The sequence below is a fragment of the Mercenaria mercenaria genome, chromosome 18 (genome assembly GCF_021730395.1).
Source record: "Mercenaria mercenaria strain notata chromosome 18, MADL_Memer_1, whole genome shotgun sequence".
NCBI lineage: Eukaryota > Metazoa > Mollusca > Bivalvia > Venerida > Veneridae > Mercenaria > Mercenaria mercenaria.
Window position 1 is genome coordinate 51,986,688 of NC_069378.1, and position 72,089 is coordinate 52,058,776.

Below are 72,089 nucleotides of genomic sequence, written 5' to 3' on the forward strand. Positions count from 1 at the left end.
ACTTCTTTCTTGTGTATTACTAACGTTAAAACACGATTTTTCTATACATTACTTCTTACCCTAAATTATATATATATATATATTTGTCACATATGAAACAAAATAACGCTTTAAAGAATATAGACTAATCAAGTATTACATTGGTTCTCACTTACCTTTCAAAATTTAGTTATGAAACAGTATTGTATAGTTTATCTAATCAACTTTATTTATAAAAAAATGTCGCCACTAATCTCTCGTCATTTTAGAGCTCTGTGTGATCTAGTGTAATTGTTTAAATTTCATTTTTGTTAGGTTTGCCGTCACAAAAATACAATTACAGGTCATATGGCGATTTTCAACTTTTGCTGCTGAGTGGAGAAATACTTAGGTGCCCCTTCAGGCATATTTTTTTCGGCATTAGCGGTTACCTGGGTAGACAAAATAGACTTACGTAATCCAGCTGTATGGCTGGCCTCCAAGAAATAATTATATACCCAGACCTTCACCAGTCTGTTATTGAGGTTCCTAGGTTGTAAAAATAGAGGTCCGCATAAGCCTTTGGCAGGTAATGAGGCGTCCTGGTCGTCGCAAATATACTCAAACGCAAAAGAAAGTGTACACTCAGGTTTTCTTCAACTGAGGTAGATTATAACGTCTGAAGTAGATTATTTTGTCTAAAAGTGTGTCATGTTTGGTACCAAAATTTCGTGTAGTTTATGGCTAATTTGATGTGTTTCGATTATTTTCAAAATTTTGACATTTATGGGAATTCTTGGCTATTCAAAGTCAACAGGGGTCAAAAACGGAAGTTGTAAATCTCTTTCTTGTCAGTTGATAAAAAAGCTGCTCGTTCCTCAAACATTATTTTTTTTAAATACCGTATGTGACCACCTCTACTAACTATTCAAGCATTGATATGGCAACGTAGAATGACGTCAATTTTAATCCATTCTTGTCTAGTGGTTGTCACCCGAGGTCTGCTGGATCTATGGCGTCAGCAACTCGACCAGTTTGCTGAAATTGCTGGTGCAAAAGAATCAGGACATAACTTTGGCACAAAAACATTCTGCTGACGTAAATAACGTTGTCACCCCATTTGAAGCATTGTTACTGCTTCAGTTCGATAAGTTTCACAAAGTCGGGTCATTTTATTACAGCACAGATTTGAAATCTATTGTGTTTTACTTTCACCATAGGTATAAGAAAACTAACAAAACACGTTTTTGTAGACATGTACAGGAGGTTGTTGTTGTTGATCTACTGTCCCTCCCCGCATGAACTTCGTGAAAATCATACTGTTATACATGAAGATGGCAGATGGACAATTCAGGCCCTTTCTGAATCAATATGTTTTTTCACAACATCATCTTATTCAATCCATCTCTTTTCAGTGTAGTTTTAGAAACTAAACGTATCGTACATACTGCTATATTAATTCAATATTAGGTTCAGCTATTAAATACATTGACTTGACCTGGTTAATACCACTGTCATTGTTAACTAGATGCTAATATTTATCAATTCGTTCATACAAATCATGCATAACTATCATCCTGTAAAGATAAAAGAATACAGGGCCGCTTTGATTTCAGCATTTAATCGGTACCTCAGCTCTAGCCATACTTCCTTATTTGCAGAGGGAATATCAAAACTCCCAAGAAGATAGCAAAGGGTTTAGATGTAGGGAATACATTGAAAAAAATAAAACTATTAAACAGTCTTTGAGAAAGAGCAAAAAGCCGGATAATTGGCGACCACCCCTTATAAGGAGGATACAACGTTTTCCTTAAATGAAATGTAATCTAAGTAGATCTCTTTCAACCATAGAATGAAATAAAGCAAAAAATATTAGACTCATTTTGAGGACCAAGCAAAAGTAAATATCAAATTCAAATATAATTGCTACTTAATTCCGTATATATTCATGTTTCACATAGCTTATATAAAGCTATCAATGACAGAGTAGTAGATTGCCGTCATGTTAGGAACAGAATCTGTGAAAAGATCCATTGGAAGCATAGAACGCAACCCAGCAACACAACAGAAGACTTGGTTTAATTGAGATTGTCCATAAGAGGTAGTGAAATGTACAACATCCCTCACGTCCCCTAGCACCGGCTATAGCGGAATTCTATCGTAATAGAAATGGGTGTATTCCATGATCCCAATTGACCAGAAAATATACTCACACTTAATCTAAGTACGGGGAGACATTTGAGAGGCGCCGCACGGCACTTAAAGGCTGATGTTGTGATAGCTGATAAATCTGTGAAAATATTGTTTAGAATCATAGAACACAATCAAGTAATACAACAGCAGACTTAGTTGTAATGGACTTGGCTTTGTGAGGTTGTGTTTTCTCCCAATGTGCGTAACCATGTCTGAAATAATGTCTGGAGACACACGTATAGTCTTACTCCTCCATGGAAAAATTTGTGTCTTAAAAAGTCTTAAATCTACCTTTACCTTTCATTTTTATACGTATAAACATTTTACGGCATTTCAGAGTTCTTAAAATGATATTTATACCATCGATCTAAATAGAAAAAGTGGAAAAAATCCAGGGGTCGCCAAACACGACAAAATGAAAATGTTGTAGGCTCGGCTTGATAAAGCCTGCTCGTATACGGTGAAGAAATGCAAGGTACCGTCTTCTAGCCCTGGGTTCCAAGTAACAAGATTCAATTTAGAAACAACTTCCGCAGATGCGCTTAAACATGGAATCTTAAGTGCAATTCCATGAAAGGCGGCGTCGAATTTGAGAATAAAAAACTTCTAGAATGTATTAAATATTTCATTTAGACTGTCTTACATTTTGTGTGTATCATTGGAACATCATTTTAATGTATAAAACGCAAGAAAGGAAAATAATAGCAGACTCGGTTAGGTTGAGCCTGTTCTTTCTCAGCGCGCGTCCAGTTTCTTATTCTTCATTACGCTGATGATTCAATTTTTGGCAAGTGTTTTCAATATAGTTTGCAGCTATGCGCACTGGAGCAGGGTGTATGTTCAGGCAAGCTTTTAATCTAATAATAAAATCCATTTTAAGATCCTTTGGACGAATGCAACCAACCAAAATAATACCAGATTGAGGCTGTTCAGGAGAGGTAATGAAATATGCAACAACCCTTAGGCAACTTCCAGTTAACCACATTAGCAACCTTTAATACGTTTATCACTGAAGAGCTACTCAGGCTCCCGAGCAGGGTGGACTGGTTTTCGGGATGTAGTGGCCAAATAAAATTGCCAAGACTGTGATTAGTCAGTTACTTTATAAGTGGGAGTAGTTATATAAGCGTGACAGACTATCCTACTGTAGCTTTTTTTCTTAAAATGCCCTGTATATTGGGTAATATTCGAATGGGACTTAACGGGGTTTTATATTTAGCTATTTATTTCAATGATATGGAAATGCGCGGTTTCAATTACGACTCACGGGTACTATATCAATGTGAAGAGTGAATATGTAAGCAAATGTTTATGTTGCAGGCTGAAATGAAGAAACACGTCGAAGGTCTAAGAATTGAAGTAAGTCAGAGATGTCAAACCGATAGCCACGAGATATAGAAAAGCACGACGATGACTTATTTCTCAATGCAAAGGGGAAGTATGAAGAAAAGAATGGTTACCAATTGTACGAAACAGATATGGCAAAGCTGGAGACAGATTTCTTTCAGAAAATGACAGAGTACGATAAGGACGAGGTATTTATTTTTAATACTATAAAACTACCAGATGAGCCTTTTTAAAAATATGTTCAGATAAGATTCCTATCACAGGTACGTAGATAATTTAAAGTCTGTAATCTTTTATATATCAACGCCACATGTTTGGCACAACAAATCTTTGGTTTTGAATTTTGCTTTCTTTCAGAATAGATTTATGAGATAAATCATTGCTCTCTATCAGTGCTTTATATAATTATGAACATGCAGCAGCATTCTGAGTCTGTAATTATGAACTAGGTAAGACTTGAAATGTTAGAAAAATGAAAGATTATGAAGCATGCAACACCCCCCCCCCCCCCCCAACACCCCCTAACACCGGCTCTCTACATTAATTTACAGATACATTACTGATTAAAAGCATTTGCTTACTGAATTTAACCTAGTTTTGTTATATTTTCTGGTCATTTTGTATCATGCAGTACATAATTTTTTACTTAAAAGCTTAAGCCTGTGGTAGGGGCTTGAATGGTGTTGCACATTTCATAAGCTCTAATGAACAGACTCAATCAAACTGAGTCTGCTGTTATCTTTCTTGGCTGTGTTGTATACTTTGAAAGAGCCGTTTATTTCTGTGATGGGTGTTTTCTATTTCATAGAAGCTTGCATTTTTTAAATCAAATAGATTCATTAGACAGATGAATGGCAGTTTTGGAAGACAGAGTCGCGTGGCTTAACAAAGACACAAGAGATTTTTATTGCCCTCACTGAAGCCTGGGAAATGGTGCAATGTTTAGATAGAACCTGTAGTTTTATGTGTTATTTAAATGACAAAGTCTGTCTATGTTGTGCATTTATTTTCTTCACATGTGTCAAAAGCAAATAACGTGGAAAATAGAATGAATATTTGATTTTGAAAACTATAAGTTGTAACTGAACTATTATGAACTTAACAATTTTCCAGCTCTGTATTGCTTTACGAGAGTTCAAAGCGAGCATTCATGATGATAAAATGAAGATATACACCACAGCAACAAAGCTGGCTGATGACAAAAGATATGGTATGGTTCATTAACATAAAATGCTTGTAGAATTAAATTAATAGATTGCTGTATTTAAGACATTTCAGCGGGTAGGTGCCAACAGGAAAATTATTTTACATGGATAGTTTAAATATGAGAAAGTAATAACGTATGCATGTTTTTGTCAATAAAAAGTTAAAAACATGTTTCCCATGCCAGCAGAAAGACAACAAACATTATGTTTTTTTCTCAGTAAAATAGCATATATAATCGTATAGTATTATTTTATCAGTATTTCTTGAAATTTAGAAATGGTCATGCATAAAGGAGAGATTCGGATGATATGTTATTTAAGAATTAATGAAAAATTATCTGTTTTCCTTTGTAAGCAAAATCATACCAGCTCTAATATCCTTATAACAGTGCAACCAGTACAACTGCACTTGCAATTAACATTCATTTAAAACTCTGCATTCAGAGTTCTTTTCAATACGTCTAATGTTTGATTAAGACTAATTATGATATTACACCACGTATTATTCAATAACAATATATGTTACAGAAATATTACATGAAGAATTGAATAAGCAAATGCAAGAACAAATGGACTGTGCTCACGATAGAGAGTTAGAGATGAGAAACAAGTATCTACAAGAAAAGTTGGAGACCCTCCGTACAGAATACGAAGATCTCCATGAACAGATAAACCAAAAGTCACTTTGTGTAGTTATGTAAATACAAGAGAAATGTACAGACGGTTTCATTAACGTGTTGCAATTACTTTTGCACATGTTTAAATATCAAGATATAAACAAATAGAAACTGCGGTAAAAAGATATAGTGGACGGAGTACTTCAGATACCAATCAGCGAAATTCAGTTTAATTATATGAAAACTATGCAGAGGTTCCGAGAAATATACACCTAAATATTATCAAAGAAACAACATATACCATTTCTTTATTGTAGAAATAGGTAAACAGATGCCTCTAACTAGAACGAAGCACCTGTGTGATAATTTCTTAAATTTGAAAAAAAATGAATAGTGTACTACTATTTACTTGATTAAATATGTAAGAAGATCCTTTGGAAACAGAATGTAGCCAAGCAAAATAATAGCAGACTCGGTTTGATTGAGTCTGTCCAGGAGAGGTAATAGAAAATGCAACATCCCTCACGCCCCCTAGCACCGGCCTAAGCGGAACTATTACACATGTATTGAATGGACACCATGATCCCAAAGGACCAGAAAATATAACAACACTGAATCCAAGTACGGGGATACATTTTACAGCCGCCATACGGCACTTAAAGGGTGTATCAAGGACATTTTGATGAGGTTTTCCGTTATCTTTTGCTTCATTGCATCGCGCATAGTTTGGTCTATCTTATCTATGATTTCAGATATAATGTTATGGATTTCTTTGTTATGGATGTTAGATATTGTTAGATACTAAGATTTTGAGGACGATTGCTCTGACTTTCGCCTATTTTTTTTTTGAATGATTAAGTAAACAACGCATAAAATTTAGAATAACTCTTTGAAAGTAAACACACAATTCATTTTGAAAGAAACGAACGTTTAGATTTTAACCTTTTTAACTTTCAAAAAAGAAAAGTAAAGAAGTTTTTTATCAGTTAGAGACTGATGTGGCCGTTTTATTATTTACACTATGAGACTCAATATACATCGAAGTCGTTTATCTAAAAATTCTGGTCATCTCGAAGACAAGTTCCGTCCCGAAAACACATGCATAAAATATCATTTTAACTACAATTTCGGATATCTCGAATTTAAATGCTTGATCCCTTGAAATACCGGGTTTCAGCGTACTTGCTAAAAATATTGATTACAAGATCCTTTTGAAGCAAGGAACCAACCAAAGCAAACAAATGCCTACCTCAGATTGATGGAGTCCTGTTTAGTCCAAAGGCTAAGATATTATTCAAAAATGATCAGTTCAGCTGAAAGAAACAACTGATGAAGATATATATTTGTCAAAATGAAAGTAACATATAGTCTGATTTTTTTTTTTACATTTAATGTCAGACAGTTTGCCGAGCCTACAAATGGGTAAATTCCCCATGGCAAATATACCGGTAATTGTTGTAACGATTCTGAGATAATCCCTATGAATTGTTCAGCTGATTAAAGACTTTAATGTCTTAAGTCGTGAAATAATTTCTTGAAATAATGTTCAGGGTTATTTATATCATATTCCAATACATGTATATTGTTTCATCTCGTCTTCTGCAATTTTGTTGCATTTCTAAAAAGACATCACGTGTAGACCAGATATATTCCGCAACGAGTGAGAAATTTTTCGATCAAACAAAATGGCTGCAGCCTCGTTAGCGTAATGGATATAGATATCTTATCCGAAAATACATAGTGTTTTATTGACGTATTTATCACGTACGTAAAAATAGACGGGAAAAGAAGAGCGATAATTCTGTATGTGATAGTATGTGGAGATACGTTAAATTTGTGTTTAGAAGCTAAATCAAAAGACAAAAGTTCAGAAAAGGTGGAAGTAAACGGTAGTCGGTAAGATAGAATCGTTACACGACTTGTTGGTGAACAGATACGGGACAAACGCTGTCTCGAACATCCATATCAGGCTTGAGATTTGTTGAAACTGTTTTAGATAAAGAACTGCAAACAATAAAATATGAAACGCTAAAAGAGCTAGGGTGGATGAAACTTTCGTAAAGATGCAGATACCATACTTGGATAATTTTAGGTTATTAGCTTTGTATCGGGAAATATGCACGAGTTATTCAGCGGAAATATTGCGCGACTCCGCTAAAGAACGACTACTAAGATAATAACCGTTTTATTACAAACGTATCTACACGTATAAATGTAATGTAAATATTGTGAATTTGTTCAATAGAGATTGACAATATTGAACTTAATAAAAGAATTAATGCTACGACACACATTACATTACGTCAGGCACCCGATATGAATTTCAGGCGTCAGTGTATGGAAAAATATTGACGTTTTCGGTTCCATTGTAATTTAACGGGGAATAGAAACGAGTATATAATAATATGTAAAACCACTTGTATCATCTTACATATCATTTAACATTTTCCAGCGATAAAAATAATGGCCTCAGATCACTTTACATAATTATAATGTAATACCGAAATATCGCGTAAATTATTTGAATATACAAATGCTGAAGTATGGAAAATCAATCTTTCTCTTTGTCGATTCACTTTTTGTCTTCAGAACAAGTATTGAAAATATATGTTAGGATCTGAGGATATGTTGCTACTTTCTCTATCAATGTCATTTCTTTTTTTTTTCTGTGAGAATGTTTATCCGAGTGGTTTGACTTTTATATAAATCGATAAAAAGTATGGACCATTTTTCTATACAAACTTTAATGGCGTGTTTGTCAAAACTGAATGTTGTGTTTAAATCTATAGTGTGTATTTAGTAAATAGATCTTCTCTCTTTTTTCATTATTATAAAGACAAAATCATTTTATTTATTTTTATCTTTAACTATTTAACTGTTAAATATTGTTTTTAAAGGACACCTTGAAACAGATGATTTGTTATATGTTTTAGAACAGTTATATGTATTAATGTGTTACTATATATAGAACAGTTATATGTATTAATGTGTTACTTTCATTAAATACAGATTTTATTGTTTTTTAATTATTGTCATAAATATTTTAATTAGTGTCCTTATCGGATCGTCAACAAGCCGTGTAAGTAATCACATGTCTACCTCCACGAACGGTATATTCCCAAACTGAACTGCTCTGGCGGTAGTCGTAGTATACTAATCTGCTGTTGCCATTATTAGATCAAGCGCAATGTTTTAATTAAATCATCACTGCGAACATAGACCTGAACCAGATATCTAACTCAAGACCATTGATCCATAGATCTGTGCAGTCCCTTTTGAGTTAACCACGTTAGTTTTGTATATTCCCTATAACTGAATACATAGGTTTTATAACATATATAATAATATGATTAAACAAATCAATAGTAGTGTCTGTTTTATTGATATGTCATTTACAATAATAGTTATAGCAAGTTAAAATGAAACAGAAACACAGAACGGGTAATATCAATATATTTCAGGCAAAATATATTAAGTAAACAGAAGAAAATCTTAAAATTTAATATTTACAATTTAAGTAAACCAGTATGATGATATTTGTAGTTTCAATTACTTCTTACTATAATCCAGATAAAACCAACGTTAACGGTGACGTATTTGAATGTGCATCAAGGAAAAAATCTCACTGTCTTACTAGTTAGGAAGCATACCGTATTCTTAAAGAACAAGAAAACCTGATATTGATACTGTTTCTATTAAATAACTGAAACAGTAAACAAGACTATTAAAATGGTAACACAACATGTGTTAAAGACCCATAATACATGTTGTGTTACCATTTTAATATTTTTTAAGTATGCTAAATACTGATTCCTCCTTTGATGAACTGTTTACTCTATACTTTCTTTAGTTGCAGCTCATATGATCATAAATGTATTGATTTCAATAATTGTTTTCATTTCATTCAGTTTTAGTGATATTTTGTTTCCTGAGACGTTTATAATTGTATTGGTTCATTTTATGCAAATTGGCTAAGGATACATTTTATGGAGTAAATAAATTACCTTCAGGGTTACAAAACACTTTTTCAGAAAACACCGAGGGACTTTAAGATCAGAAAGTTGGTTGTTTAATAAAATTGAAATTGATTAAACTCCTTAAAAGTATTTGTTAACAAAGTTTTTTCCTTTTGTAACATTATCTTCAGTATTCATAAATATGCAAATTAGTTTATTAATATACAAACAGTGCTTATAAATAAAGGACTGTGTCCCAGCAGCTCTATTTTGGTGAACTTTTTATTAAATGGACAACAAGAACATCATAAAGTTTTGATATGGTACACTTACTAACATAGCCAGTTAAACTGACCAATATATGGTGTTGAACGTTCCTAAAACTGCAAAAAACTACAATATCGCAGAGTTATTAAAGTAGCCGGTTAATTTCATTTTTCTTTATGGTGTATATCACGTCGTACTGAACAGCCTAAATAACAGTAGTTGAAAAGTGTTTAAAAATAAAAATCAATCAATTTTTATTGATATTTGATATCGCCCCTTTACAAATATTTTAGCAGCATTACTTGGTCCATTAAATATTTCAACTTGAAGGAAAACATACAAAATATACATAACAGTATCAACACATTAAAATGCTTAGCTTGGGTTTTGCAGGAAAATATTCAGTGTCCGTTTGTCCGCCCGCCTGTAGCGAGAGCAACTACGAACGAAAAATTCATTACTACAGTAATGATTAGAAAGACGTAGAAACAAAATCTATCTAATATTTGTGCCATAACTTTCCATGTGAGTTCAATGTTGTTCTCAACCCAAGATTTATCTCTCTTCAGAGTGTCACCTGTGACGTCAAATTTGACGTCAATACGCTTCTCAGTAGATACGACGCCACCAGTTTCCATTTTGGCTGACGCTTTCATTGGTGAAACTTTGTCATTTGGCATGGAATTTAAAGCCGACGAACTCCAGAATATCATTTTGGCTGTGCATCTAGTTATTGTAACAATGAATGAGTTTTCTTTTGGTTGACCTTCTTTGTGGTTCATGATTAGAATAAGAACTGTTATCAAGATGCCAACTGCTGCCAAAATCAGCACAATGCCAAGATACAGACCTGTAAACACAATGCTAGAATTGAAAACGAGACAAAATCATCCCGATGCAAATGATGATGAAATGGAAAAAAAAAACGTTTCCCGTTTACTAAGAGGAAATAATGTGTTGGTTGAAGTTTCAGAAAAAAAAAAACAGAGATGTAGTGCAGGACATTTAACGAGTGAATTAGAGAAATGCATTACCGTCTGCTAATGTGCATTTATTCTATTGCTGGTTTACTTTGCTTTCGCTCTCTATAAAGTTTACTTTGTCTATGTATCTTCGTGTATTTTTATGATGTTCACGTCCGTACAAACACTGTTATAGGTTTTCAGCATGAGGGGACGTTCTTTCGGTAATGGTCCCGTAATGAATTTCGGCAATGTACGTTCAATTACGTATTCTCATGATGTTATTATGGCACTCTACGAACGCTAATGTAGTTGATACGAACGAACAATGACCCAAAGAATGCCGAAATCGCTTATGGAGAATACATGCTCATTTGGAAATTGCCAAATATCATTTCAGGTCCAAGTTGTGAGTTTTTGTACTGACCCTTTATAATCTTTTCCTTACACAGTACAGATGAAAATAACATTCTTAATTACCTAAGACTGAAACTGTTATCGATGTTGGTGGCAGCGAATCTGCGACGATGGTCAGAAGAACTGCAAGCGCCAAAAAGACCGTAAGAACGTATGAGAGTTTCTCTCCCGAATCAACAGGTACGATAAAAACCAAGGCAACCATCAGCGATGTCAAAATAATTGGCATCATAACATTCAAGTTGTAAAACTGTGTTCTCCGCCCTGAAGAAAAGAAAGAAATCAAGTCGCACCTACTTATGACAAAAATCATTCTATGATAGAAATGACGGCATCACAAGTAATGACAAAACTGTATCTTCAAACTCTGTCAGCGTAGACGGGATTAATATGGACGTCAAAATGAATATCAAGCACACAATAATAAATTAGACATACTTAACGGTCATACAAATATTTGAGCTACTTTACCTGCAGCGATAGGTAATACTTTCAAACAAGGTCTATTTGTTTTGTAATTTAACATTTCTACAACAACAATCACTTAAGCCGTTTTGCTCAGTAGACGTTGTTGTTCTTACTTAGATAAATCCAGAAATCAAGCTGTGGGTACATCCTTACTGTTCCGTCCGGCAGATGTTCTGTTAGATTTTTATCCTCAATTTGTGTATGTGTTATTTCCCATTCACCGTGTATTCTGAAACATTACGTTAAACACTTAAAAATATATACGTTTGATCAAATAATTCATCTTCTACGACAGAGGAAAGCAAAAATGCCATGAAATGAATTTTATTATCCAATCAGATTATTTCTTTCAAGTTAATAATCACATTTGATATCTGATAATTAAGCTTTAATTACGAAATATGGCACGCGCCTCATGACACTAGTTACCAAAGCTAAAAGATCCATTACTGACACTAAAACGGTGTCTCCTACATAATCATGCTTTTGCAACAATATAACATATCTGACAGTACGGATAGTCTTGTGGATATGCACACGTCACATCTACAATATAAGAGTGTTTGAGTATTAGAAAGCAAATACCTGTTTTTGGAAAATGTAGAATGATCACCAAAAAACAAAAACGAATTGAAAATCTGGTTTTGATAACTTACTCAAAATCTTCAAGATTAACTTCCTCATATAAGTGGTCAAGCTTAACTTCTTCTATAGTATATGTCCAACTGACGATTTCAATGGCACATTTTTGTTGGTCATACGGGTAGTATGTTACATCCACCTAAAATTGTACTAAATTGATTATACTGAAAGCAAAATATGGTGACCAGTTTACAGGCTGACTAGTTTTGTCGAAGCACAAGTTCTGAACACTCAGATTCAGTGTTGTTATATTTTCTAAACCTTTCTGATAATTATTCGCCGGTGCTGGATGCGAGAAAGGTCTTGCACATTTCATTTCCTCTCATGAACAGATTAACCAAACCTAATTTACTTTTATGTTGATTTGCTGCGTTCGATGCTTCCACAGAAACTTCTAATTGTTTTCTTTAACAAATAATATATAGAAAAAAAACGTGTTTTAACGTTATTAATACACGGTTTGAGGTTATACGTCCGCGGAAAAATTTCACGAGGTCGTAGCCCGAGTGAATTATTCTGGCGACGTATAACCGATTTTGAGTGTATTAATTTAGTTAAAACACGATTTTGCTATATATTATTTCGATTCTAATATGCCCTTAAGGAGGTAGGTTACCTTGTTACAAGGGTAAATTCAAATTAGTTGAACCGCAACGTCTTTTTGTAGTTCGTGTTATATGAAGTTTTAATTGCTAAAATCTCAGTTTCGTTTGTCTCTGTTCCTTCAAGTTCAGTTTTTATTCAGGTTTGAAGAACATGACCCTCCAAAGGTATTTCATATGGAAAGAAGAAGGAAAATACAGATATTTAACACTTTTCAGTGTATTTTAGTTTCATTGATATCCGTAAAAGTCAGCATAATCTATAATTTTACTAGTATGCACGTTAGCTTTCTAATATAAGCTTAAAATGTATATGTCGCTCGTGTTTCCATGGTAACGCATTTTATCTCATTTTTAGACAGCTATGTATAAAAATAGGGGGTTTCGACGGCTTCAGTGCCATTCTGTTAATGAACAACATGGAATTTTTGAGTAATATTATTAGCAAAATACCAAGCACTATACATGGTACCCTATTTTTCTTAAAGTTTAAAGTAACCATGACAACAGAGATGTTTAAAATGGCTTATATCTTGTTTTTTGTCGTAATTTCTTATAAAATAATATTGAATAAGATTATCTTTCTAGTTGATGTAGCTTTAAAACATATTATTTCTTACGTAAGTTATATCTTCGTGTTATCTGCATTTATTCAAACACATTTCTAAGCTTAGAATACTTACAGCAGTACCCCTCGTCTGGCATTGTTCATGGAAAAATCGTTCAGCATGCTACTATTATTCCCATGGATATTGATGAAATGAAAATAAAAAGCCGAAGCTGTGTTTCTTAAATAGACTAGTGTCAACGCTTTTGAATTTTACCTTTAGATACATAGGTCACGGGCTTCGTTTCCATGGTAACATCATTTCAATTCAAGAAACCACAATTTTCTACTGATATTTGAACAATTTTAGATCTTAGTTTTAGTATATAAGTAACAAATTATCAACGGAACCTGAAAAATAGGTATTACAAATCAAACTGCTAGATTTTTTATTTGAAAATGGCCGTAACAAGTAACCTCTCACCTAACTATATTCCAAATAACATTGGTTACCATCATCCATTTTCGTACATTCTAACTACATAAAAGAAGCAAAATATTGATTATTATTCAGAGCAAAAGACTCATAAAAAATATTTCAGCAAATAATGGTTATTTGAAAATAGTTTGAATAAAGAAAATGCACAGAATTACGTACTTTCAAGATAAAAGCTATTAATTTTGCGCGGTAACTGACACGTAACGTCATGACGTCAATGACGTCATTTTAAGGCAACATTGTTTTGAAGCGTTTCTGCGGCAATTTATTCATTATTTCTGCGTTATTAAACCATAAAGCGTCAGATCGAAGACAGGTCTATGTTTTGTTTGCAAAAGAATGAATATACAAACACATTTAGTTTGTCGTAAACGTCGTCGTAAATCGTCACGTTAGCTTCCGGTTGGACATGCGCACATACAAATATAAAGGTAACCTACCTCCTTAATCTAAAACAGTAGATAAAATATGGAAGCGCTCTTTCTTGGTCGCAACAAAAACATTGACGTCATCGCACGTTAACGTGGCGTCATTTTAGCGTAAGCGTATTTTAACAGAAACAAGCATATTAGAATTGAAGTTTACCAATGTTTAAGTTTGCATTCTGAGACTGATCTCCAAGTTTAGTTGGCCATGTTTAATATATACACTGATAAATAACATAAATATACAACTGTATGTTCAGCATTCAACCTTACACAGATGAACAAAATGTTCAGAAGTCAATATTAAGCTTGCTTAAACGCGTCTAAGATTTCTCATCTTTGAAAAAGAGCTTTTGAATTAGTAGTATTTGTCAATTACATTTTCGACTTATTTTCTGTATCAAAATGTTGATGAATGTTTAATCAGAAATAGTGCATAATCATTAATACGATGTATCGCCCTAGATGTGAATTTCATACACAATCAATTTTATATGTCAAGTATAAAAAATCGGCAAAAAAGCTTACATGCAAAGATATACACAAAATATAAAAGGTAAGGATAGATTTCTGATACAGAAAAAAGGAAAAGAAGCACTAAGAGTCCACGCACCTCACAATGTACAACAAACAACAGAGGCGGTTCCCAGTCCACCGTGCCATCATATTTAAGGCGCAGAAGGAGAACATCATTTGATAATATATCTAGATCTTGAAGGCTGGAAATTGTAAAACCAAGTTTAAGAATACAAAATTTGTATTATACTGCTTTCCAAGCCGCAAAATGAAAAAGGAAAGCATGTGCAATCCAAATTAATTATCAATTACTTTGCATAAAAATAGTGTAAGCCGCGCCACGTGCTCTGTTGTGCGTTAGCAAGAAAATTACTGAAAGCGATGTCAAAACAATGATTGAGAGATAATCCATATGGGAGCTATGATACTGAGAGACTTTAAAACGCACCATTCTTTACTTTCAGCCAGAAATTAGTGTGAATATTTCAAGCAATATTTTTTATCACATAATGCATTGAAACTTTTACAAATATTTTGCAATATTTACTTTAGAAACTTTTCTTACATGAAACTAAGTAAATAATTTAACACGCATACAACAATTTCTGCATTGATGCAATATTCAATAGATGACGAAATCCTCTTTTTTATTGACTATTGATCATGAAAAACGTTGTTTTAATTTAGAAATTGCAAACATAGGCATTGTCGACAGAAGTTGATTTCATGGTACTGGCAGAAATTGAGACATACCATGTTCCGAAACGGTTCATTTCGTTACATCTTCAGAAGCTCGTCACGAAAAAATATGTTATATTCTAGATAAAGATTTTAAAATGTTCGTAAATTTAACATCTTTCTCAAAAATGACAATGCAACAGCATAAAAAAGAGCTTTTTGGTTTACACCTGGTATTAAGCATTTATGTATGTTGTCTTTCTCTTAAAGACTTCAAACACACTAAAAGTAATAAGTTAGTAATTAATGTTAGTAATTTGTCAATCCGATCAGCTTATGATCACACGAAAGAACTTTTTAAATGAATCTTGTGTCATTTAGCGACTTTCATTTTGTAGTGGGTGTCTTCTAAAATATTTAGTTAGGCAAATATGTATATCTTCATGATTCAGCCAGGTATTAATAGAATACAATGCTAATTTCTTGACAAATTTTTAATACACATATGCCTTAAATACGGGTTACTAACAACCGCGTAAATGTTGCGTTTTAAAGTCTTTCAGAGTACACCTATAATAACGCCAAAGCCATGCCTATATTGCATATAGTCCAATATACTGTGTAAACATGCTATGTACAGCTCTGTGCGGTTTATACCTGACAGTGGGTTGAAATTAGCATCGGGGGCTCCCACTCGACTTCTCCAGTATACTTAACTCTCATTAACAGATCGTTACTCTCTATAGCTCCTAGGTCAGCAAGGCTTTTTAAATGAGATTTTAAAATAACTTAGGGATATATATGACCTAGTGTATATGTGTAAGTTATTGTACAGTTGTATTATGCATTACTGGACAAATCGAAACCGTACATTTACTATTATTTTATTACACTATTAACATAAAGATTTTGTTTTAACGTTTTTTTAGCTTTAAGAACATAAACGTTACGTGTGTTTATTCGGGTTTTGCGTATTTTACAACAATCTTTAACTCATATAAACAACGGTGTCTAATAGAAGCAGTGAGCGCAGTACCAAACTTTATAGTGTTGCTTCTTTGCAGTACCACATCGTAGCTGTGTGACATGATGCCCCAACCAGTCACATTAAACACACACCGGGCTGATCACTCCTAGGACTATCCTCTGAATGCTGAGCGCGAAGCGAAGTAGCTACTAGTATCATTTTAATCATCATTGAAATTCATTTTATTATATCAACTTTAATTTCAATGCGTTATCTTTACCCTAAGTATAAATGTAACTGCATACTTTTATCAAATCTTTGTGATAAAGTACCATGGGCGATGTGTTATTATAATACGCTACTCACGCATTGTCAACTACAAGTTCCGGTTTCCATATATATTTTGGCTGTGTAAATATGTAATCTATGTCATCTTTGGCTGTCTTGTTCCAAACAATTCTGTCGTCTTCCCATTCCTGAAAGGAATTAAAAGTAGTGCTCAGTGTTGTTATATTGTCTAGTCCTTTTGGGTCAAGGAGAACATTCATTTGAAAGAACTCCGATTAAGCCGGTGCTAGTGAGCGTTTAGGGTGTTGCCCACTTCATAACCTGTCATGAACAGACTCTATCAAACCGAGACACTCTGCTGTTTTATTGCTTGGTTGCGTTTTATGCTTCCAAAAGTTCCTTTCACAGATTTTATTATAGGATTTTTTTGGGCTGTTTAAATGCTCATTCCGTCCCTTAGGTCTTCGTTAGGCAGTGAAAGAAATTTCAGAATCAGCTCAAAAATGAGAACGTTATGAACATTTTAATATCTGGTTTAAATGGCTGCCATTCTGTTACCATGACAACGTAAACAAAATGGCATATTTGATTTAAGTTAAAATATTTATTTGAAATGTTTCCCCTTCATTTCGAAAAGAAAGATCCCTTTTCAGACTAGAAAGAAAGAAGTTATAATGCTTTACATATTGATCTAAATAAACTATTGACACCAATCTTATTTCAAGAGTAATTTTGCTTAATGAATAATTCAGCATTGTGTAAATGACATGATAAACACTAAATGTCTGCCGTCATGGTAAGCCATTTTCTTAAATTTCAGTCCTATATTTTTCAAAATAGTGATGCGGTTTTAAAAATACTTCACATGTTATGAATGGCTGGACAAAAGCTTCTACGTAAGATCAATTTACGGTCAGGCGTTCTATCACTTTTAAGAAATGAAATACAGCATAAGGAACATTATAGTAAAAGAAAGAAGAAATTCTTTGGAAGCATGCAACTCTAGCCACACTCTGATCGGTGTAGTAAATGTACCTTTGGTACGCATCAGCAAAGGAAATTGTCACCGTTAATTAAAAAACAACGATAGATATCCAACAGGAAAAGCCATGTTCCAAACACGCAACCTCTTAAAAGCGCAACTCACAGCACGCGGACATACACAAACAAATCCAGAAGCGCACTGGTAACACTGCCTTTTAACGGTAAGTGGTAGAGCATAAACCTATTTATGGTGTACCTAACCTTGTACTCTTACAACAACGATGATCCAACGTCACAAGACAAAGTAAATAAAAGTATTAAATCCCCATCGGGTGAATCCCTAAAACACGCAATAATATCAGAAGGCAGGTTTTTTCAAACACAAAAATGCTCTTGTAAATTTATATAAAAACAAACCTTAAGATCAATTGCACTTATAAAATATGGCTACTACTTAAAACCATACCAGTAAGCCTCTACTAAAACGGTACGAAGCCACCCCAAGCATGAAGCATCAGGAGAAGTTAACGTGATTGTTCTCATATTTTAAATCTATTTAATAAAATAGAAAGTAACGCTATTCATTCATTATTAATCATAACAGACCAGAAACGGATGCAGCAAAGGCGGTAAATCACTTTGGAAATATAATCCATATTGCAACCGACAGGGACAGTCATTGACTACGTTCATACGATGGAACAAACTAATGGAGCACGTCCTTGAAATGTTGTTAATGATATAACCCAGGAGAGTAATAGTGATATGTTTGTGATAATCGAGGTTGTTTTTATTTGAATTCAACGTTGGTAAATCTGCACAAAAATTACACCAACTAAATAGCTGGCATTTCTATAAAAAACGTGGATAAACAGCTGTTTCATTTCGGGGATACTGTGTTCTTGGAACGTGGCTGTTCCTATAGAACGGTTATAAAACAACCTTAGGTGTAACCCGTTTTGATTAGATTGTCTAGGTGTGTGCTCGGGTCAGCGTCTTTGTTAAGTTTTATTTTCAGATATTTATATTAACGGCGTCTACTTGTAGCATTGAGCACAATGCCAAACTTTATAGCGCTGTCTCACTGGAATATCACGCAATGATTCCCCACCAAACACAATATACGGGCTAACCAATCCTAGAACTATCCGCTTCATGCTGAACGCCAAGCGATCATGCCACTTGTACAATTTTTCATGTCTTCGGTATGACACGGTCGTGGAGCGAACACACGGCTTCCCGTAATCGAAGCAGGCGTTCTACCACTAGGGTACAGAGGCGGTTACTAATGCTTAAAAAGGAATGCATGATCTGTAACAGCTAAATAATTATATTTTATACTATCAAATCCTTAAAGTACTTACAAATGTCAACCAACCAGCCATTGTGAGTTTCTGTCCCTTTAAATCCTGCAAATAAAAGAGTTTATTTTATTCTATTTTTCGTGCAACATTACATCTTATGGATCACCCAAAACCTAGTAACTTGAAATTGAAGAAAACCTGTTCGAGAAAAATATATTACTCTTTTTGCGACTAATGAAAAAAAAAATCAGTTGATCACATGACGTATCTGTGCGTGTTTAGAATCAAGTAAAATTTCCAAGGCAGTTCATTGGTCAAAAAGCGGACAATCTCGTCTATTTATATTAAATCAAGACTACAAAACCATTGGTCGTAGGTCGGAGCCAGTAAGGTCTACATTGACCTCTACCCCGACAATTTTCATACGTACAAACTTGTTTGACAGAATCAACTGAATTAAAAAAAGTGATCCCAAGAAGATAACTCCAGCAATAAATAGTTCTAAAATAAAATAGTACAAAAATGGAGTTGGGCCAATATTTTGCTAAAATATTACGAAAGTTGTCAATTTTCCAGAATATTATCAGACAGGTTCAAATGGTGCAATTTGATCCCAATAATAATTCTTATCTGTTAAAATAAGTTCTTTGAACGCGCTTTGAACTTGATGTGAACTCAACTTGGATATCTATTTATTTAATAGAACTGATTAGTATTTTATAACGATAGCCTGTGGTAACAACAGCATGATATCTTAACGAAATATAAATATTCTAAAGGTAAGGCTGGTCAATACACTTTAAAATAGTTTTATATATAATATATGGGGCAGTTAATTTTTCCTAAAAAAGAACTATAAACTGTAATAAAACCTGACTCAAGAGCTAAATATTATTGCCGATAAGTCTAAAACAATGACAATAAAGGTCAACGTTATTCTGGATCACACACGTACATAAATAAAATGTTATTATTTTATGCATAAAATTTTAAGGATTTTACTAATTAATAAAAAAAATCTAAAACGCCTGTGAATTTAGACACCTTGTCCGTAATTAATTTCATATACCATTTAGTTCAAATACCAATTTATTTTCCTCAAAAGAGTTTTTTGTCATCATTGAAATTTATCCTTATTTGCTATTGATTATCATTTCTGTATACATACAATTTCCTAATTAATTATAACAGAGAAGCTCCATTGAAATGTTTTCTTTTCTATCCTATTTACAGAATATTATATTTCGAGCGGTATAATGAACTTTTGTCCTTTAATCACGTCGTGTTTATAAATCGCGTCCAGTAACTAATGAAAGTAATTACAGGCTTCTATAAAATCTAGAAAATATTCAATACATCAATAAATATTTTACCAGATAAATACAACTGAAAATAGTGCTCTAGTCTCAGTGAATTTTTTCTTTACGTTTTTATATGTAATTGATTCGCTCGTTCATCCCATTAGTTAATGGTAGCCTGTATTTTGTAACCTCATGCAAGACCTAGCTTAAAAGATATATTGTTGCATGATAAATTGTACGCCTTTGTCAAATTCTAATTTAATACAAATCAGATGAACATGTTTTCATATTTATGGGTATACTTTCTCTAAATTCTTATGTATATTTGTTTACGTTAGAATTACTGCGATGCGTCAAAATCACATAACACTGAGTCGGGAAGCTCAGTACTGGTACTTCTTTAAAGACGTGTTGGTTTCAAGAATACGAGTCAGGTTTATACTGTGATAAGTTTTTAAGTAAAATATCAAATGTTGCTTTCTAAAAATGTTAAGATGTGCACTAATGCTAATGTGGTAATCCTTTGTAATTCAGCCGTCTGAAGTGTCATGTTTGTTTGTCTTTTAATTAACGTTTGCAAATATATGAAACACAACTCCTGTAATTCTCAAATGCTGACATTGTCCCAGCTTACCTATTCTCGGCATTCGTAAATCACATTGTGACATACAGTGCAGAAGTCAAAACTTACATATTCCCGACACCCGTAAAACTCATTGTGACATACAGAGTATATACGTCCCAACTTACCTATTCCCAACATCCGTAAATTCCACTGTTACATCAAGTGTGTATATATCACAATTTCCCGACATCCGTAAATTCCACTGTGACATAAAGTGTGTATACGTTGCAACGTACCTATTCCCTATATCCGTAAATCACACTTTGACATACAGTGTATATAAATCGCAACTTACCTATTCCCGATATCCGTAAATCACACTTTGACATATAGTGTTTATAAATCGCAACTTACCTATTCCCGACATCCATAAATTCCACTGTGGCATACAGTGTATACTAGTATACGTCACAACTCACAATTTTCTGAAATCCGTAGATTACATTGTGTATATTCTTCGTAAACTACCAATCTACCAATTCCCAACATCCGCAAACCATATTTTGAAAAACGGTGTAAATAGGTCACAACTAACATATTCCCAACAACCGTAATTCACATTGTAACATACGATTTACTTACCAATTCGTCTATGGCGAGAACATTAAGACCTGCTCTGACGTGCGTTTGTGATTTAGGCCGAGAAACAGGATCATATGAAGCATCAAGAACAGTCTCGCTCCTGATTTCCGTTTCTTTTGCCGCACTGTAGGCTGTATCTGCCACTAAAACAGTAATGGAAACTATGTTTCACCATATATAGTAAAACTCTTGGAAAACGACGTGAAATATAGATTAGGACAATGAGCTCTTAATGATGTGGTCGTTATCGTGAAAAATGACCAACAAAACAGTTAAGATAAATCGAAACAGGACAGAATATCTCAAAAGGAAAATTCAAGATGGTGTGCCAAATGATCAAACAATTCGTCTGTTTTGATAAAAGATGACATTGTGACTTTAAGTTAGCTGCTTAATGTATTTGCAAGATTGTTTTCATCGAAAATTTGACCAAAGAAAGGCACGGAGTTTTGCGATATTAGTTATCCAGCACGCTTCAGCATTTCCATTCAGTTAAAAAGTACGAAAATATGGGAAAAAAAGTCCAGTAGAGACTATTCCGTTCCAATATCGCATTTTTCCCCGAAACAAAACCATCAAGCAGTGCATGTGTATGGATGGTTTCAGCATCTCTTAGTATTGAAGAAAAGACAACTTCTGTAGGGTTCAGACTTATTTTTTTACATTATGATGTTAAGTGCAAGCTATTGTTTGGCCGAAAACGTCAAACAAGGGCCCGATTTTGTCAATACTTAAAGTCTGAAACTTTGGCAATATTTTTGAAATGCTAAGCTTACTTTTTTGACCTCTATATGTAAATCTTGTATTTGTTTATTTAAATTACATTTATTATCACATTAAAAGGTAATCTGCAGAACGTTCAAAATTGTATGCAAAATTTCAAAACTGTAATTTCAGTCATTTTTTAAGCTATTGGTAAATATGAATTGCACACAAGTACATTTCGATGATAGCATACCGCTGCTTAAAAAACCTGGTCCTGTTTCAAGATCTAGAGCTGATTAAATACAGCTTGCATTAATCATTAGTAGCTTCTTGAATTGTCTTGTTTTACTTATACTGCCGAACCGATTTTGCCAAAGTTAGAAGTACCACATTGAAAAGTAGTCTGCAACCGAACGTTCAAAAATGTATGCAAAATTTCAGTGATTTTTAAGCTATTGGTAAATATGAAATATACACAATTAGCAATTCAATGATAGCATACCCCTGCTTAAACAAACCTGGCCCTGTTTCAAGAGCTTTGAGAGGAGTTTACATAGCAATTGAAGTGCATGTATTGATCATAATGATTGATAGTTACTTGCAAACTTTTATTCAAGTAATATTAATTGATACACTTTGTCTCAATAGTTGACACAACGTTTCTAAAATGCAATTCTAGCTAATATCTGACAATTACATTAGTACACGAAAAGCTATTACCTTCACAAGCTTGTTTACAGATTGAAATATTTCATAGGAGAGTGTATTCTATCAAGGAATACTCGTGTTTGTTTAACATTGGAGAATCTGTTGACAGTCTCTCAGGTAGCACAGTATCATGCTAAGCAGTTTGTCAAAAAAATATTTCCTAAATGCAAAATGTATGAGGGAAACTTTTTAATTGAAATGAAATAATACTTTTAAAGAAAAGTTGGTATGGTGTACGTAGAACCTCATATTTTTATGCTAAGTGCTCCCCGAAGGGGGAATCATATCAACGCGGCTTCGCTCGTCCGTTTGTGCGTCCGTCCTGCAATTCTTGTCAAGAGCATTTCTCAGCAACCACTGGTTGGAACTGAGCGAAACTTCATAGAAAACTTCACTCCCTAGATGCACATATTATCTTCATGTTTCGGTCGGGTGATTTTTCATAGAGGTATTGCCACTTCTTGTCCAGCGTATCCCTCAGCAACCATCAGCTGGAGTTTCTTTGAAACTTCAAAGGAAGCTTCACTCAAAAGAAGAGACGTGCATATTGTCTTCATGTTCCGGTTAGATGACTTTTTACTATGTTTTAATGACCTTCTTTGTTATTCAACATTAGTAAACTATAGCGTCAAGCGTGTCAAGAGTATTTCTTAGCATCAAGCAAAACTTCATAAGAACTATCAATACGAGATGCGCATATCTTGTACACACTTGTTCTTAAAAATACGTGCTAGAAATCTACAAAATTCTCAGTAGCGACGTGTGTGCCCATTCGTTAATTCCGTCATTTGATTTAATTTTGGTATGTAATGATCATATTTCGGCGAGCATCCGTATGTTTTAACAATATTTTCAGGCTTAAATTTGTGTGTCCACGTTTCATAACACAAGCTCTATTGAAACACCAGAACATCTGTGTTCTTAAAATCACCTGAGCTGCAGATTTAATTACTTGTCTACCTGGCCTATTCTGATAGACAAAGTTATTGAAAAATCATTTTTCGGGAAGCATGTTATTCCCATACTTAGCGTATTTTTAAATATGTATTTAAAGGCACTGACCTCCAGATTTGGCTAAAAATAATCTTTCTCTCAAATTGAAGTTTGTTCATATTATGAACTTTAGAATATAAATTTTTGTTTCTAAAACATTATAAAAATTCCAAATCAAGAAAAAAAGATGACCATGTCGGAAACCGAACCCAGGACCACCGCGGTAATAAAGACATTTTCCCGTCGTAGTAACCAATAGCGCTATAGCGAAATAAGTGAATTATGATTTCAAAATATAGATATTTATAATCGAAACAGTTTGTTACAAATGCTTTTCGATTTTCATCGTAAAAATAGAGTAAAAACAGGAAATTCTCATGTGTTTCCGTAACATATAATTTGTCAGTAATCAACTTTAAAGCCTTCTTAAATAATATAGCATTCATTTTCAGATATCTAAAAAAATAAATATTTTTTCTTGTTGTCGAACGATCTGGAGGCCAGAATCTTTATTTTTAGATATTTTTCTAGGGCAAAATATATGTGTATTTCGGGTCTCTTTAAGAAAGTGTCTTTTCAATTTAAAATGTTTTTAAATATTATGCATCCGTGGCCTATAAATTTTACTTTACAAGTCAAGTCAAGTCAAAATATTTATTGGCATAAACATATATACATGTTTTTCGCCCAAAACTATCATTAATCAATAATGTGAATTTGGATTTTGAACGGAAATATAAATTATCAAAATTTATAACTTCATATCCATAATTTAGGTGTTTAGACAAGAGAGCCGTAAAAATTGTCTCTAGCCGTGGGGCATGTCAGACAAACAGACACTAATCCAATTAGTTACCATAATATACAGAAATATGTCAGCATTCGGTTATTGTCAAACGCATTTTTTGACTAAAATCAAAAGATTAAAATCTTGTATGACAATGTGATAGTGATGCTTCATTGGGGTTTATCATGTACAGATATGCAATATTTACAATAATTGCAGTCGAATAATATTTGCCCATTACTTTTAAGTGAAGTACGTGAAAAAAGAGTAAACTGCAAATGTATGTTTTAATGTGAATATTACTTTCATTGTCCATGTATTATATTTACATGTACAATATTCAAGTTTATCTATATGTTAATCAACTTTATGTTATGTTATGTTTTAATGCAGTAAATAATTCTAGTAGTGAAAATTAGTATTAAATGAATTAAAAAATGGACTATTTTATTTAAACCTGTAATTTAAAATAACATTTTTTTTATTTAATTTGACAAAGTAATGACATTAAACACGGAATTAGATCGACACATAATTCACAGACGTGTACCAGTTTATCCGGTGTCATCAGTACACGTGTACTTAGACGGGCAAAAATTTCCAGATTAGTAAAATCAGTGATAATCAAACGTTAAGGGAAGCATGAAGACATAAAAATAACTTATAAATAAACTAATTGAAAGAAAGACTTACTTTTCTAGTTTACTTCAATAAATAAATGTTGTGAGATGAGTATAAATATGAGAATATATCATTTAAAAAGACCATGTAAAGCTGAAAATCTGTCATTTCCAACAGAAATCAATGGGACTCGGGATCAAAATTAGTTATTTATTTCAAACGCTTAGGGAAGCAAGAAGATCATATTTTATTCTATTAAAAATTATATTGAAAGAAAATGTAAATATTGCAGATTACTTCAATAACTTAATAAATATTTTCAGATAATGCTTTTGATGTCATTTGATGTGTTAAAAGTTTTCCCCTTCTATATTTCAATAGGTGTAAATTGACCGATAATGGCTAATCGATACACTCGATAAGCTGTTTTCAGGGGAGACAATTTCGCCAATAAGCCAGCAAATTGGCTTAGATTTCTGGGTATGAGTTTAACAGACTTATATTATATAATATGTATACTGAAAATGTTTTTTGTTTGGCCAGTTGTGTTTCTATTTATGTTTGTAAATGGTCATTGTTATGTACCGACTTACCATTACATGAAATGAACATGAATTTGGTAAAACTTTAAATTTATTGAATGGTAATGTAACATAATTATATTGTAAAATTTTTACTTTATTGAATAATAATGTAACAGAATTATATAATAACACTTTAACTCCTTTATAATAATGTTACATACTTATATAATAAAACATTAACTTTTAAATTAGTTAATAAATCTAATGTAACAGAACTATACAAGAAAACTTCAAATTTATTAAATAATGGTAAATCTTTAAATTTATTGAATAATATTGTAACAGAATTATAAGGTAAACTAATTTTGAAAATACAAAAGCAGTAATACTTACATTCATAAGTAATTAACATCTCGATTATAACATTCAAAAAAAAATAGATAAACGTATTTCTTCTGGCGTTCATGACTTCTTATTTTTTCCTCTTTTTTTGTTTACTTTTCAAAATATCTTTGAATGTCTATGACACATTTACAACCTTTATCAGATAATTTTTAATTCATGAGTTTCATGCTTCGGGTACGAAATAATGTAACACTTGCTGCACGTAACAGACACAATTAATTAACAATATTTTATATCTTCTGAAGATATTGTTATAAGAATTGTTATATTAATAACATTATTTTAAATTCTTTTAATCTCCATATCACATTGTATTTGTATTATTTTTGCTCTATCCTTACGTACAGCGACTAATGTCTAAAATGACAGTTTCCCAATAATTAATTACCCAGGGAAACTGTATCCAATAATTGCAACAAATCGAAACAGAAAATGTTTCGTTTAAAACAGATACTATCTCGCTGAAAGCAAAATGATATTTAATAATAGTCTGCGATTTGAAATTTCGTTGTATAATTTTTTTTTTTTTTCTTGTTAGACACAATTAGGGCTTAGAAAACTTATGCTAGAAATGCAGCTCGATGGACTGATTAGTCCACTATCATACTGGTCTGTGGAAAGTCTGGCATTAGAGACGCATATTGCATTACTGCTCGTGATTAAACTCAATCGAACCGAGTCTGCTATTATTTTGATTTGTTGCATTCTATGCTTCCAAAGGACCTTTTTACAGATTTTATTATTAACTATCAAAACAACAGTTGAGAAGAGCTACGTTGTCTTCCCGTATTTTGGCTCAGCGTTGTTTGTGTTTAATAGGGTTTCGCTTTAACCGGTACCACAGGGAGTGAGGGGCATATTTCATTTTTCGATGAACAGACATAATCAGAACGAGACTATTTCCTTTTTTCTTGCTAGGTTGCGTCATATGCGTCCAAAAGATCTTCTTAAAGATTTCATTGATTTTAAATGTGCGTCAAATCGTTTTACGTTTATGACCTGCTAAAATGCTTCCTAGCACAATTTTCCTAGATAGTGATAGGTTTTAGTTTGCAAAGTTATAGTGCTTTGTAGAAACAAATATATCCCTTTGGATCAATGGCGCAGGTTCTTCTTAAAATATTCGGCGCAGTTTTTCTCATTTTTGGTGTGTCGTGAACATTATTCTTTGAGATAAATAGATATTTCTTATAGTAAAGTTAAAAGCTTTTTGGGATATAATTTCAAATAAAGGTGATATAAGTAGAATGAATCATTTCTTATGATGGGGAAAACCCTACAGGTCTATTAAGTCTTGTAGGGTGGTATTTGCCATTACAAAAGAAAACCTTTGGGATTTGTTGTCTTAAATGTGTGAAATGCTTCTTAATGCCTCATAGATTTTATCAATTATCACTACAGCATTTATTAAGTGTTGTGTGTCGGCCGTGTAAATAAAAGTCTCTCCACATTTAGACTCAGTGTAGTTGTAATTTGGGTCCTTTTGGGGTCATTGTGTCCATTCAATTATCGATATACTATGATTCTGCGCTAGGCTGCGAAGTCTGTCTTTTATTTCAATATCCCCCACGAACAGACTTCATCCAACCGTGTCAAAATTTCGTTAAGTCATTTATTCTATGATAACTTGATATAAAATTTTTACGAGCTAAATTTTCCAGTACAGTGACAGTTGTGATGGTGTTGTGTTTCATTAGTACTTAGATGTAGACCAGGTAAAGTAAATAATTTTATGACCAAAAAAAAAAGACGTTCAATAAGTTCAGTCCTTTTGGTAATGGAAATTTAAAGAATCGTAATTATTACTATCATGTTAAATGAAAAGAAAATCGTAAAATTAGAACTGTCAATACCGATAGCAATAATATTTTCATTGAAGCCATTCTACACAAAAGTATACAGTCAGTGAGAGTTCATAGCTTTCTAAGTGTCTAATCTATTCGAACTGAATATTCTAAACTTAACAGGTTTATTGTTAATGATACACGATCACTGTGATGTCATGTCCGCCTACTTATCAGTGCCAAGAAAAAGTGTTACAATATTTTGAACATATTAAAGACATTTTCATCAAAATAATATCTAGGACAGAAGCGTTTATTAATTGGTGAAAACACATCCGAATTATTTGCACTCCACACTGAATGAATTTACGTGGGTCTCGGTTGGGCGACATCCTCCGGAACTATGTTTCACCAACTACCGCGCAGGTATATTGCACTGTACTGAAAAGGGGAGGTAACACAACGTTGGAGTTTGATATTTCACAATTTATCCGTAGAATCGCTCTAGAGATTGTATTTCTGTAGCAGGAGGTTATATAACGTATGTGGCTTTTTCTTTGACAGTAATAATGTAGATAACATTTTTTCCATATTCATATTGCGTTTACATGCACAAGTAACATTTAACTCGATGCAATGGTTTTTAAAGAAATGGCAAAATCAAAACGAATTTGTATTTAATTTGCTTGGTCTCGTTTTATACGTCTTCTTATATATTTGTTTTGTTTCAAATGTTCTTTAAAGTATTTTGCCAATACAAATTGCTAAAAAAGGCTTCCAAAACGGGGACAGTCAATTACTATAGACTGGGCTATATTCGCAATGGTTTTATTTTCGCTAATTTTCGCGAAAAATGTCTCTCGCAAATTTAAAATATTCGTTAATATCAATCTGCAGCATGTTCTAAACCACAAACACTTTCGCGAATTCTTAACACCACGAATAAGGTTGTTAACCATGAAATCGCTAATTAAAGCCTTCGCGAAAATTGCGCAATCTACAGTATTTGTCATAAACATCATTAATGTTTAGCAATATGGAGCAAAATCAATTTTAATAATCACAAAAGTATCAGGTTTTTGTTGATGAAAAACGTTCATTTATTTTTAGTCCTTTTTACAGAGATTCGTAATTATTGCTATTGTGTTTAATCAAGGGAAAATGTTAATGACACTTAAACCATTATATCTGTTATACGCGTTATATTAGTGATCTGATATCTTACTATTTACATAATTATTCTGTTAGAACTGGATATTCTAATACAGTCGAGTCCACTTAATACGAACTCGCTTGATACGAATTTTCGGCAATAACGAACAAAATCCGGATTCCCCGGCCGAGTCCTTTTATTTTCTTTGTAAAATTATTTCGGTAATAGCGAACTCGCTTCTTACGAATTTTCGGAAGATACGAACACATTTTGGAAGTCCCAATGAGCTAAAATGTTATAAGTTTCCATTTTTTGATACGAACTAATTTTAGAAGTCGGCGGCCATTTCGCCCTTGCTACGCTTGATTTTTTAATAGTTTGAATCTGTACAGTGCTGATATTTATTTGAAGTGATTATCACCTGTAATCGATAAATACATAATAAAGAGATTAACACTATGTTTGCAGTTATTTTATTTATTACAATTGAGTCACAGTAATAATGTTTTTAGCAGTTGAGCGATAATCACTTTCATTTGTACACCTGTCCATGAAAATATATTTTCATTGTACGTATGAGGGCCATGTAGCCTAGTGTAGTTTATGTATCAAAAATGGCTATGCCTAAGTCTGGCATAAAAAAGCAATTTCTTTGGACAAAACTGAGATAATAAATGCTGTTGATGCTGGAATTTTAACAAAAGCTAGAATCGCTGAGAAATTTGACATTTCCTGAAAAACCTGTCTGATTTTTTTTATCAGTAGATAGCATTAGGAAGTTTCTGGAAGAAAGGGCTCAAATGAAAAATTATTCAAATATTGTTCAGAACTCAAGGGATTTGGTATTCAAGAATTAAATAATAGTAAAATTCAGCCAAAAATTACAAGTTTCTTCAAGTAAAAGTTTGAAATGCCATGTGTAAGGTAGGCCTACCTGTTGCAAAAATGCATCAACGTATACCGTATACACGTTACTGTATTTCCATGTATCTATGCTATAAATACTTGATGGTTAATAAAGTTTAAATACATTTGTACATTAAAATTTATTTTTCATACATTTTTACGTGTTTTGCGTGTTTTAGTATGACTTTTGTTGAGTTATTTAATTGTAATCTAAATAAATAATTAACTTAATCAGTTTAAAACTACCAATGAACATCTATTCACTACTGTATTTTCATTTAACGGAAGCTATTCACCGGCGATACCGGTGATACTGCCAAACTTGCTCTCGCAAATTATCCAAAAGTCATACATTCGTTAATACGAATTTCGTTTGATAAGAACATATTTCTCAGGTCCCGAAGAGTTCGTATAAAGTGAGTTTGACTGTATATCATTTGTTTATTTAGTTTAATTAATGCACACTTACGGTGAGGCGGCCACGGAATAATTCATGTGGGCGTCGCACCAGCAACATCCTCCGGATTATTATATCATAACTTATCCTTTTCGCAGGAGAAATAATTACCGCATAAGATATTTCAACAAGGTTACCTTTATTACGCATGTCCTTAACTCAGTTTTAGCAAAGATCATCCAATCTTTCGCTAGGTAAAATTCAAACCTTACATTCTTGGGGATATCATTTATTAATACAGAAAAATGAAACATCATTTTTGTCAATTTTTGTGACAACTATCAACATGGTTTGTAAACCTCAACAGTTGATCATGATCGTTGCTTCTTGCCAAGTTTTATCCTCTAAAGTTTCACCCTCAGAAAATACTGATACACTGATATTGTTTTACTTTATACAACCGGATGTATTGTCACTATCATCAGAGCTTAGTGGAAAATCATTTCATTTGCTGTAAACACATGTAATGTTTAGCAGCGTTTGAGAATACGTACTCTCACGGAAATTGCCGATTGTGAATACGTACTCTCACGGAAATTGCCGATTGTGAATACGTACTCTCACGGAAATTGCCGATTGTGAATACGTACACTCACGGAAATTGCCGATTGTGAATACGGACCCACTACCTTAAACACATTGGTCGTTCCCATGGGTCTTTTTCTATTGTCAACTTGACTTTTTTTGTATCATTTTATACGTTAAGACTATTTAGATGTGTTATTCGTTTTTAATATACACCTGCCCCATAACAGTAATTTTACAACTTGTATTATCGTGATGCTATTTATTTCTAAACATAGATCTTGATCGGTACCAATTGTAGATTGCAATAAATTTAACCGGACTAGGAGCAATACGCAATATTTTCACTAGTGGAGTACCACAAGCAAAAATTAATAACTGCTGATGTTCACAAATGTAAGATTGTGAAACAAAAACTTTTGGTTTTCAAACCAAATTTATCATTTTGTATTTCTGTAACAGTGAAAGATATAATCTGATATGTTTCACTATTAAATTATTCCAGTTCATAATTAGATGTCTTTCAATACAATATTTAATTCTCTGAAAAAAATACAGTAGATTTGCAATGAAAATGGACGTTTCTACTTTTAAAACATTTAAAGACAAACAAGGGAGCAGTAACGTCTGCCCCAGATATTTATGAACTTCATCAATATGTGTGATCACATCGTTGTTCGTGTCTTTACGAGGTAGTAGTCACGATTAATGGTGTAATCTCCTTTGAATATTCAAAGTCAATGTCGAAAATAATACAACCTTATTTATTATTTATGAGTTTACAGTTCTCAATGTATTCAGGATGAGCCCTTGAACGAAGTGGGACTTCGACTTGTAGAAAAATGCAACACATGTGACGAATATATCAACTGTAAACATTCACTTTATGAGCAAAACATTACCACCAAATCTCGAGGGATAAGACAACTATAAAATATTTCATTGTATATTCTGGTAACACTGTTTCATACATCAGCGTTTTCGCTGTATTAGTAAAATGAAAAAGGCGCCAGAACTCGAAGGATTGTATCATGTCCAGTCTGATTATCTTGACCAAAGGTCAGTTTTCTTTAATCGGGTCCATCGAAACTTTGAAATACTCCTCAAACCACACCAAATCACCATAAAACTAGTATATATGTAGACAAAGAAAGAAACATGATTAAATGTTCAAACTGATTAGATTTACATAACAAAATGTGAACTTTGGCTTTACAAAAATAGAACAAACTGATAAAAGTTCTCCACGAGTACAAATTAATCAAAAACATAAACATGCAGTTGTAGCTTAGAGCATAAAATATTTGTTGATCTTTTTGTAACCACTTGTTTGAATAAATTGAAATTTCACATACTTGTGAACTGTATAAGTACAATTTGCAGTGCATAGATCCCATAAATCTAGTTTGCTTTCTGACACAAGTATGTCCCTTTTACCAACTTCACAAATTTGGTTTAAATTTTTGTATAACATTTTTGTGACAGGACTTTTGAAAAGCCAAGTTAGGGTACTGATGTGATTTTTTCCACGTTGATTTATGCCAATTTTTGGACTTTAAGGGAGAGTGTGACACCCTTATTAACCCCGCTTCCAGCACCTATAGTATGGGCATATTCAATTGTTTGTGCTTTTCGTTTTTGAATATCGACTGACTAACAATTTCGATTTTAAAATGATAATTTGATCTTGCAAAAAAGGGCACGGTTACTTTTACAAAATGCAAATCTTGGTCAGTAACGAGGTGGCAGAACAGGTTTGCCTTTCAATAATTACACAGCAAAACGGTCAAGAGTTCATGTTGAAAATATAAAAGCTGTATGGCTTATAAATAAAAAAGTTATTGAAAAACAAAGACAGTTATTTAGGCGTTTTGTTCAGCATATATCGACCAAGTAAATATACCCCATTTTCATTGCATGAAATTTTGATATGAATTACTGGTAATGGTAGACGAATATATAGTGTGTCCAGTCAGTAAGTATTAAACCTAACTCACAAACACACCTTAATAATATTCAATGTCGTGACTTAAAGTCATGTTCATATAATATAATTCTTCTGTGGCCACGAAGAGTTGGAAATAAACACCATATTGCACGTATAACTTCACGTAAACGGTTAGTCACACGGCTGGGGTTAGAAGATATATATTCGACAAGCAAGAGCTTTCAAGTCAAGTAGATATAAAGTTCGCAGACAACCTAAGCTTTACACAAGCCAGAATTATACATTATATTTCTATCGTAAAGGACTATGGAATTTAAAGACTGTAGTAAACTTGTACTATGTTTATTGGTTTGCGGAATGGTCCCTAGCGTTCTTGGGGCGCCAATGGCGGACAATGAAGAGTCAAGCCAGGACCTGAACGGAGGCGCTTTACAGGAAATGGGGACAGACTACGACAAACCATTACTGCAGCTGATTGGTAAAGCAATTGAACAGCTAGAAAGCAAAATAAATGATAAAATATGTGATCTTCATCCATGTTCCGAGTGGGAAGAATGGACAGGATGCTATGCGCGTGTCAAACGCTTCGGGGCTAAATTCCGTACCCGTGAATGCGGTGTGAATTACACGGTTTGCGGCTCCGATACAAAAGCAAAGACTGAAGAATCTAAAATATGCTATGGTTATTGTCCAGATGACTATAACATTACGAATAGCGGATATTGTGTGAAATTGTACCGTGGCATGCAGACAACTCGGGAGAGAGCGGAACGACAGTGTGAAAGTGACGGCGGCCATCTTGTAAACATCGATTGCATGAGGAAATACGAAGATGTCAAAGAAGTAATCGACAAAGAATGGTTCACGTCTCAGTTTTGGGTAGACGGACTCCGTAGTAATGAAAGTTCAGCCTGGGAGTATGGCTATGGTTCCGCAGAAGGTTTTTTCAACTGGTACCCAGGGGAGCCTAGCAACGGAGAAGGCGAATCGTGTCTGGTTGTCAAAGGTTACCAGATGCAGTGGCAGGACGTGCACTGTTTGGATGTATATAACTACATGTGTGAAATCATTGAACATTAACTTTTTCTAACATGTTCTTTAAACGTGAGGAAACGTAACGTGTAAGACATAAAGGGTTAATTATTGATGTATTTTCTATCGAATTTAACAGTTACGTGTGATTTATTACAATCAATCTGAAAAGGAAACACTAAATAAATATGCTGTACATTTTATTGTCTGTTTACAATTTTGAGAATTGTAGATTTTTTTCTCGACGCGAAAATGCTATTAAAATTTCGATTTGCCCTTATAGACCCTAATTATGAAGGCTTGATAAAGATACGTATTTTTCAAATTTATCTAGCAAAAATGAATTTCATGATCCTAGTTTCTTACAATATCTTGAAGTTTTGAAAAAGCGTGTGGTTTAATGAAATTCTACATTGTAAATTGTTTTTATCTCAACATTCAGAACTACATTAAGAAACAGTTAAGTAATGTTAACTCTTGTATCATTTTGAATCAAATTGCTGTATGAGTACTGTTGTTTGAGCATGAAATAATTGTCACTTGTAAATCATGTTGCTGCATTAATGTATCTATACAATATTTTCCTTTTGTCCTTTTTGTTAGGATCTTTTCTCATTCATATTTATTGTGTATTAGACAGTTCTATCATAAACAAACAACTTCAGAATATTGTCTTTAAATACAATTCGAATATGTTTGTATCTGTAAAAACATGCTTACGCTAAAATGACGTCACGTTAACAGAAAAGAAAGTCAAGAAAGAGCGCTAGTATATTTTATCCTCTGTTTTAGATGAAGGGCAAATTAAAACCGAAATAAAGTGCAGCAAAAATCGTGCTTTACTTAGATTAATACACTCAAAATCGGCTGTACGTCGCTAGAATGATTCACTCCGGCTATGCTCTCGTGAAATTATTCCATGAACGTATAACTTTTTTCTCGTATATTAATAACGTTAAAACTCGATTTTTCTATACATTATTTCTTATTTTAAATTATATATATATATTTGTCACAGATGAAACAAAATTACGCTTTAATGAATACAAACTAATCAAGTAATACATTGGTTCCAACTTACCCTTTCAATGTTTAGTTATGAAACAGTATTGTATACTAAGTAGTTTATATAATCAGCTTTATTTATAAAAAAAAAATGTCGCCAGTAATTTCTCGTCCTTATGGAGCTTTGTGTACATCAATTGTAATTGTATATTTTTATTTTTGTTGGGTTTAACGTCACAACGACACAATTACAGGTCATATGGCGATTTTCCACTTTTTGCTTGTGGGTGGAGAAATATCCAAGGTGCCCCTTCAGGCATTTTTTTCGGCATGAACGGTTACCTGGGTAAACCAAATAGCCTTCCGTAAGCCAGCTGTATGGCTTGCCTACAAGAAAGAATTCTATACCCGGACCTTCACCAGTCTGTCATTGAGGCTCCTAGGTTGTGAAAATAGAGGTTCACATAAGTCGTTGGCAGGGTATGAGGCGTCATGGGCGTCGCGCAATATATTTTACGAACAAAGTTCAAAAGGACCTTTTTATAAATCTAACTGTACATATTCCATATGTTTCTGGGAATGAGAAAAATGTTAAAACTTTTTAAAGGACCTGTTTAACAAATCTGTACATGCAGAAACATTAATCTGTTAAGTGAATTTTATACTGCTTTTTATGTCCGACCCACTTTGCTAATCTGTTCTGACAGTAAATGTGAATTTCTAAATTGATCGAATTTCGTACATTCAACAGGTGTTAGTTACAGGATGAGGTTGTTGTTGTAAGCTTATTTACTGTCACTACCAGTAACCAATATGGGCGACTCCTTTAGACGACTGTTTATAATGTTAGTGGGAGAATAGAGCAAGATATAGCAGACACTAAAAATTCCAGAAGCTTCATTGGTAAAGCACACATATACTGGACTCTTATCCCAGTATTAGTACATTTGTACTTTAGTTGTAGAAGCGGGTACTCGAACTCACGAACCCTGGTTTCGTAGTCAGTGTTACCACCGGACCATTGTCCGCTCTTTATAGGATATAGTACAGGGGCCGGAAAAGTCAACCATGCACCCCCACTAGACATTTTTTCCTAGGTACCTAATTGTTTAGCGGGACAAACTCTTTCAAAATAAAAAAAAAATCCCATGAAAAAGCTCTTTTGAGCTATATATGATTTCACTGTTTCCGTGGCAACCGTTCATTTTTGGCAAGGACAACCATATCTCGGTCAGTTTTTGTGATAAAGCAATAAAAATCAACAAGGCGCTGAGACTTTGGGTTTTTATTAGCAGTATTTTAATTTAATTAACTAATTCACATATTCATGAATGTTCATGAGAATGTCACAAAATGACAAAATTTTGGTTAAAACAACCCATACATTTTTCTAAGTTTTAAAATCAATTTGAATGTACCAAACAGTTTTGGGTTTCTCAGTGTTTTCTAAAATAGTATTTGGTTACACTTTTGGTATTTATTTACTCCAAACTAAATATGTTTAGCTAAGTTGCATAAAATGAACTAATCACATTTGTACAGAAAAAAACTCTGAATACAGACCATCTATTTCTGCAGCGTAAACGATTAAGGCCGACATTGAACAGAGACCGTTGCCACCCTAAAACCAATAGTTTCATTTCAAAACAAGCAAAGTCAGTGGATTTACAGTTCTTTTTACAGAGAGCTATTTCCTTGGCAACGGGAAACAATTATCGCGCATGCGCACTCTATGTAGGGCAAAAAGACATGACCGCACAATATAAATTACGCTAGAGTTATATTGCATTTCAATCTATTCGATCAATAATGAGTTTGTTTTATAGAAAAAAATCCATCTCAAGACAAAGGAAAATATATGTAGATCTTTGCAAACTCACAACTGATATACTTTAACTAATGCGCATTATCACTGATGGTTTTGGATTAGTAAACTATTTTTCAGCGATTTTGATCTCGACAAATTTAGGTTAAGAAAAAAATGAAAAAAAATTGTTATTTTCCGTGAATTAATAAAGTAATAAAAAAGTTTTTGTTTTATTTCCTGATTTGATCTCACAGAACTTACAACCTGTCGCAATTATATTACATGATATTTGTAATATAATTAAAAGTCAAAGTTGAAAATAAAATATTCAGTTTACAAAATTCAGTCTTTGATATACTCAAATGGGGATCAATTCATTCTGTATTTAAAAAAAAAAGGTAATGGTAATCTTAAAATTGTTATTTTTTATTTCTATTTATTCTTTGAATTTGAAAGTTTTTTATTGACAATATCAAAGTGGTTCGGTTGGTGAATGCATAAGTAAGATTTAATAGAGAGGGGGCGGGTAGCGTGGAGGGGTGTTCTACACTTAAATTCTTTATCTGTTCTTTGCGGAATTCAAGTTTATCATAAATATTCTATAAATTTACGGGTAATGACTTCATTTTCGATATGAAAACTATCTAGCATGTAAACATAAGAGAACAAGAGGTCGAAGATGGCCCTAGGTCGCTCACCTGAGAAACACACCATAACAGTGTAAACATGTTTGGCCTAGTGATTTCATGAATAAAATATTCTGACCAATTATCATTAAAATTGGAGCAAAAACCTTGAGTATAAACAAGTATTTTCTTTGGTTTGACCTAGTGACCTAGTTTTTGAACCCCAAATGACCCATATTCAAACCTGATCTAGATTACATCAAGGCTATCCTTTTGACCAAATTTCATGAAGATCAATTGAACAATACAGCCTCTATCGCATACACAAGCTTTTTCTTTGATTTGAACTAGTGACCTACTTTTTGACCCCTGACAACCCATATTCGAACTTGACTTAGATTTTATCAAGGCAACCATTCTGACTAAATTTTATGAAAATCCAGTGTAAAATGCAGCCCCTATATGCCTCAGTAAGTTTTATGATCCGCACTAATTAGGGGACACCTTCGAAATTAAGTTAGGGTCTTGATTACCTAGGTGACCTAGGTTTTATCAGGTTTTGACTTGATTTGACCTAGTGACCTAGTTTTTGAACCCAGATGACCCATATTCGAACTTGACCTGGACTACATCAAGGCAATCGTTCTGACCAAATTTCATGAAGGTCAATTGAAAATTACAGCCTCTATCGCATACGCAAAGTTTTCCTTTGATTTGACCTAGTGACCTACTTTTTAACCCCAGATAACCCATAATCAAACTCGAACTAGATTTTATCAAGGCAATTATTCTGACCAAATTTCATGAAGATCAATTGAAATTTACAGCCTCTATCGCATACAGAAGGTTTTTCTTTGATTTGACCTAATGACCTACCTTTTTACCCAAGATGACCCATATTCAAACATGACCTAGATTTCATCAAGGCAATCATTTTGACATGATTTCCTGAAGATCAATTTAAAAATATAGCCTCTATCGCATACACAATGTTTTTCTTTCACTTTACCTAATGACCTATTTTTTTTGACCCCAAATAACCCATATTCAAACTTGAACTAGATTTTATAAAGACAATTATTCTGACCAAATTTCATGACGATCAATTGAAAAATACAGCCTCTGTCGCATACACAAGGTTTTTCTTTGATTTGACCTAGTGACCTTATTTTTGAACCCAGATAATCCATATTCAAACTTGTCCTAGATTTTATCAAAATTATTATTCTGATAAAAATTTATGAAGACTAATTGAAAAATACAGCCTCTATCGCATACACAAGGTATTTCTTTGATTTGACCTAGTGACCTAGTTTTTGACCCAAGATGACCCATTTTCAAACTCGGCCTAGATTTCATCAAGATTATCATTCTGACTAAATTTCATGAAGATCAGTTGAAAAATACAGCCTCCATCGCATACACAAGTTAAATGTTGACAGACAGACGACAGACAGACGGCAGACGACAGACAGACGACAGACAGACCACGGACGCCGGACATCGAGCGATCAGAAAAACTCACCTGAGCATTTCTCAGGTGAGCTTAAAAACAGAGATTTATATTAAGTATTGTCCTTCAGTATATATAGTCCTTGATTTGATTCACATCTTACGAATTTAGATTTTTAAAACTACACTTCCATCGTTTTAAAAGGAAATGTTCATTTACGTTCCAAAGAATCTTTTAATGGATGATATCACGTTTAATGTTTATACAGCACCGCCATGTGGTATATTAATCCGAGTGCGTTCTTATTATGGCATTGATGACCGAAGGCATTAAAGTATGTCCCATCAAAGCCATCTTATATGCCTCAGTACGTTTTATGATCCGCACTAATTAGGGAACACGCTCGAAATTAAGTTAGGGTCTTGATTATCTTGGTGACCTATGTTTTATAATGTCATTTGCATAATAGTTACTTAATAATTTCCGGTATATTACTTAAAACAGCAACTTCAGTGGCATGGAGCCGCGGCCCCTAAGAATGTAAATGTCATTCAAGTCAGACCAAAATATAAACAATAACTTTTTGAAGTTGAGGCAAAAAAGATAAAATGAAAGAAAATATGACATTTTGAAATGTAAGGAACATTTTATACTTGTATGATGTGTGGTAAGAGACTGGAAATGCTTGTTCTTTTCTGACGAAAATAAGAATAAAGCAGGCTTTTCAGGTACGATATGATTAATAAAATACAATTCGTAATATAATGATCATTTTGTGTAGGTTTTCTTATCGTTGAGCGTTCTTTTGCCACAAGTAAAGAGCGCATGCGCGTTAAAATCAAAACATCCCTGAAATAGCATAGCAACTAATAGCTTGCATAAAATTAGGTTTGATGAGTCTAGCTTAAACACCGTTTGAATTATAAACATTATCAATTTCGGGCAGACGGACGAACAGCCGGACAGATAATGACAAAACAATATCCTTAGGATAATTAAACATTTCAGTTCATGTTGACATGAAAATGAAGTTTCTCTGCCCAACCACTTTTTTGGCTTTCGAGAAAATGGATTTTACAATGCAACCTGTGTTAGAGACCACCTGTGAACCGAGACCACCTGATTCTTTAGACCACGAGGAAAATAAACTGGGATTTTTAGGCCCTAATACTTAAAGGTAGTAGAAAAAAAATGCTGATAAGTTACTAAATCAGGTTTGTTGTGTAATAGCTCAGTCTGCACAATCATGTTTATTACGTTGAAAAGTTCAAAAGAAAATTGACTCTCCATGTGATAAGCAATGAAATCATGAAAAAATCGTGAAAACATCGATGTTTTATTTTTAGCATGCGGGGTTTGATTATCAAACCCTCTGCTTAGATATCACGGCTAAATGTACTGAGTTTGTTGAATTATAGTTGTCAATAATAATGCAAAGTTGGTATAAAAGTTTGTCATTGTCTACATTAACTATTCTGTGTACGTCAATAATTTTGATAAAACAGTACCTAATGCAACTGGTTTTTATAAAGACTCGGCTGATACGGATCTCGAGCCCGCGCTAAATACTTTGATCAAATGTATGATATTATACAGTAAAACAACAAGGTCTAAGGACATCAATAATGGTCTATGTCTGCCTAAATATACATGCTTACATACAGAGATTAAGCAGGAAAGGTATAAATTCAGCAAAATACCGGTTGATTTCATGGACAATGAACTAATTCGATTGGTAATTAATGAGGTCATTTTACAAATTGAAACTTGTAGAGACACTCAAGATAATATTGATACAATATATACAGATTTATGTAAGTACATAATTAGCGAAATGGTCAATAAAATACCTAAGTATGATGCGTCGACGCGAACAAATAAAAGACATAAATGCCATAAACCATACTTGTCTGACGAGTTATCTCAGTTGTGGAATACAATGAGAATTAAGGAAAATGCGTTTCTGAAATGTTTAAGCGGCCGGCACGATAAAACTTTTCTGAGGAATGAATATATCAAAGCACGTAATAAATTCGATAAAAGACTGCGTCAGAGTGAGCGTGCGTACAGTCATTTGCTGACGATATCGAAGAAATGTCCACGAAAAACCCAAATGAATTCTGGGAAAATATTAAACAACTCGGCCCAAGAAATGATAAGAACTTCCCGATGGAAATTATCGGTAATGATGGTAACGTTATAAGGGAGGTAAATGTTATTTTTAAAAATTTGAAAAATGACTTGGAAAGCCTTTACATCGGGAAAAGCGATGGCTCATTTGATAGTGATCATTTTAAGCAAGCAAAAACACATAAAATCCTTTTGGAAAACACAATCGAAGACCCTCTCTATGAATCAAACTACTTATTGAATAAAAAAAATTGTACTGAGGAAATTTCAGCCATTATAATGCAAGCTAAATCACGTTCTTTGCGGGGCTATGATGGCATTCCCTATATTGTTTTAAAATATCCATTAGTTATTGGAAATTTGAAGTGCTTGTTTCAATTAGTATTTGACACAGGAATTATTCCAAGTATTTGGAGGCGATCGATTATCTGCCCTATACTGAAAGATCCCTCAACAGATGCCAGGGTACCGATGAATTACAGAGGAATAAGCTTACTGTAATGTGTAAGTAAGTTATACAGCTCATTCCTAAATAAGAGACTTACATGTTTTCTAGAACAAAATAAGGTATTAGCAGACGAACAAAATGGATTCCGTCGGAACCGCTCCTGCGAAGACCATATATTCATATTGAACAGTCTTATACGTAAAAACGACCACGTAATCACAGCGTTCATAGATTTACGTAAGTGTTTTGACTTCATAGATCGTGATATGATGTTGTACAAACTACTTCTGAACAAAGTTGATGGAAAAGTGTACACCTCTATTAAAAGTATTTATAGCCAATCAACCTCTTGTATACGTATAAATGGAAATACACAGACTGGTTCATTTGCGTCACAGGCGTAAAACAGGGAGATAATTTGTCCTCCACGATATTTTCCGTGTTCATAAATGATTTAGTGTCAGAATTAAATGCCCTTGACATTGGGTTCGAAATTGGTGAACAGAAGCTGTCAGCTTTGTTATATGCAGACGATATCGCATTATTAGCAACATCAGAACCTAACTTGCAACTATTGCTTGACGTTATGTATAGATGGTGTAGAAAGTGGAGAGTACTAATTAACACTGAAAAATCGAAATGTATCCACTTCAGAAAACCAAGATCCGCACAGACGGAACATGAATTTATTATTGGCAATAATGTACTTGAAAAAGTCGACTCATATAAGTATTGAGAGGTCATCTTTCACTGTTATAAGGACTTTTCTTCAACCTGCCAAGCGCTTGCTAAAAGTGGTGGACGTGCACTTGGTAAAATCATCTCGAAGATACACAAAATTAAAGATTTTGTATTTAAAACCTTCAAAAAAATGTACTATTCATGTGTCACGCCCATACTGGATTACTCAGTTGCTGTCTTGGGATTTAAACATAGTCAAGCTATAGACAATATACAAAACAGAGCGACTCGTTATTTCCTCGGGGTACACAGGTTTGCTCCAGTTGTGGCTTTAACGGGGGACACGGCATGGCTACCAAGCGATTATAGACGGTTGATTAGTATTGTCCGACATTGGAACAGGATTATAGCATTTGATGACAACAGAATTTCTTAAAAAGGTTTTCAATATGGATTATGATAGATGCAGAAATAATTGGTGTAGTGATCTGAAGGATATGTTACATAAGCTAGAATAAAGTCTAAATCTAGAATAGAAACTTATTACTCCAATATATGGTCTCAACAAGTAGTGTCAGTTTGGAAATTAAAACGGCGTTTACGCAAGAAAATTACATTAAATTAAATTTGAACTGTCATGAACGCTCAATGCTTGCACAATTTCGTATAGGTATACTGCCATTGAGAATTGAAACAGGGCGATACGTTGGAGAAGAACCAGAAAATAGACTGTGTACATTGTGTAATATGAACTTAGTAGAAAATGAGGTTCATTTTTTAGTTGACTGTGTTTTTTACGAAGAAATTAGAGATAACATATTTAGGGATCAGTGGTCAGACATACAGTTCGTCCAAAAGAACAGTAATGATAAGCTAAGAACATTAGCTGTCATATCCTCGAAAGGTTGCTAGGTATCTGGCGAAAGCCTCTTCCAAAAGATAAAGTGCACTTTTTAAACGGTGAAGCTTGCGATACTATTGATACTATATACTTGTAATATGCATCATTTCAAACAGTAAGAATTATTTATGTGTGGTAAACTTTTTACATATAATAAATTTAAAACTGTTTTAATCATCAAAATATCCACATATTTGCTGTGAGTTAAAATGATATCTTATTTCATATTATTCCCATTTTAGATCATGTTATAAATGTGTAACAAGTTAACAGGTGACATATAGGCCCATTGGGCCGGGTGTTGTGAATGTTGATCATTTATTGTAATATGTATGTACTGTATATAACACATGTCACGTCAATAAACAATTTACTCAATTATATTTTAGGAGTATAGAAATAGAAAAATGTTAAAAATAGCACCATATCTAGGGGCAAATTAGATTGAAACAAAGCTGGTGACCTAGTATTTTTATTTGATTTTTCAATACATCATAACATGATCTTTAAAAACAGAACATTTCATCAAAATCTATTTATTGAGAAAACATTTACAAAACTGTAGCGAGCGTCCTTAACTGTTTACTCTATATTTTCATAAAAATCAGCTCATATGACCATCAATGTATTGATTTTAATTAATTATCATACCAATCCGTGTTGGAGCTAGTTTGTTTTTCTGAAACATTTACTGTAGTACTCATTCATTTTATGCAAATTAGTTAAGCATACCTAGTATGAAGTAACGAACGTACCTTTTTTCAGAAAACACTGAGAGACTTTAAGATCAGAAAGTTGTTTAATGTATTGAAATTGATTAAATACGTTACAAGTATTTTATAACAAAGCTTTTCATTTGGTAACATTCTCTTCAGTATTCATGAATATGCAAATTAGTTTTATTAATACACATGCACAACAGTGCTATAAATAAAAGACTGTGTCCCAGCAGCTCTATATTGGTTCAATTTTTATTAAATGGACAACAAAAGCAGCATAAAGTTTTGATATGGTACATTTACTGAAATAGCCAGTCAAACTGACTAGTGACAATTAATATATGGTGTTGAACGTTTCTAAAATTCTGTAAAAAACACAAGATCGCAGAGTTATTAAAATAGTCAGTTAATCTTATTTACTTTGCGGAGTATATCACATCGTACTGAACAGCCTAAATTACCATAACTGAAGAATCAATTTTTTTATTGATATTTCATATCGCCCTTCACTAGCAGCATTACTTGACACCAGTAAAATGGTTCAACTTGAAAAGAAACATACAAAATGTGCATAACAGTGTCAACATATTAAACCATCTAGTTCGGGTTTTGAAGGTAAATCTTCAGTGTCCGTTTGTCCGTCCGCCTGTAGCGAGAGCAACTACGAACGAAAAATTCATTACTACAGTAATGATTAGAAAGACGTAGAAACAAAATCTATCTAATATTTGTGCCATAACTTTCCATGTGAGTTCAATGTTATTGTCAGCCCAAGACTGATCTCTCTTCAGAGTGTCACCTGTGACGTCATATTTGACGTCATTATGCTTCTCAGTAGATACGACGCCACCAGCTTTCATTGGTGAAACTTTGTCATTTGGCATTGAATTTAAAGCCGACGAATTCCAGCACATCATTTTGGCTGTGCATCTAGTTATTGTAACAATGAACGAGTTTTCTTCTGGTTGACCTTCTTTGTGGTTCATGATTAGAATAAGAACTGTTATCAAGATGCCAACTGCTGCCAAAATCAGCACAATGCCAAGATACAGACCTGTAAAAAATCATAATGTTATAATTGAAAACGAGACAAAATCATGAAGATGCAAATAATGATGAAATGGAAAAAGACGTTTCACGTTTACTAACAGGAAATAACGTGTTAGTTGTAGTTTCAGAACAAAAATAGAAATCGAATGCAGGTCTTTTAACGAGTGAATTAGATGAATGCATGACCGTCTGCTAATATGCATTTGTTCTATTGCTGGTTTGCTTTGCCTTCACTTTCTTTAAGTTTTACTTTGTTTATGTATTTTTATGTATTTTTTATGATGTTCACGTCCATACATACACTGTTATAGGTTTTCAGCATAAGGGGTGTTCTTTAGGTAATGGTTAGGTAATGATTTTCGGCAATGTACGTTCAAATACATAGTGTCCTGATGTTATTTCGGCACTCTACGACCGCTATGTAGTTCATACGAACAATGAGCCAGAGAATGCCGAAATCGCTTACGGAGAATACATGCTCATTTGGAAATTGCCAAATGTCATTTCATTACCTTAAGTTGTGGGTTTTTGTACGTACTCTTTGTACCTTTTTCCTTTTTTTACTTACACAGTACACTCTCAATTACCTAAGACTGAAATTGTTATTGAAGTTGGTGGCAGCGAATTTGCGACGATGGTCAGAAGAACTGCAAGCGCCAAAAAGACCGTAAGAACGTAGGAGAGTTTCTCTCCCGAATCAACAGGAACGATGAAAACCAAGGCAACCATCAGCGATGTCAGAATAATTGGCATCATAACATTCAAGTTGTAAAACTGTGTTCTCCGCCCTGAAGAAAAGAAATATAATTAAGACAAAAATCATTCTACAATAGAAATAACGGTATCACAAGTAATGACAAAACTGTATCTTCAAACTCTGTTTTGACGTCAAAATGAATATCAAGCACACATTAATAAATTAGACATATTTAACAGTCATACAAATATTTGGGCTACTTTACCTACAGTGATAGTTGATACTTTCAAAAAGGCCAATTTGTTTTGTAATTTAACATCTCTACAACAACAATCACTTAAACTGTTTTGCTAAATAGACGTTGTTGTTCTTACTTAGATAAATCCAGAAATCAAGCTGTGGATACACCCTTACTGTTCCGTCCGGCAGATGTTCTGTTAGATTTTTGTCCTCAATTTCTGTATGTGTTATTTCCCATTCACCGTGCATTCTGAAACATTACGATAAAAACTTAAAATATGTATGTTCGATCAAATAATTCATGTTCTGAAATGAATTTAAATTTGTTATCCAATGAGATTATTTCTTTCAATGTAATAATCACATTTGATATCTAATAATTAAGCTTTAATTACGAAACAAGGCACGCGCCTCATGACACTAGTTATCAAAGCTAAAAGATCCATTACTGACACAAAAAAGGTGTCGAGGTCTCCTACATAATCATGCTTTTGCAACAATATAACATATCTGACAGTACGGATAGTCTTGTGGATATGCACATCAGATCTATAGTGTAAAGGTGCTTGAGTATTAGAAACAAATATCTGTTTTTCGGAAAACAACAATATTACATATCTGACAGTACAAATAGTCTTGTGGACAGCAGATCTACAATATAAAAGTGCTTCAGTATTAGAAAGCAAATAAACTGTTTGGGTTTTTTGGAAAATGTAAAATAATCACCGACAAGATCGAATTGAAATTTTGGTTTTGACAACTTACTCAAAATCTTCAAGATTAACTTTCTCATGTAAGTGGTCAAGTTTAACTTCTTCTATAGTATATGTCCAACTGACGATTTCAATGGCACACTTTTGTTGGTCATAAGGGTAGTATGTTATATCCACCTAAAATCATAATAAATTTATTATACTGGAAGCAAAATATGGTTACCAGCTTCAAACATACAGGCTGACTAGTTGTGTGGAAGCACAAGTTATGAACCAGGTTGTTATGTTTTCTAAATCTTTCTGATAATTATTCACCAGGGCTTGATGCGAAAAAGGTCTTGCACATTTCATTTCCTCTTATGAACATATTTAACCAAACCTTACTTTTTATGTTTAATCCCTACTTTCTATGCTTCCACAGAAACTTCTAATTATTTTATTCAAGAAATAGTGGATAAAAAATCGTGTTTTAACGTTAAAGAGGTTATACGTCCGCGGAATAATTCTAACGACGTATAACCGATTTTAAGATATTAATGCAGGTAAAACACGATTTTGCTATACATTATTTCTATTCTAATTAATATACCCGTAATCTAAAACACTGACGTCGTCATTTTAGCGTAACCGTGTTTTAACAGAAACGAGCATATTAGAATTGAGGTTTACAAATGATAAAGTTTGCATTCTGAGACAGATGTCCAAGTTTAGTTGGCCATGTTTGATATATACACAGTTAAATAAAATAAACACACATCTGTATGTTCAAAAGTCACCCTTGCGCAGATGAATAAAATGTTCAGAAGTCAATATTAAGCATGCTTAAACGCGCCTAAGATTCCACATTTTTTTAAAAGAGCTTTTGAATTAGTATTTTTGTCAACTTTTATATTTTTTACTTATTTTCTGTATTAGAATGTTTATGAATTTTTAATCAGTAATAGTTCATAATCATTCATACGATGTATCAACCTAGATATGAAATTCATACACAAAGTATAAAAAATCGACAAAAAGCTTACATGCAAAGATATACACAAAATATAAAAGGTAAGGGTAGATTTCTAATAAAGAAAAAAGAAAAGAAGCACTAAGCGTTCACGCACCTCACAATGCACAACAAACAACAGAGGCGGTTCCCAGTCCACCGTGCCATCATATTTCAGGCGAAGAAGGAGAGCATCATTTGATAATATATCTAGATCTTGAAGGCTGGAAATTGTAAAACTAAGTTTAAGAATACGAAATTAATTTTGTAGATGCGTTTGTACTGCTTTCCAAGCTTCAAAATTGAAAAAGTAAAGCATGTTAAATCCAAACTAATTATCAATTACTTTGCATAAAAGTAGTGCAAGTCGCGCCACGTGCTCTGTCGTGCGGTAACAAGAAAATTACTGAAAGCGATGTCAAAACAATGTCTGAGAGATAATCCAACTGGGAGCTGTGATACTGAGAGACTTTAAAACGCAACATTTTGTACTTCGAGCCAGAAATGTGTGTGAATATTTGAAGCAATATTTTTGATCACATAATGCATTCGAAACTTTTACAAATATCTTGCAATATTTACTGTTGAAGATTTTCTTACATGAAACTCGTAAATAATTTAGCACTTATACATGTACAACAATTTCTGCACTGATGCAATTTTCAATAGATGGCGAGATCCTCTTTTTTTTATATACTACTGATCATGAAAAACAGTATTTTCAATTTAGAAATTGCAAACAGGCATTGTTGACAGGAGTTGATTTCAAGGTACTGACATAACTTGAGACATACCATGTTCTGAAACGGTTAATTTTGTTACATATGCAGAAGCTCGTCACAAAAAATAAATGTTATATTCTAGATAAAGATTTTAAAGTGTTCGTAATTTTAACATCTTTCTCAAAAATGACAATGCAACATCATAAAAAGAGCTTCTTTGTTTACACCTGGAAATCCGTGTAATATTAAGCATTTATGTTTATTGTCTTTCTCGCAAAGACTTCAAACACACTAAAAGTAATAAGTAAGTCATATAATGTTAGCTATTTGTCAATCCGGTCAGCATTATGATCACACGAAATAAGAACTTGTTCGAATGAATCTTGTATCATTCAACGACTTTCATTTTGTAGTGATGGGCCTCCGTGGCCGAGTGGTTAAGGTCGCTTGTTTCAAATCACTTGCCCCTCATCGATGTGGGTTCGAGCCTCACTCGGGGCGTTCAATTCCTCATTTGAGGAAGCCATCCAGCTGGCTTACGGAAGATCGATGGTTCTACCTAGGTGCATGGAGGGTCAACTGGGAACTTCCTCTACCATCAAAGCTGGAAAGTCTCCATATGACCTATAATTGTCTTGGTGCGACGTTAAACCCAGCAAAATAAATAAATTTATTCATTTTGCAGTAGGTGTCTTCTGAAACACTTAGTTATGCAAATATGTATTTCTTCATGGCTCAGCCGGTAGAATATAAAGCCATTTTCGTGACAAATTATGAAAACATATCTATGCCTAAAATACGAGTTACTAACAACCGCGTAAATGTAGCGCTTTGAAGTCTTACAGTGCACATCTATGATAACGCCAAAGCCATGCCTATATTGCATATATAGTCCAATATACTGTGTAAACATGCTATATACAGATTTGTGCGGTGTTTACCTGACAGTGGGTAGAAATTAGAATCGGGGGCTCCCACTCGACCTCTCCAGTATATTTTACTCTCATTAACAGATCGTTACTCTCTATACCTCCTAGGTCAGCAAGGCTTTTTAAATGAGATTTTACAATAAATGACGGATATATACGACATAGTGTATATATGTAAGTTATTGTTCGATATCTTAAGAGTTAAACTATACATTACCGGACACATCTAAAACCCTACATTTTATATATTCCATTAAAATATCAACATAAAGATTTTTTAACTTTTGTAGCTTTTAAGAGCCACCACAAAATAACTTTATTCTTTCGTATTTCCATGTTGGTAATTATACTGATTTGCATGAAAAATACTGACACCTTGAACTATACTTGGAATGCTGAGCGCAAAGCGAGGAAGCTACTAGTATCATTATTTAATCATTATTTTAATTCATTTGATTATATCTCCTTTAATTCAAATGCGTTATCTTTACCCTAAGTATAAATGTAACTGCATACTTTAATCAAATCTTTGTGATAAAGTACCATGTGCGATGTGTTATTATAATACGCTACTCACGCATTGTCAACTACAAGTTCCGGTTTCCATATATATTTTGGCTGTGTAAATATGTACTCTATGTCGTCCTTGGCTGACTTGTCCCAAACAATTCTGTCGTCTTCCCATTCCTGAAAGGTATTAAAAGTAGTATTCAATGTTATTATATTTTCAGTCCTTTGGGATCAAAGAGAATAATTCATTTCAAAGAATTCCGATTAACCAGGTGCTAGAGGGGTGGGGTGGGGGGCATGAGTCGTGTTGCCCATTTCATTACCTCATGAACAGACTCGATCAAACCGAGTCAGTCTTCTTCTGGGTTGCGTTTTATGCTTCCAAACAAAAATCCTTTCACATATTTTTTATAGGAAAAAGCAATATTCTATTTATCATTATATTGTTTAAATGTTCATTCCGTCTCTAAAGTGTTCATAAGGCTATGAAAAAAATTTCAGAATCATCTCGAAAATGAGAACGTTATGAACATTTTAATATCTGGTTAATATGGCTGCCATTTGTTTCCCTGGCAGCGTAAAACAAAATGGCGTATTTAAGTTAAAATATTTATTTGAAATGTTTTCCCTTCATTTCGAAAAGAAAAATTCTTTTCAGACTAGAACGAAAGAAGTTATTATATTTTACATACTGGTCTAAATGACACTAATTTTATTTCAAGAGTAATTTTGTTTAATGAATAATTCAGCATTGCGTAAATGACATAATAAACACTAAAATTGCTGCCGTCGTGGTAAGCCATATCCTTACATTTCAAACTGTCCCGTATTTTGATTGGACAAAATCTTCTACGTAAGTTCAATTTACAATCAGACGTTCTATCACTTTTAAGAAATAAAATACAGCATAAAGAACATAGTAAAAGAAAGAACAAATTCTTTGAGAGCATGCAACTCTAGCCACACAAAGATCAGTATAGTAACTTTACTGTTTGTACGCATCAAAAACAATGGTCACCCTTAATTAAAAAAAAACAATGATAGATATTCAGCAGGAAAAGCCATGTTCCAAAAATGTAACCTCTCAAAAAAACAACTCACAGCACGCGGACATGCTCACGATCAACACACCTACACCCACACTCACACACACACAGAGGACAAAATAAATGAAAGCATTAAATCCCCGCCGGGTGAATCCGTAAAACACACAGTGGTATCAGAAGGCATGTTTTGTAAAACACAAACACGCTCTCGTAAATTTATATAAAATGCAAACCTTAACATCAATAGCATTAGTTTTATAAAATATGACTACTTCTTAGAACCATTCCAGTAAGCTTCTACTAAAAAGGAAGCATGAAGCATCAAGAGAAAATAACGTGATTGTTCGCATATTTTAAATCTATTTTATGAATTGAAAGTAACGCTATTCATTCATTATTAATCATAACAGACAAGAGACGGATGTAGCAAAGGCGGTTTATCATACGGTATTGACTTCGCAAATATTTTAACGTGGGAAATATAATCCATATTGCAACCGACAGGAACAGCCATTGACTACGATCATACGATGGAACAAACTAATGGAGCACGTCCTTGAAATGCTGTTAATGATATAACTCGGGAGAGTAAAAGTGATATGTTTGTGATAATCGATGTTGCTTTTTTTCCTTAATTCAACGTTGGTAAATCTGCATTAAAATTACACCAACTAAATATCTGGCATTTATAAAATAAAAGAAATGTCAGGACCTTTTTTACAAAATTGGACATGAATATAAATATAAAAAAACAACGAGACTTCTTAAAACCTGGATAAAGAGCTGTTTCATTTAGGGGAGGTTGTGTTCTTGGAACGTGGCTGTTCCTATAGAATGGTTATAAAACCATTTTTAACCTTGGCTTAAACTTTTGAACTGTTCTGATTAGATTGTGTATGTGTTACTTGGGTATCTTTGCCAAATGTTTCTTTTTTAGATATTCATATTAACCGCGTTAAAATATTAACGGCGTCTACTTGTAGCATTAAGCACAATGCCAAACTTTATAGCGCTGCCTCAATGGAATATCACGCAGTATATTCGTGAAATGATTCCCCACCAAACACAATATACGGGCTAACCAGTCTAAGAACTATCATCTTAATGCTGAACGCCAAGCGATGAAGCCACTTGTACCATTTTTGCTTCAGTATGACACGGTCAGGGAGCGAACCCAAATCTTTCAGTAATCAAAGCAGGCGTTCTACCAGTAAGCTACCGAGGCGGTTACTAATGCTTAAAAAGGATGGCATAATCTGTAGCAGCTACATAATTAAATTTTATACTATCAAATCCTTGAAGTACTTACGAATGTCAACCAACCAGCCATTGTGAGTTTCTGTCCCTTTAAATCCTGAAAATAAAACAAAAATCCTTTTTTTTTCTCTAATGCAACATTACAACGTAGGCATCATCCCAATCCCAGTAACTTGGATATAAGAAAAACCTGTTCAAGAAAAAATGTATTACTTTTGTGCGAGTCATGAAAAAAAATATAAATTGATCACAAGTCGAATCTGTGTATCTTTAGAATCAAGTAAAATGTCCAAGACAGTTCATTGATAAAAAAAACGGACTATCTAGTCCATTTATATTAATCAAGACAACAGAAAACATTGGTCATAGGTCGGGACCAATAAGGTCTGCATGGACCCCTACCCCCGACATTCTTTCGTAAATACCAAATTGTTTGATAGGGTAAATAGTTCTAAAATAAAATAGTACCAAAATGGAGTTGAGCCAATCTTTTGCTAACATATTTTGACAGTTGTCAATTTTCCAGAACATTATCAAACAGGTTCAAATGGTGCAATTTGATCCCAATAATAATTCATATCTGATCCGGGGTTTGGTTCGAATTAGTTCTTTTAAAGCACTTTGAACTCGATGTGAACTCAACTTAGACATTTATTTTCTTTTTTTAATGGAACTGATAAGTATTTTATGACAACAGCCTGTGGCAGCAGCAACATGACATCGAAATATAAATGTTCTAAAGGTAAGGCTGGTCAATATTCGTTAAAATAATTTTATAGATAATATATGGGGCAGTTATTTTTTTCCTAACATAGAAATGAAAACTGTAATAAAACTCTGACTCTAAAGTCCCAGTCACACTGCCAGGTATGGCGAACTAGATATTTCTATATTTTATCATTAATTCTAACATGACTCGATTTGATTTCCAGTTAAACAAAGAAGGAAATCAAGCTCTGTATATTCTGTGATAAACAACGGTTGACGCGTGGACCGGTAAGAGAGCATTATGACGTCAATTATGACGTCAAATTGCGACATGACGTCCGGTACATTACTCCTCGGGTAAATGAAGTCTAGCATAATATTTATTATAATATGTCAATGAGCATGTCAGAATGAAAACAATCAAGCCCTTCTTGTGATTTATCATCTAATTTACCAAGGTTCATCGTTCAGATGCTTCAGTATTTAATCACTCGGGCTAACGCCCTCGTGGTTCAATTCCTACGCATCTGAACTCTGAACCATGGTAAATTAGACGATAAACCACTCGAAGGCCTTGATTATTTGTTAAGTCTAATACAACTAGAACAAAGGCAAATGTTATTCTGGATCACCCACGTACATTAATAAAATATAATTATTTTATAAATAAAATATTAAGGATTAACTACCGGTTATTAATAAAAGTTTCATAAAACGTGTGTGAATTACGACACCTTGTCACTAAAGTTTAAATACCAATTTATTTTCCTCAAAAGAGTTTTTTGTCATCATTGAAATTTATCCTTATTTGCTATTGATTCACCATTCAGTATGTGTACCAAAATATCATCTATGTATACATATAATTCCTAATTAATTATAACAGAGAAGCTTAATTGAAATGTTCTCTTTTCTATCCTATTTACAGAATATTATATTTCGACCGGTGTATAATCAATCTATGTCCTTTAATCACGCCGTGTTTATAAACTGCGTCCAGTAACTAAGGAAAGTAATTAAATGCTTCTGTAAAATCTAGAAAAAATCAATATATCAATAATTATTTTACCAGAAAAAAAAAACAATTGAAAATAATAGTCTAGTGCCAGTGAAATGAGTGATATTCATTTCTTTTTTTTTTCTTTATGTTTTGATATGTAATTGATTCGCTCGTTCATCCCATTAGTTAATGGTAGTCTGTAAATTGTAAACTCATTCAAGACCTAGCTTAAAAGATATATTAGTGTATGATAAATTGTACGCCATTGTCAAATTCTATTTTAATACAAATCAGTTGTACATGTTTCCATATCTATTTATACTTTCTCCAAATTTATTTGTATATTTGTTTACGTTAGAATTACTGCAATTCGTTAAAAATCCACAACACTAAATTTTGGGAAACTCAGTACTGGTACTTCTTTAAAGACGTGTTGGTTTCAAAAATACGAGTTAGGTTTATACAATGATAAGTTTGAAAAAAAAACTGTATGTAAGTAAAATATTAAAGGTTGCATTCTAAAAATGTTAAGAAGTGCACACGTGTTAATGTGATAATCCTACATATATGCTTTGTAATTCGGCTGTCTGAAGTGCAGTGTTTCTGTGTCTTTAATTAACACTTGCTTTCAAATATATGAAACATAATTCCTGTAATTCTCAAATGATGGCTTTGTCTCAAGTTATCTATTCCCGACATCCGTAAATTCCACAGTGTCATACAGTGCATATACGTCACAACTTACCTATTCCCGACATGCGTAAATTACAGAGAGATATAGAGTGTATATATACGTTGCAACGTACCTATTTCCGACATCCGTAAATCACAGTGTAACATACGATGTATATATACGTTGCAACGTATCTATTTTCGTCATAAGTAAATCACATTTTGGCATTCAGCGTAAAAATGTCGCAACGCATCTTTTCTAAAAATCCGTAATTAATACTATGAAATTTAGTGTATATACATCATATCTCACAACTTCCTGACATCCGTAAATTACATTGTGACATACAGTGTATATTGTTTGCTACCTACCAGTCTACTAATTTCCAACATCTATATTTTGAAATATGATGTAAATACGCCACAACAAACATGTTCCCCCACAAAAAAATATCACATTGTAACATACGTCGCAACTTACCAGTTCGTCTATGGCGAGAACATTTAGACCTGCTTTTACGTGCGTTTGTAATTTAGGCCGAGAAACAGGATCATACGAAGCATCAAGAACAGTCTCGCTCCTGATTTCCGTTTCTTTTACCGCACTGTAGGCCGTATCTGCCACTGAAACAGTTATGGAAACTATGTTTTGCCATACGCAGTAAAAATCTTGCAAAACGCCTTAAAACATAATAATATTAGGACAATGAGCTCTTAATGATGTGGTCGTTATCGTGTAAAAATGATAAAAAAAATCAGTTAAGGTAATCAGAACAGGACATGATATCTCAAAAGGAAAATTCAAGATGTTGTGCCAAATGATCGAACAATGATTTGATAAAAGATAGCATTTGAAATAGTTGCAATAAAATCTTCCACACACGCGGACGTATTCGTTCATGTATTTGCAATATTGTTTTCATTGAACATTTGACTAAAGAAAGGCACGAAGTTTTCCTATATTACTTTTCCAGCACGCTTCAGCAATTCCATTTACTAGTTAAAGAGAACAAAAATATGGACAGACGTCCAGTAGGGACTACTACGTTCCAAAACCGCATATCTCCCTAAAACAAAACCATCAAGCAGTGTATGTGTATGAATGGTTAAATCTCCTCTCAGTTGTGAAGGAAAGACAGATTTCGAAGGAAGGGTCCAGAATAATATTTCTATACTGAGATATCTATTGTATGCTATTTTTTACCCACAACGTCATACAAGGGCCCGCTTTAAGTCTGGAACTAAGGCAATATTTTTGAAATGCTATTATTATTTTTGACCTCTATATGTAAATCTTGTACGGATTTAAATGAAACTTATTGGTTTAAATTCGAAGTATAAATTTTAGACGTACAACTGTGATGAATACAGCTCTAGGGGATTTAAAGTGCAGTTTGAATAAACTGATGATTACAACCAGCTGGCATCATTAGTAGTTACTTATATTTGGGGACCGATTTTGCCAAAGTTACAAGTACCACATTCACAAATCTACAACAGAACATGTGAAACCGTATGCAAAATTTCAAAAGTGTTATTTCAGTAATTTTAAAGCTATTGGTAAATTTGAAATGCACACAAGTACATTAAGATGATAGCATACAGCTGCTTAAACAAACCTGGTCCTGTTTCAAGAGCTTTGAAAGGAGTTTACATAGCAATTGAAGTGCATGAATTGATTAGTATAATGATTGATAGTGACTTGCAAACTTTTATTCAAGTGAAATTAATTGATACACTTTGTCTCAATAGTTGACACAACGTTTCTAAAATGCGATTCTAGCTAATATCTGACAATTACATGAGTACACGGAAAACTATTACCTTCACAAGAGTGTTTACATATTGAAATATTTCATAGGAGAGTGTATTCTACTCGTGTTTGTTTAACATTTGAGAATCTGTTGACAGTCCCCAGGAAACACAGCCTCATGCTAAGCAGTTTGTCAAAGGAATATTTCCAAAATGCAAATTGCACGGGGGAGACTTTTAAATTGAACTTGAAATAATACTTTAAACGAAAAGTTGTTATGGTGTACGTGGAACCTTATATTTTTATGATTCCCGATGGGGGAATCATATAACCACGGCTTCGTCCGTACGTGTGTCCATCAGACCGTCCTGCAGTTCTTGTCAAAAGAATTTTTCCGCAACCGCAGGTTGGGACTGAGCAAATCGTCATCGGAAGCTTCACTCACGAGAGGAGATACGCAAGTTACTTTCACGTTTAGGTGGAATGATTTTTTACTGAATTATTTCCCTTCGAATATTCAACGTCGGTATACCAGAGCACTATTCCTGTCCGGGAGTATTTGTAAGAAACCATTGACTAGCATTCAAAGAGAGACTTCATACAAAGTTTCACTCCCTAGAGGATATGTGCATATTATCTTCAGGTTCCGGTCGGATGACTTTTCATAGAGTTATTGCCCTTCTATTATTCAACATTTGTAGACTATATCACCACTTTCCTCATCAACCATCACTTGATTTCGTGGAAACTCCATAGGGAGCTTCACTCTAAAGAAGAGATGCGCGTATTATTTACATGTTCCGGTTAGATGATTTTTTACTGAGTCATGACCTTAGCGCCCTCCTTGTCAAGAGTATTTCTCAGCAACCATTAGTTGGAATCTAGAAGCTTCACTATCAATACGAGATGCGCATGTCTTGTAAACACTTCTTCTGAAAAATACTTGCTAGAAATCTACAAAATTCTTAGAAGCATCACTACAAATGAGGTGTGTGCCCATTCAATGAATTCCGCTTTTGTGATTTTAATATGCATTAATCATATCTCGGGGAGCGTCCGTATGTTTTAACAATATTTTCATGTTTAAAATGTGTGTGTCCATGTTTCAAAACACCAGCTCTATTGAAACACCAGAACATCTGTGTTCTTAAAATCACCTGAGCTGAATATTTCATTACTTGTCTACCTGACCTATTCTGATAGACAGAATTATTGAAGAATAGTTTAACAGACTTATTTTATATAATATATATACTGAAAATGTTTGTTTTGTGGCCACATTTGTTTCTATTTATGTTTGTAAATGGTCATTGTTATGTACCGATTTACCATTACATGAAATGAAAATGAATATGGTAAAACTTTAAATTTACTGAATGGTAATGTAACATAATCATATTGTAAAATTTTAACTTTATTGAATAGTAATGTAAACAGAATTATATAATAAAACTTTAACTCTATTAATAATAATGTTACATACTTAAATAGTAAAGCATTAACTTTAATTAGTAATTTTGAGGTAACAGAATTATAAAACAAAACTTCAAATTTACTGAATAACGGTAAAACTTTAAATTTATTGAATAATATTGTCACAGAATTATAAGGTTAAACTTTAAATTTATCGAATAACTTTGTACCAGAATTATAAGGTAAAACTTTAAATTTATCATATGTTATTGTAACAGAATTATAAGGTAAAACTTTAAATATATTGAATAATATTGTAACAGAATTATAAGTTTTACCAAAATTATATGGTAAAACTTTAAATTTATTGAATAATAATGTTCACATTAATCACATATCTGATATAAAATACTGAAATTTCAAATTTTGAAAATATAAAAACAGAAATACTTACATTCATAAGTAATTAACATCTCGATTATAACATTTAATAAAAGATAGATTAACGTATTTCTTCTGGCCTTCATGATTTCTTAATGTTTCCTTTTTGTTTTGTTTTTTGTTTACTTTTTCAAAATATCTTTGAATGTCTATGACACATTTACAACCTCTATCAGATAATATTTAATTCACGAGTTTCATGCTTTGGGTACAAAATAATGCCTCGGCATCGATTTATTTCTTGCTGCACGTAACAGACACGTTTAATTAGATATTATTTCATATCTTCTGAAAATGTTTTTTTTATAAGAATAGCTATATTAATAACATTATTTTAAACTCTTTTAATCTCCATATCACATTGTATTTGTATTTTTTTTTCTGCTTTATCCTTACGTACAGCGATTAATGTCTGAAATGACAGTTTCCCAATAATTGCCCAGGGAAACTGTATCCAATAATTGCAACAAATCGAAACAGAAAATGTTTTGTTTAAAAAGAGATACTATCTCGCTGAAAGTAAAATAATATTTACAACATCTGCCGATTTGAAATGTAATTTATAAACTATGTTTTTCTCTGGTTAGACATAATTAGGGTTCAGATGGTCTTCTTATAAATTACATTAACTGTCACAATATCAGTCTTAAAGAGCCGCGTGCCGCCCGCTTAGCTCAGTATGGAGAGCGTCGGTCTACGGATCGCGGGGTCGCGAGTTAGATCCCCGGGCGGGGCGTATGTTCCCTCTTCATGTGGGGAAGTTGGCAGTTACTTGCGGAGAAAAGGTTTTTACCAGTAAAGAATCCAGGAACACTGGTTAGGTTAACTGCCAGTCGTTACATGACTGAAATACTGTTAAAAACGGCGTTAAACCCAAAACAAATAAAGAGCCACGTGTGGCTGTAAATTTCTCTCCATATTTTGACTTGTATATAAATGGGTTTCGCCTAGTACCGAAGGAACTGAGAGGCATGTTTCATGTTCTTTGATGAACAGACATAATCAGACCAAGTCTTTTTCCTTTGTTTTCTTGCTGGGTTGCGCTATATGCGTCCGAAAGATCTTCCTTCTTATAGATTTTCATTCATTTCAAATATACGTCAAAGCGTTTTACATGTATGACTTGCTAAAGAAATTCTTCTTAACACAATTTTCCTTACGGTTTTAGTTTGTAAAGTCATAGTGTTTAAAAATATATCCATTTGGACCAATGGTGCAGATTTTTCATAAAACATTCGGTCTAGTTTTTCTTTCTTTTTTTTTTCTTTGGTGTGTCGTGAACATTATTTTTGAGATATATCTATATTTTTATAGTAATGTTAACAGCTTTCTGGTATATGATTTCAAATAAAGGTGATATAAGTAGGTTGATTAATTGCTTATAATGGGGAAACTCTACAGGTCTACAAAGTCTTGTAGGGTGGCATTTGCCATTCGAAAAGAAAACCTTTAGGAATTGTTGTCTTAAATGTGTGAATGCTTCTTAATGCCTCATAGGTTTTATCACTACAGCATTCATTATGTTTTAGTGTGTCGGCTGTAAAAATAAAAAATGTCTTTCCGCATTTAGACTCGGTATAGTTGTAATTTGGATCCCTTTGGGTCATTGTGTCCATTCAATTATCGATATACTATGGTTCTGCGCTAGCTTTTATGTCAATATCCCCCATGAACAGACACCATCCAACCGTGTCAAAAATTTGTTAAGTCGTTTATTCTAAGATAACTTGATATAAAATTCTTACGAACTTAATTTTCCAGTACAGAGATTCATCCCTTTTGGTAATGGACATTAAAAGAATCGTGATTATTACTATCACGTTAAATGAAAAGAAAATTGTAAAATTAGAATTGTCAATACTGCTAAAGCTAATATTTATATTGAAGCCATTCTACACAAAAGCATACAGTCAGTGAGAGTTCATAGCTTTTTAAGTGTCTAATCTATTCAAACTGAATATTCTAAAATTAACATGTTTATTGTTAATGATACACGCTCACTGTGACGTCATGTCCGCCTACTTATCAGTGCCAAGAAAAAGTGTTACCATATTTTGAACATATAACAGACATTTTCATCAAAATAATATCTAGGAAAGAAGCGTTTATTAATTTGTATAAAAAATCCAAATTATTTGCACTCCACACCGAATACATTTACGTGGGTCTCGGTTTGGCGATATCCTTCACCAACTACCGCGCAGGTATATTGCGCTGTACTGAAAAGGGGAGGTAACACAACGTTGGAAGTTGATATTTCACAACTTATCCGTAGAATCGCTCTACAGTTTGCATTTCTGTAGCAGGGGATTATATAAAATCTATGGGTTTGTCTTTGACAGAACTAACGTTAGATAACATTTTTTTCCATATTCATATAGTGTTTACATGCACTAGTAAAATTTAACTCGATGCAATGGATTTTAAATAAACGAAAAAAAATCAAATCGAATCTGTATTTAATTTGCTTGGTCTCGTTCTCTGCGTCTTCTTATATATTTGTTTTGTTTAAAATGTTCCTTAAAGGACAAGGAAAGCCTGGCAATAAGTTAATCTTGTATGAAAGCTAACCTCAAGCCTTTTATAAAGCTGAAAGAATTTTTAAAATCGGACCACTATTGAAAAAAGAATGTGGCAGTTTAAAATCTAAGAAAATTGCTGATCATGGAGGCTGCCATTTAAGTGTGTTTATGACGTCATTTGCAAACTGCTGAATTCTTTATTTAGCAAATAACCTTTTAAAAAGAGAAATGTTATACCTTTCTTGAGTGTAAGATGTAAAACATGGTAATTTCTTTCATTATAGCTGGAAAAGGTAAAGAAAATATTCATCATAGTTCAAATATTTGTATAAAAAATCTAATTAATCGGCCATTTTGTTTTTGTTGCCATGGAAACAAACCGGCCGCCATTTTGATCAAATATTTAAATGCTAATAACTTTCTCATTTTTAAATCGATTTTGATCATTCTTTCACTTCTTTAAATGATTAAAGAAATAACAGCAGATGGAATTAACAACAAAACAGCATTTCCTTTCCCTTTAAAGTATTTTGCTAAATCAAATTGCTAACAAAATGCTTCCTAACTCAATTGTCCAAAAAAGGGACAGTCAATCACTGTATACTGGGTTATTTTCGAAATAATTTTTTTTTTGCTAATTTCACCCAAAAATATCTCTCGCAAATTTAAAACAATTTTCAACGTGTTCTACATCATAAACACTCATGTTTTGTGAATTCGGAACAAATAAGGTAGATGATCATGAAATCGCTAATTAAAGCCTTCGCGAAAATTGCGTTTTTTACAGTATTCGTCATATACATCATTAATGTATCAAATTCAAAGTGATGACACACAAAGATAATGTTGTTTCCAATAATTCATATAATCGCAATGTATCAGGTCTTTTGTTGATGAAAATTGTTTATTAATTCTAGTCCTTTTTATTGACACTGAAACCATTATATCTGTTACACTCACTATATAAGTGATCTCTGATATCTTACTATTTGCATATTCTATTAGAAATGGATATTTTAATTTATCGTTTGTTAATTTACTATCGGAATAATTCAAGTGGGCACCGCACCAGCAACATCCTCCGGGACTATATCATAACTTATTCTTTTCGCAAGAGAAATTATTGTCACTGTATATATTTCAACTATAGTGCCAACTATCAACATGGTTCGCAAACCTCAACAGTTGATTATGATCGTTGCTTCTTGCGTAATTTTATCCTCAAAAGTTACGCCCTCAGAGAATACTGATTCATTGATTTTGTTTTATTTTATATAATAGGATTTAATTGTCACTAGCATCAGAGCTTAGCTCAGCGGATAATTATTTCACTTGCTGTAAACACATGTAATGTTGGCTCTCCATAAATGTATTTAAGTCTGAAGGTTGAGATAGCATTCGAGAATACATACTCCCACGGAAAATGCCGATTGTGAATACGTACTCCAACGAAAATTGCCGATTGTGAATACGGATCCACTACTTTAAACACATTGGCCGTTCCCATTGGACTTTTTTTATTGTCAACTTGAATTTCTATATCAGTTTATACGTTAAGACTATTTACATATGTTTGGCGTTTTTAATAAACACCTGCCCCATTACCATGATTACAGTAATTCTACAACTCGTATTATTGTGATGCTATATTTTCTAAACATAGACCTTGATCTGTACCTTCAAAAGTTACTTGTTTCTTTAAGTGATAAGAATGAGATAAATTTAACCGGGCTTGGAGTGAACACTATACGCAATATTTTCACTAGTGTAGTACCACGTCAAGCAAAAATATAATGGTATCCTCATTTGTCAAATGAAAGATCGCGAAAGAAGAAACTTTTGGTTTTCAAACCAAATTTCACCATTTTGTATTTCTGTACCAGTGAAAGATATAATCTGATATGTTTCGCTGTGAATTATTATCTTCAGTCTTTCAATACAATATTTAAATAATTCACTGAAAAAAATATGATAAATTTGCAATGAAAATTGACGCTTTTACTTTTGAACATTCTAAGACAAACAAGGGAGCTGTATCGTTTGCCCCAGATATTAATGAACTTGATCAATATGTGTGATCACACCGTTGTTCGTGTCTTAACGAGGTAGCAGTCACGACTAATTGTCTAATCTCCTTTGAATATTCAAAGTCAATGTCGAAAATAATACAACCTTATTTATTATTTATGAGTTTACAGTTCTTAATGTATTCAGGATGAGCTCTTGAACGAAGTGGAACTTCGACTTGTAGAAAAATACAACACATGTGACAAACATATCAACTGTTAAACATTCACTTTATGAGCAAAACATTACCACCAAATCTCGAGGGATAAGATAACGATAAAATACTTCATTATATATTCTGGTAACTGTTTCATACATCAGCTTTTTCACTTTATTAGTAAACTGAAAAAGGCGCCAGAACTCGAAGGATTGTATCATGTCCAGTCTGATTATCTTTACCAAATATAATCAAAATGATAAAAAAATTCTCTACCAGTACAAATTAGTTAAAGCATAAACACGCAATTTTAGCTTAGAGCATAAAATATTTGTTGATCTATTTGAAATTTCACATAATTGTGCACTGTATAAATACATCTCATAAATCTAGCTTGCTATCTGACACGGGTATGCCCCTTTTTCCAACTTAACAAAATTTGTTTAAGTTTTAGTATAACGTTTTGTGACAGTGCTTTTGACAAGCCAAATGTTATTGTACTCCCTCAACTTTTGCTATTCGTCAATAGGATATTGCTGTGATTTTTTCATGTTAATTTATACAGCTGATATTAAATGAGTGTCTTTTCATATTTAATTTATTAAACGAGCTGAATGAAATAATAAAATGTGGAAAGACACAAATGTAATATTCTTTTTATCACATGTAAACTTTTCCTGTTGAAATATTAAATTTTCTTTACCTATTATAGACCAAGCAAATTCGCCCAACGTCCCCTATAAATAAACGACGTCAACGTCAAAGCTTTACTAGTGTTTTATCAAGTTTATGTAATGGCTTTATTTCACTCCTGCGACGTCAAACATGCAATAATTACACAGTAAACGGTCAAAAGTGCACGTTGAAAATAAAGAAAGCTGTATAGCTGATAAATAAAACGTTATTGAAAAACAAAAACAGTCTATTCAGACGTTTTGTTCAGCATATATCTACCAAGTAACCCCATTTCCATTGCAGGAACTTTTGATATGAATTACTAGCAATGGTAGACAAATATGCAGTGTGTCCAGTCAGTTAGTATCAAAACTAACTCATAAACTTACGGTGATCTATATTTGCTTTAAGTTTCATGAGGATCAATCATTGGGTTAGTTTGTTTTGTGGGAATTTATGAATTTCAAAACAATTAAAGGGCAATTACTAAAGTGATCCTGTTAAAAGATACCCATGCACCAACGCCCTTTAGTGACTCTTATTTGTGTTAAACTTAATGAAGATTAATCAATTTATCATGTGTAAAATTATGGAAAGCAAAACAACTGAAGGGCAATAACTCTGATTACTGAAGTGATCCTGACAAAAATAAGTGAGCATTGCCACCCTGTAGTGATATAATCTATTATAAAGTTTCATGAAAATTCATAAATAGGTTACTTAGATACAGTCTAAAATCATTACAAAATCAGGGGAGCAAAGGATATGTGCTAGTTAAAATACTTTTTAAATTATAAGCATTTCCGATCTTTTTTTAAATAAATGAAGAGGAAAACTCTGCTTTAGCGGTGTCAAATGGGATAATACTATAAGTGGCCAAAGGTCATGTGCTAATTCGTTATTATTTGAGATATGGCGATTCTAGCTAAAATACTTTTCGAATAACAAGCATTTCCAAACTATCTTTTTACCAAATCAAGGGGGAAAACTCTACTTTTACTGAGTCAAGGGAAATCATACTCAACTCAAGCAAAGGCCATGTGCTTATTATGATTATATTTGGTTTGGTGGTTTTAGCCAAAGCACCGTTTGAATTATAAGCATTATCAATTTCGGGCCGACTGACGAACAGCGGTACGGATAATGCCAAAACAATATCCTTGGGATACTTAATCATTTCAGCTCATATTGACCTGTAAATCAAGTCCGTCTGTGTAACCACTTTTTGGCTTTCGAGAAAATGGTCTTTACAGTGCAACTTGTGTCAGAGACCACCTGTGAACCGGAGCCACCTGATTTAGACCACGAGGAATTACGCAAGAATGGTGCTTAGCATAATTTTAGGAAGCACCATGGGGTTTTATATTAGGCCTTACTACTAAAAGGTAATTTAAAATAGAATGTTGAAAACTTACTATATCAGTTTTGTTATGTAATAGCTCAATCTTCACAATCATGTTTATCACGCTGAAAAGTTCAAAAGAAAATTGACTCGCCATGCGATAAGCAATAACATCATGAAAAAATCGTGAAACATAGATGTTTTATTTTTAGCATGCTGGGCATAATCATCATACTTTCTTTTTTGATATCACGACTATTGCGTTTGTTGGATTATAGTTGTCGGTAATAATGTGAAGTTGGTATTTGTCAATGCCTACATTAACTATTATGTGTACGTCAATAAGTTTGATGAAACAGTACTTAATGGGCAAAAACTGCATTGTGCTTTCATATATCCAATCTTGCGATTTACATGTATGCTTTTTTTATTCTAATGTTCACATGTTTCCTTCTGACATCCCATTTTGCTTTGTTATATGACCATTTGTGCATCCTATGTTTGCATGTTTCTTTCTGATATTCATACATGCTTAATTTTGAGAAATGATATGTGTTTGCTTCAGTTTTCTTAAATATTCGTGTTGCTTTCGGACATGCTATAATCTGACAAACTAAATCAATCATTCGTCTTATTTATTAGTGGCTACTTGCATCGTGTCTTCTTGGGAGCGTCAATGGTGTATGTTAATTGATGAAAAGAACGTAAGTGGTTCCTTAAATGTTTAAATGCAAGGAGTTTTGATTCTTGCATATAAATTTAGCTGTGTGTTATGATGCGTTGGGACAACATACGTTTTTACATTCTCAATTCTTGTTCAAGTGGAGATAATCCCCTTGTACTAAAATACCGAAACGCACGAATGTACCGAGAGTGTTAAGACTACACATCCGGTAACCGGACAAAAAACAACAAAAATTATATTGTTATCTGTACTCAAGTGAAATAATCATTGTTTTCGAAAAACTACCTTTATTATTTATGAAGTTAGCAGATATTTATAGCCTACACAACAAAATTATGTCAGCTGAATTAATTTTCTCCACATACGAAGATGAGCGTATATTTGGTAGCCTTAAATTGAGATGTAATGTAGCGCTATATTTGTATCAGTAGTATTTTTTTTTACTTTAAAACTTACCACTAAAATTTTACTCGGCCAACGCGGTATCACCCACACCACCGAAACTTTTTAAGTTCAACACTCTTATATTACATAATTTACAATTAAAGAAGCTGCCTGTCAAAATGTTGCTTTTAAATGCTGCTTTTAACAAAAGCTGTCCGTAAAACAGCCAATGCTTGACTATTCAAATTGTTGTCCCAGAAGCAGGAATATTACCCTAAATGTTAAAATATCTATAGAGTTTCAATCCAGTATCTGCATTTAAGATTTTGAGGTAGTAACTTGTATGCAAAACTTTTACCAAGATTTTCTAAGTCTGGACAGGGGCATGATTTGGCCAAAATACACATCAGAGTTATCGACTGTACCGATAAACATCGCAGTGATAGTCGAGCTGAAAACTGGTAAGTCGTCTTTTATAAATGCTGTACTCGGTCTTACAGCAGACGATGCCGAAGTTGGTGTAACGCATAAAACAACAGAACCAAAGGCATATTCGCATCCGCGTTACCCCAACTTTATGCTGACAGATATGCCTGGTACGGGAACGCCCTATTTTGAAAAGGGTGCGTACTCAGAGGATACGTCTTTTGGGAAGTACGACTACTATTTGCTGCTTTCTGCGACAACTTTCACAGAGAATGATCGTTGGTTGGTAGAACAAATTTAAAAGCGCAACGGCCTCTTTTATCTCATCCGAACGCACGTTGAAAATAACATACGTAATGAAGAATATTCACATCCGAAGACACATAAAGCTGAAACTGTAATGGAGGAAATTAGAAATAACTGCTTCGAAAATTTGAGAGAACTCGGCGTGAGGAAGCCAAACATCTACATGATTGATAACCGTAAGATTAAAAGTGAAAGATTAGAATTCGGAAACTTGAAGAAAAGCTGCTGGCTGACGCAAGCTTGTTAAAATTAGAAACACTTACATTCTGCTTGTCCAGCATGACTCTGAAAGTCTTACAGCAGAAGCAGCAATACCTCTTAGCAAGAATTCCATTAAAGGCGTTAGAAATTGCGAACAGTGATACGGAAGAAATATAGAAGATTTTATTTGTAAACGAGGTTCGTATGCATGAACGCCAGTTTGAAATGACACCAGAACAGTTGCGTGAAATCAATGATACCAGTAGATGTTTTAAACATTCCGAACGTGGTACTGAAGATATATATAATGGGCAAAGCTCTTTTACTAGAGAAGTCGGTATTGAAACACCTACAGATAAAAGGGATAGGCAACCATTTCTGATGGAAGTCCTAGATCTGGTTAGAAGGTTTCTGTTCTCGACTGAAGGAAGTTTGATTTTTAATCTAAGTGTTCAAATGTTAAAGGAAAATTTAAATCAGTTATTTCATAGGGCTTCTGTTATGCATTGTAGAGAAAACGTTGAAAGACTAGCTTGTGAAACAATGTGTAATTAAATCTTCGAGAAATTGCATATGCACATGATTAGTATATTTTAGGCTATATGGTTAGCACATTAATTGGTAAAAGTTTTGGACATATGATAGTAAAAGTTAGTGTTCCATGTATGACGGATATCTCTTCTGTTTGATTTAAGGGGTTGCAATGTATTGCATTTTCATCTACAATGCCATCAATATTTGAGAATCGAACTGAAAACAATTTAGAACACTTTTAACCGTGCATAGAGGTTCCGTCATTAGAAACCGTAACGGCCGTTTTCAAGGGGTCTTTATAACTGTAGTATATATAATTACCAATGCACTTTGACAGTATTATAATTTTGTAGTATTTGTCAATGTAGGGCTTGGTTGTGCTTTCTTGTCATAATCAATGCACTTTAATACAAAATGTAATGTAATTTTGTATTACTGAGGAAGTTTATGATTAACTTGGATGAGCCTTTTTGCCATAATGATGAATTTTTGATATGATGATTGAAATCTTGTACAATGTATTATTATGAGTTTATAATACGACTTGGTTTTGTCTTCTTTCCATAATCAATGCACTTAAAACAATGGATCATTGACTTAATCAGTACCTATCATCTATTCATTTATAAACTCAATTAATTTACCGGAAACGTTTAAATATTATTCCATACTGACGTTTCAATTTTGTAACGCCGAGCACGATGTCATTTGAGATGTTATTTAAATGTGCAACGGAGTCATTTACGGGAAGAGTTCCCATTCTTTTTAGGATAAGGAACAAGTTTGTTTTACATCAATAATAGTAAGCGTACGATAATGTTTTATGTTGTGTCTGCACTCTACTTTCTCCAGTTTGCTACTGTCGTGCTCGCATTGGCTCGCAAAGACGAGGTCATGGCAATATAGTATTTTATAGAAATTATTTTGACAGTGTTTCGGCTACCAGTTGATATAAGCAGATTAAATTACACAAATATTATACAGTTTTCAATAACGTCGGTTAATGAAAGCACGTGCGCGTCGATAACTACCTCGCTAATCCAAGGGTATATCTTTTTCATTTTATTGAATAAGGTGAGTTATTTTCTATGCGAACATATATGCCCTTCTACGCATTTGAACAGTCCACGTCACCACGATAGTACAACAATACTACAGAATGCTACTTATCGTGCCCTCGTGTTGTCGCATGGCACGACAAGGATTACACGAGTCGCCGTGTGCTGCACCTTACAGTTTTTGGTTTGAAATCCTGCTTGATATGTATTACTTCTGAATGTGAGGAAGTTTTTAAGTTGGTTTGGCGAAATGCACCCGTCTGTGCCTGATATAATGTCATGACTCTCTCTTTTGTTCGTTCTTCATAGTTCAGACTGGAAAGTCGCCATATCTCCTTCATTACGCCTGTATGACATATAACGAAAAAGACACTACAGTTTAACCTGTGAAAGCGGTAGCCTCTATAAAGCAGCCACCACTTTTGCTATTTACCATTCCTATTTTTCAGAGTAAATTAACCTGTATTAAGCAACAACTTGTCATTAAAGGTCGTTTACTCCTTTCATTGAGTTGTTGCTGAAGACAGATTTGACTGTGTAAGTTAATCACAGAAATGCTCGTGTAAAATATATAATGGGTAACCCTAAGGAGTCCTTTCTTGAATCCTTTTTGAATTCCTTTCTAGAAGTCTGAGCAATACCAGTACAGAAGACCAATAATGGAATAGGCTTCGGGAACTGACTATCAAAAAGTCCACCACCTGTCCATTTTTCTTTGATAAAGTGTATCATTTTAAATGTTTAGGCACACGCAGTGGATTGGATATGTTCTACTTAGACAAAATGATAATATTTACCATGAGAAACTATATCAAATGACTTTTTATTAATATCATTCATAAAGTATTATCTAGAAAGAGCTTACTTCAATAGGAAGACTTCGGACATGACTGATATATGAACCGTAAACACTGCAATATATAAATTACATTCGCGGATTGCCTCTTTAAGATAATATTTGAAAATCTGTAAGACATGCCTTTAAATATACTCTGATGTTCTACCGACTGAACTAACTGTCGGACTACAAACATATCATCAGCTCTTATTTTATCCAGGTTTTGCTATTTGGTTTAAAATTTTATTGAGTACTTTAGGAAGAGAGCACCGGCGTTTGAAACTGAAAAGTGTTGTGGCATTATAGTCCCATTTCGGGCGCGAAAGGTTAGTGATGTAGCCAGTCCGGGCTTTAACCAATGGGCAATTGAATAACGTTGTGACGCTTTATCGTTTATTACACATTTCAAGTGATTTTTATAGAAATGATTCGTCAGAATAACAGTAATACAGGAAGTCCTCAAAATTAATGAAAATGTTATCATTTTAACGGTACAATGTATTAAGAAAATCCATTTGTTTCTGTGGATGATCTCGTTCTAGACCACAAATAAGTGATCGATAAAACGAATCAATTATAGGGGTTGTTAGTGACACTCCGCAAAAATATATGGGGTCAGTATGAGAAATTTGGTGACTTGACTAATGTCTCGACATCCCCGCCCCCCCCCCCCCCCTTTTTCTCTACCCATTTATCGTACTGACCCCACATAAATATTTCTTGAAAGTTCACTAAAAATGACATTCGACATGTGAATGATGATCCCTGACAATTTATATTTTTGTTTGTTTCCTGATTAATAAGCTTTCCTTTCCCTGAAGAAGTGCAGTCTTTTAGTTTTCCTTTCAGTCTAAATGTGACAAAAATCATTCTTGTTACACTTTTCACGTAACGTTTTATTATTTGAATTTAATGTTTATGTTTTGACAACTACAAATAAACATAAAAAAAATGTCTTTCAAAGAAAACAAGCGTAAACTGTATTGTTGTTAGGTTTCAGCAGGATGTTAGCTTTTCAATCAAGAAGTTATCGGTCATTATGTTTAATATTTTGTTTACTTGCATTTATTTTCTTACTTTTTGTGCATATGGCGATGCAGTATGCCTCGATGTGTTGGTAAAGTAATAAAACACAGACAAAAATATGTCATTTTGTTTGTCCGCTGATTACGTGCAATTATACATTTTATGCTCGACTATTCGAAATCCTACTTACCACGGTGTCGGCGTTGGTGCACTGCGACACACATTGGTTTAGCTTTTGTACCAGTTCAAACCCTTTTGACATATAGCTTTGAAACTTTCAACACTTGTGTATCATTACCATGTCCAGTTTTAGGCAAGAGAACATAATTCCACCAAGGATTTTGTCTGAATTATGGTCCCTTTTAACTTACAAATCTTGGTTAAGTTTTTCATACCAAGACTAAGCGCACGTGTATACATTTACAAACTCCCATGTTGCCATGTGGAGGGCTGTATGATTGGCTGGGTTCTTTGAATATAGCTTTTCCTGTTGGACGTTTTAGTCCTATTAACATAACGTAACATGGGACTATTTCCTTATTTAGACGTATATCTATCTGTTACACTGTTAAACTAGTTCTGGGAAGCCGACACAAATACAGAAAATAAAATTCTTTACAGAACCAAACATGTTTTAGCTGTGAAAATGAGCTTATAATAAAATAGAAATAAGATTTACATTTAATCAATATTGTTCAATATTTCACCAGAAAAAATAGATTAAACGTGCTACTTTACAGCGATGCACACAAACGTATAACTTTCTCACGGCGTAATGTTTGCTAACCACTAAAACTTTAATAGATAAACAACGTTCCGTCTAGTGACGTCTTTACATCTGAATCATTGTTCTGTTTTTCTTTTTTGTGTTTTTTTTTTTCAGCCTAAGCACAGTAATATATAAAAGAGCGAACAATTCATATTTGTTAATCATTCAATGAAAAATTATATCCGAATACAATGATGGATAAATTTCTATTGTTAGTACTGGTAAGTATTTTATTTTATCTCACCTTCTACAAGTTTCTTGCATTTCTATTGGTCAATATCCTCCTATACACATAAACGTTTTATTGTAACAACACTGTTTCTCTTTTCCAGCAGTTGTTAGAAAATAAGACTCACTGAAGTCCATTAAAGCTTCTAGCTGAAAAGCGCAAGACTTTCCAGATCGCGTATAAGGAGTCTCGACGAAAACGATGTTTTTATACCTATTTTTATTTTAGACATATCTCATTGTGAATTTTAAACAATAATTGTTTTCTTACAAGAAATTATTGAATGCCAGTTCTAGCATAAAACTGCTGTTATTGTCATTTTTCTAGGGTGTTTTAACAGGAGAGAAAACGTGTGTTAACAACGAGATTATCGCGCTCACGTGCTCTTATAACACCTTTTTATATATGCGCCTTCCGTGGCAAAGCGTAAACGTATTACGGCCCCAAAACGGATAATTCAAAAGGAAATGACTTCAACGTGTAAAACGAACGTAGACTTTACCGCATATTTCATGGAAATTTAATGACGTCGATGGATATATTCATTTACTTGGTTTTTACGCGTTTTATGCTAGAATAGCGTTAGAGCATGTTCTGTTATAACATCCCTATCGGACTCGGGTACCAACCAATCCCTCGGGATTCTGCAGATGTTATAACACGAAAAATACGTTATCCCTACATTAAGTTGCAATGCGACGGTTGGGGCATAACTTGCTGATTATGTACATTGTTGAGATTATAATAAATAAGCGGTTTGCTGATAATACTAAACATGCAAATTAGATTGTTTACGGCGGTTAAGAAAATTTTACCTTAATTTCAGGTTTTGAATGGTTTAGTTGTGTCTAACGAATTCCCCACATATTGTAAAGAAGTTGGCGAGGTAAGTGGTCCTTTCTCTTACATGATATAAGAATGCTTTGATGGGTTGCTATAGAGGAAATATATGTAGATTTTGGTACAGCCCATTTAATCATTTAAACTTATATTTCAACAACATTCTATGATATCATTTGTTTTACCCTTCCCAAATACTTATGTTTTTTCTAGTTATAGTCCT

General features: G+C 33.4%; 3 protein-coding genes across 3 annotated transcripts; 1 reads left to right on the forward strand and 2 right to left on the reverse strand.

Moving 5' to 3' along the window:
- Positions 1–8,683: 8,683 nt before the first annotated feature.
- LOC123538208 (neuronal acetylcholine receptor subunit alpha-2-like) lies at positions 8,684–26,434 on the reverse strand. The gene is made up of 9 exons (XM_053529965.1): positions 26,082–26,434; positions 21,351–21,493; positions 18,903–18,947; positions 16,633–16,742; positions 15,957–16,062; positions 12,047–12,171; positions 11,504–11,619; positions 10,986–11,186; positions 8,684–10,393 (listed from the first exon to the last, which is right to left on the reverse strand). The coding sequence occupies exons 1-9, from the start codon at positions 26,152–26,154 to the stop codon at positions 9,945–9,947; spliced, it is 1,368 nt and encodes a 455-aa protein (XP_053385940.1). The 5' UTR covers positions 26,155–26,434; the 3' UTR covers positions 8,684–9,944.
- Positions 26,435–32,998: 6,564 nt separating this feature from the next.
- LOC123539219 (macrophage mannose receptor 1-like) lies at positions 32,999–36,933 on the forward strand. Its single transcript, XM_053530189.1, has 2 exons — positions 32,999–36,558; positions 36,730–36,933. The coding sequence occupies exon 1, from the start codon at positions 33,173–33,175 to the stop codon at positions 33,944–33,946; it is 774 nt and encodes a 257-aa protein (XP_053386164.1). The 5' UTR covers positions 32,999–33,172; the 3' UTR covers positions 33,947–36,558; positions 36,730–36,933.
- A 6,481-nt stretch (positions 36,934–43,414) lies between these two features.
- On the reverse strand, positions 43,415–58,230 carry LOC123538877 (neuronal acetylcholine receptor subunit alpha-2-like). The gene is made up of 9 exons (XM_045323285.2): positions 57,821–58,230; positions 54,682–54,824; positions 51,873–51,917; positions 49,585–49,694; positions 49,020–49,125; positions 46,421–46,545; positions 45,790–45,905; positions 45,306–45,506; positions 43,415–44,722 (listed from the first exon to the last, which is right to left on the reverse strand). The coding sequence occupies exons 1-9, from the start codon at positions 57,891–57,893 to the stop codon at positions 44,292–44,294; spliced, it is 1,350 nt and encodes a 449-aa protein (XP_045179220.2). The 5' UTR covers positions 57,894–58,230; the 3' UTR covers positions 43,415–44,291.
- Positions 58,231–72,089: the final 13,859 nt, after the last annotated feature.

Excerpts from the sequence above, each read along its gene's own strand:
- LOC123538208 (XM_053529965.1), bottom strand. The coding sequence starts at position 26,154 with ATGAACGCCAGAAGAAATACGTTTATCTATTTTTTTTTGAATGTTATA. Across the intron at positions 16,743-18,902 it reads TGGCTGGTTGGTTGACATTT|GAATGGGAAGACGACAGAAT; the intron begins GTAAGTACTTTA and ends AATTCCTTTCAG. Across the intron at positions 11,187-11,503 it reads TGATTTCTGGATTTATCTAA|GGCGGAGAACACAGTTTTAC; the intron begins GTAAGAACAACA and ends TCTTTTCTTCAG.
- LOC123539219 (XM_053530189.1), top strand. The coding sequence starts at position 33,173 with ATGGAATTTAAAGACTGTAGTAAACTTGTACTATGTTTATTGGTTTGC.
- LOC123538877 (XM_045323285.2), bottom strand. The coding sequence starts at position 57,893 with ATGAAGGCCAGAAGAAATACGTTAATCTATCTTTTATTAAATGTTATA. Across the intron at positions 46,546-49,019 it reads TAATTTCTACCCACTGTCAG|GTGGATATAACATACTACCC; the intron begins GTAAACACCGCA and ends TTATGATTTTAG. Across the intron at positions 44,723-45,305 it reads AATAACAATTTCAGTCTTAG|GTCTGTATCTTGGCATTGTG; the intron begins GTAATTGAGAGT and ends GATTTTTTACAG.